Here is a 71,700-nt window from a genome sequence, read left to right as displayed (position 1 = left end):
TTGCCTCCCTGTGTTTTACCCCTGCAGCAGCCTCTGCATGTTATTGCCTGTCCCCTCTATGGCCTGATTTATGGCCCCTTCCCAGAGCCACTTCCCTTCCCAGAGCCAGAGCCACTTCCCTTCCCAGAGCCAGAACCACTTCCCTTCCCAGAGCCAGAACCACTTCCCTTCCCAGAGCCAGAACCACTTCCCTTCCCAGAGCCAGAACCACTTCCCTTCCCAGAGCCAGAACCACTTCCCTTCCCAGAGCCAGAACCACTTCCCTTCCCAGAGCCAGAACCACTTCCCCTAACCCCTTCCCAGAGCCAGAACCACTCTCATAACCCCTTCCCAGAGCCAGAACCACTCTCCTAACCCCTTGCCAGAACCACTTCCCCAACCCCTTCCCAGAGCCAGAACCACTTCCCCAACCCCTTCCCAGAGCCAGAACCACTTCCCCAACCCCTTCCCAGAGCCAGAACCACTTCCCCAACCCTTCAGAGCCAGAACACTTCCCTAACCCTTCCAGAGCCAGAACCACTCCCCTAACCCCTTCCCAGAGCCAGAACCACTCCCCTAACCCCTTCCCAGAGCCAGAACCACTCTCCTAACCCCTTCCCAGAGCCAGAACCACTTCCCTTCCCAGAGCCAAAACCACTTCCCTAACCCCTTCCCAGAGCCAGAACCACTCTCCTAACCCCTTCCCAGAGCCAGAACCACTTCCCTAACCCCTTCCCAGAGCCAGAACCACTTCCCTAACCCCTTCCCAGAGCCAGAACCACTTCCCTAACCCCTTCCCAGAGCCAGAACCACTCCCCCTTCCCAGAGCCAGAACCACTCCCCCTTCCCAGAGCCAGAACCACTCCCCTTCCCAGAGCCAGAACCACTCCCCCTTCCCAGAGCCAGAACCACTCCCCCTTCCAGAGCCAGAACCATCCCCTCCCAGAGCCAGAACCACTTCCCCTAAGCCAGAACCACTTCCCCTAACCCCTTCCCAGAGCCAGAACCACTTCTCCTAACCCCTTCCCAGAGCCAGAACCACTCTCCTAACCCCTTCCCAGAGCCAGAACCACTCCCCCAACCCCTTCCCAGAGCCAGAACCACTCCCCCAACCCCTTCCCAGAGCCAGAACCACTCCCCCAACCCCTTCCCAGAGCCAGAACCACTCCCCTAACCTCTTCCCAGAGCCAGAACCATTTCCCTAACCTCTTCCCAGAGCCAGAACCACTCCCCTAACCCCTTCCCAGAGCCAGAACCACTTCCTTGTGAACACATAAGAGGTAGGAGCTAGGGAAAAGCCTAGGACTGAAATGGAATAAGAACTAGATAAAATGCACTCTTGGTGAAGAGATGTAGCATTCTCCCCCTCCCCCCTTCACTGTCATAGTGGTATAGACACCCCTCTCCCCCCTTCACTGTCGTAGTGGTATAGACACCCCTCTCCCCCTACTGTCGTAGTGGTATAGACACCCCTCTCCCCCCTTCACTGTCGTAGTGGTATAGACACCCTCTCCCCCCTTCACTGTCATAGTGGTATAGACACCCCTCTCCCCCCTTCACTGTCATAGTGGTATAGACACCCCTCTCCCCCCTTCACTGTCATAGTGGTATAGACACCCTTCTCCCCCCTTTACTGTCATAGTGTAGACACCCCCCTCTCACCGTCTCATAGTGGTGTAGACACCCCCCTCTCACCGTCTCATAGTGGTGTAGACACCCCCCTCTCACCGTCTCATAGTGGTGTAGACACCCCCCTCTCACCGTCTCATAGTGGTGTAGACACCCCCCTCTCGCCGTCTCATAGTGGTGTAGACACCCCCCTCTCGCCGTCTCATAGTGGTGTAGACACCCCCCTCTCGCCGTCTCATAGTGGTGTAGACACCCCCCTCCCGCCGTCTCATAGTGGTGTAGACACCCCCCTCTCACCGTCTCATAGTGGTGTAGACACCCCCCTCTCACCGTCTCATAGTGGTGTAGACACCCCCCTCTCACCGTCTCATAGTGGTGTAGACACCCCCCTCTCACCGTCTCATAGTGGTGTAGACACCCCCCCTCTCGCCGTCTATAGTGGTGTAGACACCCCCCTCTCACCGTCTCTAGTGTGTAGACACCCCCCTCTCACCGTCTCATAGTGGTGTAGACACCCCTCTCACCGTCTCATAGTGGTGTAGACACCCCCCTCTCACCGTCTCATAGTGGTATAGACACCCCTCTCCCCCCTTTACTGTCATAGTGTAGACACCCCCTCCCCACGTCTATAGTGGTGTAGACACCCCCTCCCACCGTCTCATAGTGGTGTAGACACCCCCTCCCACGTCTCATAGTGGTGTAGACACCCCCTCCCACGTCTCATAGTGGTGTAGACACCCCCCTCCACCGTTCATAGTGGTGTAGACACCCCCTCCCACCGTCTCATAGTGGTGTAGACACCCCCCTCCCACCGTCTCATAGTGGTGTAGACACCCCCTCCCACCGTCTCATAGTGGTGTAGACACCCCCCTCCCACCGTTTCATAGTGGTGTAGACACCCCCTCCCACCGTCTCATAGTGGTGTAGACACCCCCCTCCACCGTCTCATAGTGGTGTAGACACCCCCCCCACCGTCTATAGTGGTGTAGACACCCCCCTTCACCGTCTCATAGTGGTGGAGACACCCCCCTCTCACCGATATGGTGTAGACACCCCCCTCTCACCGTCTCATAGTGGTGTAGACACCCCCCTCTCACCGTCTCATAGTGGTGTAGACACCCCCTCTCACCGTCTCACTAGTGGTGTAGACACCCCCCTCTCACCGTCTCATGTGGTGTAGACACCCCCCTCTCACCGTCTATAGTGGTGTAGACACCCCTCTCACCGTCTCATAGTGGTGTAGACACCCCCCTCTCACCGTCTCATAGTGGTGTAGACACCCCCCTCTCACCGTCTCATAGTGGTGTAGACACCCCCCCTCCCCAGTTCATAGTGGTGTAGACCCCCCCCTCCCACCGTCTCCTAGTGGTGTAGACACCCCCCTCCCACCGTCTCATAGTGTGTAGACACCCCCCTCCCACCGTCTCATAGTGGGTAGACAACCCCTCCCACCGTCTCATAGTGGTGTAGACACCCTCCCACGTCTCTAGTGGTGTAGACACCCCCCCACCGTCTCATAGTGTGAGGAACACCCCTCCCACCGTCTCATAGTGGTGTAGACACCCCCCTCCCACCGTCTCATATGTGTGTAGACACACCCCCTCCCACCGTCTCATAGTGGTGTAGACACCCCCTCCCACCGTCTCATAGTGGTGTAGACACCCCCTCCCACCGTTCATAGTGGTGTAGACACCCCCCCTACCGTCTCATAGTGGTGTAGACACCCCCCTCTCACCGTCTCATAGTGGTGTAGACACCCCCCTCTCACTCTCATAGTGGTGTAGACACCCCCCTCTCACCGTCTCATAGTGGTGTAGACCACCCCTCTCACCGTTCATAGTGGTGTAGACACCCCCCTCTCACCGTCTCATAGTGTGTAGACACCCCCCTCCCACCGTCTCATAGTGGTGTAGACACCCCCCTCCCACCGTCTCATAGTGGTGTAGACACCCCCCTCCCACCGTCTCATAGTGGTGTAGACACCCCCCTCCCACCGTCTCATAGTGGTGTAGACACACCCCCTCCCACCGTCTCATAGTGGTGTAGACACCCCCCTCCCACCGTCTCATAGTGGTGTAGACACCCCTCCCACCGTCTCATAGTGGTGTAGACACCCCCCTCCCACCGCTCATAGTGGTGTAGACACCCCCTCCCCCACCGTCTCATAGTGGTGTAGACACCCCCCTCCCACCGTCTCATAGTGGTGTAGACACCCCCCTCCCACCGTCTCATAGTGGTGTAGACACCCCCCTCCCACCGTCTCATAGTGGTGTAGACACCCCCCTCCCACCGTCTCATAGTGGTGTAGACACCCCCCTCCCACCGTCTCATAGTGGTGTAGACACCCCCCTCCCACCGTCTCATAGTGGTGTAGACACCCCCCTCTCACCGTCCATAGTTGTGTAGACACCCCCTCTCACCGTCTCATAGTGGGGTAGACACCCCCCTCTCACCGTCTCATTGGTGTAGACACCCCCCCTCACCGTCTCATAGTGGTGTAGACACCCCCTCTCACCGTCTTCATAGTGGTGTAGACACCCCCCTCTCACGTTCATAGTGGTATAGACACCCCTCTCCCCCCTTTACTGTCATAGTGGTATAGACACCCCTCTCCCCCCTTTACTGTCATAGTGTAGACACCCCCCTCCCACCGTCTCATAGTGGTGTAGACACCCCCCACTCACCGTCTCATAGTGGTGTAGACACCCCCCTCCCACCGTCTCATAGTGGTGTAGACACCCCCCTCTCACCGTCTCATAGTGGTATAGACACCCCTCTCCCCCCTTTACTGTCATAGTGTAGACACCCCCCTCCCACCGTCTCATAGTGGTGTAGACACCCCCCACTCACCGTCTCATAGTGGTGTAGACACCCCCTCTCACCGTCTATAGTGGTGTAGACACCCCCCTCCACGTCTCATAGTGGTGTAGACACCCCCTCTCGCCGTCTCATAGTGGTGTAGACACCCCCCTCCCGCCGTCTCATAGTGGTGTAGACACCCCCCTCTCGCCGTCTCATAGTGGTGTAGACACCCCCCTCTCGCCGTCTCATAGTGGTGTAGACACCCCCCTCCCGCCGTCTCATAGTGGTGTAGACACCCCCCTCCCGCCGTTCATAGTGGTGTAGACCACCCCCTCCCGCCGTCTCATAGTGGTGTAGACACCCCCCTCCCGCCGTCTCATAGTGGTGTAGACACCCCCCTCCGCCGTCTCATAGTGGTGTAGACCACCCCTCCCGCCGTCTCATAGTGGTGTAGCACCCCCTCCCGCCGTCTCATAGTGGTGAGACACCCCCCTCCCGCCGTCTCATAGTGGTGTAGACACCCCCCCCGCGTCTCATAGGGTGTAGACACCCCCTCCCGCGTCTCATAGTGGTGTAGACACCCCCCTCCCGCCGTTCATAGTGGTGTAGACACCCCCCTCCCGCCGTCTCATAGTTGTGTAGACACCCCCCTCCGCGTCTCATAGTGGTGTAGACACCCCCCTCCCGCCGTCTCATAGTGGTGTAGACACCCCCCTCTACCGTCTCATAGTGGTGTAGACACCCCCCTCCGCCGTCTATAGTGGTGTAGACACCCCCCTCCGCCGTCTCATAGTGGTGTTAGACACCCCCTCCCGCCGTCTCATAGTGGTGTAGACACCCCCCCTTTCGCCGTCTCATAGTGGTGTAGACACCCCCCTCTCAGCCGTCTCATAGTGGTGTAGACACCCCCCTCCCGCCGTCTCATAGTGGTGTAGACACCCCCTCCCGCCGTCTCATAGTGGTGTAGACACCCCCTTCCCGCCGTCTCATAGTGGTGTAGACACCCCCCTCCGCCGTCTCATAGTGGTGTAGACACCCCCCTCCCCGTCTCATAGTGGTGTAGACACCCCCTCCCCCGTCTCATAGTGGTGTAGACACCCCCTCCCCGTCTCATAGTGGTGTAGACACCCCCTCCCACCGTCTCATAGTGGTTAGACACCCCCCTCCACCGTCTCATAGTGGTGTAGACACCCCCCTCCACCGTCTCATAGTGGTGTAGACACCCCACTCTCAGCCGTCTCATAGTGGTGTAGACACCCCCCTCCCCCGTCTCATAGTGGTGTAGACACCCCCTCCCGCCGTCTAAAGTGGTGTAGACACCCCCCTCTCACCGTCTCATAGTGGTGTAGACACCCCCCTCTCCCCGTCTCATAGTGGTGTAGACCCCCCTCCCACCGTCTCATAGTGGTGTAGACACCCCCCTCTCACCCCCGTCTCATAGTGGTGTAGACACCCCCCTCCACCGTCTCATAGTGGTGTAGACACCCCCCTCCCACCGTCTCATAGTGGTGTAGACACCCCCTCCCACCGTCTCATAGTGGTGTAGACACCCCCCTCCACCGTCTCATAGTGGTGTAGACACCCCCCTCCACCGTCTCATAGTGGTGTAGACAACCCCCTCCCACCGTCTCATAGTGGTGTAGACACCCCCTCCCACCGTCTCATAGTGGTGTAGACACCCCCCTCCCACCGTCTCATAGTGGTGTAGACAACCCCCTCTCCCACCGTCTCATAGTGGTGTAGACACCCCCCTCCCACCGTTTCAAGTTGTGTAGACACCCCCCTCCCACCGTCTCCTAGTGGTGTAGACACCCCCCTCCCACCCGTCCTTCATAGTGGTGTAGACACCCCCCTCCCACCGTCTCATAGTGGTGTAGACACCCCCTCCACCGTCTCATAGTGGTGTAGACACCCCCCTCCACCGTCTCATAGTGGTGTAGACACCCCCTCCCACCGTCTCATAGTGGTGTAGACACCCCCCTCCCACCGTCTCATAGTGGTGAGACACCCCCTCCCACCGTCTCATAGTGGTGTAGACACCCCCCTCCCACCGTCTCATAGTGGTGTAGACACCCCCCTCCCCCGTTCTCATAGTGGTGTAGACACCCCCCTCCCACGTCTCATAGTGGTGTAGACACCCCCTCCCACCGTCTCATAGTGGTGTAGACACCCCCCTCCACCGTCTCATAGTGGTGTAGACACCCCCTCTCACCGTCTCATAGTGGTGTAGACACCCCCCTCCCACCGTCTCATAGTGGTGTAGGACACCCCCCTCCACCGTCTCATAGTGGTGTAGACACCCCCCTCCCACCGTCTCATAGTGGTGTAGACACCCCCTCTCACCGTCTCATAGTGGGTGTAGGACACCCCCCTCTCACCGTCTCATAGTGGTGTAGACACCCCCCTCTCACCGTCTCATAGTGGTGTAGACACCCCCTCCCACCGTCTCATAGTGGTGTAGACCCCCCCCTCTCACCGTCTCATAGTGGTGTAGACACCCCCCTCTCACCGTCTCATAGTGGTGTAGACACCCCCCTCCCACCGTCTCATAGTGGTGTAGACACCCCCCTCCACCGTCTCATAGTGGTGTAGACACCCCCCTCCCACCGTCTCATAGTGGTGTAGACACCCCCCTCCACCGTCTCTAGTGGTGTAGACACCCCCCCTCCCACCGTCTCATAGTGGTGTAGACACCCCCTCCCACCGTCTCATAGTGGTGTAGACACCCCCTCCCACCGTCTCATAGTGGTGTAGACACCCCCCTCCCACCGTCTCATAGTGGTGTAGACACCCCCCTCCCACCGTCTCATAGTGGTGTAGAACCCCCTCCCCACCGTCTCATAGTGGTGTAGACACCCCCCTCCCACCGTCTCATAGTGGTGTAGACACCCCCCTCCCACCGTATCATAGTGGTGTAGACACCCCCCTCCCACCGTCTCATAGTGGTGTAGACCCCCCTCCCACCGTCTCATAGTGGTGTAGACACCCCCTCCCCACCGTCTCATAGTGGTGTAGACACCCCCCTCCACCGTCTCATAGTGGTGTAGACACCCCCTCTCACCGTCTCATAGTGGTGTAGACCACCCCCCTCCACCGTCATAGTGGGGTAGACACCCCCCTCCCCACCGTCTCATAGTGGTGTAGACACCCCCTCCCCACCGTCTCATAGTGTGTAGGACACCCCCCTCCCACCGTCTCATAGTGGTGTAGACACCCCCCTCTCACCGTCTCATAGTGGTGTAGGACACCCCCCTCTCACCGTCTCATAGTGGTGTAGACACCCCCTCTCACCGTCTCATAGTGGTGTAGACACCCCCCCTCCCACCGTCTCATAGTGGTGTAGACACCCCCCTCCCACCGTCTCATAGTGGGTGTAGACACCCCCCTCCCACCGTCTCATAGTGGTGTAGACACCCCCCCTCCACCGTCCATAGTGGTGTAGACACCCCCCTCCCACCGTCTCATAGTGGTGTAGACACCCCCCTCCACCGTCTATAGTGGTGTAGACACCCCCCTCCCACGTCTCATAGTGGTGTAGACACCCCCTCCCACCGTCTCATAGTGGTGTAGACACCCCCCTCTCCACCGTCTCATAGTGGTGTAGACACCCCCTCCCACCGTCTCATAGTGGTGTAGACACCCCCTCTCCACGTCTCATAGTGGTGTAGACACCCCCCCTCCCACGTCTCATAGTGGTGTAGACACCCCCCTACACCGTCTCATAGTGGTGTAGACACCCCCTCCCACCGTCTCATAGTGGTGTAGACCCCCCTCCCACCGTCTCATAGTGGTGTAGACACCCCCTCCCACCGTCTCATAGTGGTGTAGACCACCCCTCTCACCGTCTCATAGTGGTGTAGACACCACCCTCCCACCGTTCATAGTGGTGTAGACACCCCCCCCCACGTCTCATAGTGGTGTAGACACCCCCTCCCACCGTCTCATAGTGGTGTAGACACCCCCCTCCCCACCGTCTATAGTGGTGTAGACACCCCCTCCCACCGTCTCTGTGGTGTAGCCACTGCAGACTCTGGGGCCTTTCAGGACAGGTGTATATATACTGAGATCATGTGACAGATCATGTGACACTTAGATTGCACACAGGTGGACTTTATTTAACTAATTATGTGACTTCTGAAGGAGATTGGTTGCACCAAATCTTATTTAGGGGCTTCACAGCAAAAGGGATAAATACATATACACACACCACTTTTCAGCTGTACATTTTTTTTTTTTTTTCATGTAACTTCACCAATTTAGACTATTTTGTGTATGTCCATTACATGAAATCCAAATAAAAATCAATTTAAAATACAGATTGTAATGCAACAAAACTGGAAAAATGCCAAGGGGGATGAATACTTTTGCAAGGCATTGTACATAAGTATTCAGACTCTTTGCTATGAGACTCGAAATTGAGCTCAGGTGCATGCTGTTTCAATTGATCATCCTTGAGATGTTTCTACAACTTGATTGGAGTCCACCTGTGGTAAATTCAATTTATTGGACATTATTTGGAAAGGCATACACCTGTCTATATAAGGTCCCACAGTTGACAGTGCATGTCAGTGCAAAAACCAAGGTCATGTGATCGAAGGAATTCTCCATAGAGCTCCGAGACAGGATTGTGTCGAGGCACAGATCTGGGGAAAGGTACCAACATATTTCTGCAGCATTGAAGGTCCCCAAGAACATTGTTAAATGGAAGAAGTTTGGAACTACCAAGGCTCTGTCTAGATCTGGTTAACCAGACAAACTAAATAGCCTAATATTCATTACTAATGTTCAAACTTAGACGTCAAACAGTATCAAGGTTCTGATCTAATGCTTCTAAAAATGTAAAGCATAACCATGTTCATGGAAAATAATAATCATAAGGAATACGGTTGTGAAGTGTCTGTCCGATATTTAGGAGATATAAGAAGTCTCAAGAAATGTTTCAGTTTTTTTGTAAACATATTTGACCCTTTATTTTTTTGGGCACAAAACTACCTCCATTCATTAGTATGGGTTACCTTCAGACGAGTCCAAAACTACCTCCATTCATTAGTATGGGTTACCTTCAGACGAGTCCAAAACTACCTCCATTCATTAGTATGGGTTACCTTCAGACGAGTCCAAAACTACCTCCATTCATTAGTATGGGTTACCTTCAGACGAGTCCAAAACTACCTCCATTCATTAGTATGGGTTACCTTCAGACGAGTCCAAAACTACCTCCATTCATTAGTATGGGTTACCTTCAGACGAGTCCAAAACTACCTCCATTCATTAGTATGGGTTACCTTCAGACGAGTCCAAAACTACCTCCATTCATTAGTATGGGTTACCTTCAGACGAGTCCAAAACTACCTCCATTCATTAGTATGGGTTACCTTCAGACGAGTCCAAAACTACCTCCATTCATTAGTATGGGTTACCTTCAGACGAGTCCAAAACTACCTCCATTCATTAGTATGGGTTACCTTCAGACGAGTCCAAAACTACCTCCATTCATTAGTATGGGTTACCTTCAGACGAGTCCAAAACTACCTCCATTCATTAGTATGGGTTACCTTCAGACGAGTCCAAAACTACCTCCATCCGACAAGGGCGGATGCGGTGGATTGACACGCAGCCCATGAAAAAAAATGTATATCTCTAATTTAAGCTGATGAATTTTTATGGGAATTGTTTTATTATATTACTTAGATATAGACTGTTCTACAGGTAGTTAACAGTCCATGTTATACTTGTAGTTAACAGTGTTCTAGAAGTAGAGGTTAGAGGGTTGGACCATATACCTCTCAATGTGTGTCGTGGCATATGGAATGGGAAAGGCAAATATCAGTTTCTCACAAAATCACTGAAGTTCTCTTCTCTTCTTTGCTCTTTTCCAGTAAGTTGCTTTAATCGCCAGCGTGGCGGTGTGGGTGGTGACCTTTGTGGTCATTTTCCCAATCCTCTATTTCAACTACGGCAAGGAAGTCCATGAAAACACCAACAACAACCACACAAGCAAAATGGCCTCCAATGACTCTCACTGTTTCCAGTTCGGCAGCCACCTGAAAAATCACTCTTGCATGAAAAAGCTGAAATACATCATGTGATCGTCATCGTGGCCTGTGTGCAGACGGCACTGCAGTGTCACGTCATGAGCCTTCTGACCAGGAAGTACGGGTTAGACTGCATGTTTCACCAGGAATTCTGGGCTCAGCTGAGGAGCCTGTGTTTTGCTGTGGTGCTGCTGGTGTGTTTCATGCCCTATCACATGTTCAGGATTTAATACCTGGAACACCTGCAGCAGCTGGAGCACACTAACGAGGTGTTCCTCAGTCTCACGGCCCTCAGCTATCTCGACATGTTTACTTTCCTAGGGAGGGGACACTGCTATATGTGTGACCTCTTCTCACATTACCTAAACTATGAACTCAGAGCCAAAACCTCGCTGTAATATTGCTTCCCTTTTAAACAGTACTTTAGCACCATCTGCTTGTTTATATAGCTACACAACATAGTCTACTGTACTGTTGGTCTATTGCAGTTTGACTATACTGGACTAAAATGTATTTTGTCTCATATTGGAATTTAAAATACAGTAAGTCGTGCCAATGATATTTCTCTCAATATGTCGAATTCAATCTTTGAAAAAACTTTGTGTAAGGCTACAGAGTATGTAAATATTGTAATAAATAAATAAATGGCTAAAATGTTACTGTTCTACTATTATTCTGTGAAACATTACCTCCTCCTCACCCTTTACCCCCGTCTCGACAGCATAGGCAAGGCTGACCACACACACACCTATATTATTTCCCCTCTCAGTTTTATGGAGGCTAGTTACTGTTTAACGTCCCCACCCTACTTTCAGTTTGTTTAGTAAATCGATCTAATGACAACCGAAGCCGGCACCATCCAATGTGTCGCTCAATGAATTATAGGCCCATAGCTCTCCTTTCCAACCCTCCGTGTGTTGTTGCAACTACTCGCCCACGACTCTCTCATTTCGTGTGGTGACAAGGGGGACAAGTGTCCAAACTGGTGGCTAGTTTACAGGTGGACTAGCGTCCTGTTGGATTAATGCACATCGCTGACGGACCAAGAGAAAGGTAAGAGGTCTCCTTTGAAATAATAAATAATTAACATATGATGTTTGTTGCCTAAATCTTATATGGTTCCGTGACTCGTTCATTTTGGTCTTTCGTTTGACCTATCGGCCGCAATGAATTAGTCGTGCTATCAGGGATCCTTGGGACGTCCCTACCCTAAACCCTAACTTTAACCCTTACCCTTACCATAACCCTTACCTAACCTTAACCTTAACTCTTACCGTAACCATTTTAAAGTTGCGCTATGCAGAAATTGCTCAACCATTTTCTGGTTGCTACAATTCTGAAAGTTTGTCTAATTTCAGTTTATGTGACAAAACAAGCAAATATAGTGTAGATAATCTTTGTACCATTTAAACCGCTGTGAAATATCTTTTCCATAAGCAAAAATATTGTATTTTCAACTGTTTGAAACAGGGGTATAAAACCTAAAGTAAAATATGAAAAAATGTATCTTAAGAATGGGAAGCATATAAATAACACACACAGAACAGATCTGCCGCTTCTTAGACTTAGGCTCCCAAAAAGTGAAATATTGCAGCTTTAAAATGTCAACTCAATGTGAAGGGGATTCATATGCGCTCCTCCGGTGACTGCAGAGGCGTGCTCAGACCAACAAACGTCTGTCATATACAGTGCATTCGGAAAGTATTCAGACCCCTTGACTTTTTCCACATTTTGTTACGTTACAGCCTTATTTATAAAATTGTTTTTCCCCCCTCATCAATCAACACACAATATCCCATAATGACAAAGCAAAAATAGGTTTTTTGAATTTTTGCAAATGTATAAGAAAAATACCTGAAATACCTTGTTTACATACTGCAAGTATTCAGACCCTTTTCTATGAGGCCCGAAATTGAGCTCAGGTGCGTCCTATTTCCATTGATCATCCTTAAGATGTTTCTACAACTTGATTGGAGTCCACCTGTGGTAAATTCAATTGATTGGACATGATTTGGAAAGGCACGCACCTGTCTATATAAGGTCCCACAGTTGACAGTGCATGTCAGAGCAAAAACCAAGCCATGAGGTCGAAGGCATAGTCCGTAGAGCTCCGAGACAGGATTGTGTCGGGGCACAGATCTGGGGAAGGGTACCAAAAATGTTTTTCAGCATTGAAGGTCCCCAAGAACACAGTGGCCTCCATCATTCTTCAATGGAAGAAGTTTGGATCCACCAAGACTCTTCCTAGAGCTGGCCGCCCGGCCAAACTGAGCAATCAGGGGACAAGGGCCTTGGTCAGGGAGGTGACCAAGAACCCGATGGTCACTCTGACAGATCTCCAGTGTTCCTCTGTGGAGGTGGGAGAACCTTCCAGAAAGACAACAATCTCTGCAGCACTCCACCAATCAGGCCTTTATGGTAGGGTGACCAGACGGAAGCCACTCCTCAGTAAAAGGCACATGACAGCTCGCTTGGAGTTTACCAAAAGGCACCTAAAGGACTCTCAGTCCATGAGAAACAAGATTCGCTGGTTTGATGAAATCAAGATTGAACTCTTTGGCCTGAATGCGAAGCATCACGTCCGGAGGAAACATGGCACCATCCCTATGGTGAAGCATGGTGGTGGCAGCATCATGCTGTGGGGATGTTTTTCATCAGCAGGGATTGGGAGACTAGTCAGGATCGAGGGAAAGATATATATATATTTTATTTAACCTTTATTTAACTAGGCAAGTCAGTTAAGAACAAATTCTTATTTACAATGATGGCCTACCAAAAGGCAAAAGGCCACACACATCACGACAAGAGAAGCAACACAACACTACATAAAGAGAGACCTAAGATAACAACAACATGGTAGCAACACAACATGGTAGCAGCACAAAACATGGTACACCATATTGGACACAGACAACAGCACAAAGATGAACGGAGCAAAGTACAGAGCGATCCAAGATGAAAACCTGCTCCAGAGCGCTCAGGACCTCAGACTGGGACGAAGGTTCAGCTTCCAACAGAACAACGACCCTAAACACACAGCCAAGACAACGCAGGAGTGGGCTCGGGACAAGTCTCTGAATGTCCTTGAGTGACCCAGCCTGAACCCGATCGAACATCTCTGGAGAGACCTGAAAATAGCCGTGCAGCAATGCTCCCCATCCAACCTGACATAGCTTGAGAAGATCTGCAGAGAAGAATGGGAGAAACTTCCCAAATACAGGTGTGCCAAGCTTGTAGCATCATACCCAAGAAGACTCAAGGCTGTAATCACTGCGAAAGGTGCTTAAACAAAGTACTGAGTAAAGGGTCTGAAGACTTATGTAAATATAACATTTCAGTTAATTTTTTATAAATATGCCAAAAATTCTAAAAAACGTTTTTTTGCTTTGTCATTATGGGGTATCGTGTGTAGATTGATGAGGGAACAAATCAACAATTTAATCAATTTTAGAATAAGGCTGTAACATACCAAAATGTGGAAACAATCAAGGGGTCTGAATACTTTCCAAATGCACTGTATATACAGTACCAGTCCAACGTTTGGATACATACTCATTCCAGGGTTTTTCTTAATTTTTTATATTTTCTACATTGTAGAATATTAATGAAGACATTAAAACTATGAAATAACACATATGAAATCATGTATTAAACAAAAAAGTGTTTAACAGATCAAAATATTTTATATATTTGAGATTCTTCAAAGTAGCCACCCTTTGCATTGATGACAGCTTTGCACACTCTTGGCATTCTCTCAACATGCTTCATGAGGTAGTCACCTGAAATGCATTTCAATTAACAGGTGTTCCTTGTAAAAAAATAATTTGTGGAATTTCTTTCCTTAATGCATTTGAGCCCATCAGTTGTGTTGTGACAAGGTAGGGGTGGTATACAGAAGATAGCCCTATTTGGTAAAAGACCAAGTCCACATTATGGCAAGAACAGCTCAAATAAGCAAAGAGAAATGACAGTCCATCATTACTTTAAGACATGAAGGTCAGTCAATCTGGAAAATGTCAAGAAAGTTTCTTCAAGTGTAGTCGCAAAAACCATCAAGCGCTATGATGAAACTGGCTCTCATGAGGACCCCCACAGGAAAGGAAGACCCAGAGTTACCTCTGCTGCAGAGGATAAGTTCATTAGAGTTAACTGCACCTCAGATTGAAGCCCAAATAAATGCTTCACAGAGTTCAAGTAACAGACACATCTCAACATCAACTGTTCAGAGTAGAATCAGGCCTTCATGGTTGAATTGCTGCAAAGAAAACACTTATAAAGGACACCAATAAGAAGAAGAGACTTGCTTGGGCCAAAAAACACAAACAATGGACATTGGACTGGAAATCTGTCCTTTGGTCTGATGAGTCCTAATTTTAGATTTTTGGTTCCTACTGCCGTTTCTTTGTGAGACGCAGAGTAGGTGAACGGATGATCTCTGCATGTGTGGTTCAAACTGTAAAGCATGGAGGAGGAGGTGTGATGGTGCTTTGCTGGTGACACTGTCAGTGATGTGTGGGAACCTTAACCCTATAAAGGTGTGTATCAATTTAACCTTTTATTTTTATTTTTTATTAATTCTCACCGATATGAAAGATAAGATCCTTTTGCTTCCAAAACAGTACCGCAAGCCATGCGTGTTAATGTTCAGGCCGAGCGCTGCAGCTCTTAACCCCCCCCCCCCACCCAACCATACAGAAGACGCCTTCTTCCAATTACATTTATGTGTAATGTAATGGAAAAGACAGTCATGATCAGAGGCTAGAACAGGCCCAGCTGCTGTTGCAGTGGTGCCTATGGGAGAGCCACCCCTTCACTGAGTAGGCCTAGCGAACAGCAAAAGCACAAGCCTATATCAATCTACTATCCCCATTAGAACAAAAGTTGACCTCCTCTATTCTGTGCAGTAAATAAATATTCCAAACATAGTCTGGGCCACTTGTGGGACGCGATAGATCCCAAATGAATACAACCACTAACATCAAACATTTATTTTTACAAAATGAGGCTGGTGCAACCGATCAGAATGTTTAAACTTAAAATGTTGCTAAACTATTAGGTATTTCTTCACATTATAAGAGCAGCAGTGTGCACATGGCAGTAGGCTATAAATTGTTTCATTTTTTATAGTAGGCTATTGGCTATAAGCGTGAATGTTCCATTAGCGGGTAAACACCATTATCAAAAGTGACCACAAATGCGATTATGCATTTAATGTGGTAGGTGGGCTATACCATAGCTTACTTTAAGCTACTTGCATGAATTCAATAATTGTGTGAGAACTTCCTCATACAGTTCCATAAAACATTTGTTTGCTCATGGCTGTAGTCAACCTCATTGTAAATTACTTCCTGATAATAGACCAATGGCTTTAAAGTAGCATTATACCCAACCAAGGGACATCGGGCTGCAGATGGGCTGAAATCCAGACTCAGGATTGTGGCGTTGTTGCATCGCTGTTGTTTAAAGGTGTCACCATGCAGGTAGGAAGGTCTTATCATTCCTGTCCATTAGGGAGACAGACAGACAGACAGACAGACAGACAGACAGACAGACAGACAGATAGACAGATAGACAGATAGACAGATAGACAGATAGATAGATAGATAGATAGATAGATAGATAGATAGATAGATAGATAGATAGATAGATATAATTAGCAGTAAGCTTCATGGCCCTGCGGTAGGGTTTTAGTTGCTAACACACCAACCATACATGTGACCAGATAATTTCAGATAATTTCTGTTAATGTCAATGTTTTGTTTTTGGGCCGGTTTTGTTGAGGAGTCACTCTCTGGGCAGAGACTGTTGATTATAAATGCTCTGTGTTTGTATGATCCTTCATGTGATTGGGCTAGGTGCACCATGAATTTGCATAACTTTCTTTCAATGGGCGTCTTCCTAGTTCTGCCCTGTATGCAGATGCTTTTCTGTGGGTGTTTTGTCCCATGATGTATATTTTCACTGTAATAATGGTCCCCATATTTCACTGTAATAATGGTCCCCATATTTCACTGTAATAATGGTCCCCATATTTCACTATAATAATGGTCTCCATATTTCACTGTAATAATGGTCCCCATATTTCACTGTAATAGTGGTCTCCGTATTTCACTGTAATAATGGTCCCCATATTTCACTGTTATAGTGGTCTCCATATTTCACTGTAATAATGGTCTCCATATTTCACTGTAATAATGGTCCCCATATTTCACTGTAATAATGGTCCCCATATTTCACTATAATAATGGTCTCCATATTTCACTGTAATAATGGTCCCCATATTTCACTGTAATAGTGGTCTCCGTATTTCACTGTAATAATGGTCCCCATATTTCACTGTTATAGTGGTCTCCATATTTCACTGTAATAATGGTCTCCATATTTCACTGTAATAATGGTCCCCATATTTCACTGTAATAATGGTCCCCATATTTCACTGTAATAATGGTCTCCATATTTCACTGTAATAGTGGTCCCCATATTTCACTGTAATAATGGTCCCCATATTTCACTGTAATAATGGTCCCCACATTTCACTGTAATAATGGTCCCCACATTTCACTGTAATAATGGTCCCCACATTTCACTGTAATAATGGTCTCCATATTTCACTGTAATAGTGGTCCCCATATTTCACTGTTATAGTGGTCTCCATATTTCACTGTAATAATGGTCTCCACATTTCACTGTAATAATGGTCCCCACATTTCACTATAATAATGGTCCCCACATTTCACTGTAATAGTGGTCCCCATATTTCACTGTAATAATGGTCCCCACATTTCACTGTAATAGTGGTCCCCACATTTCACTGTAATAATGGTCTCCATATTTCACTGTAGTAATGGTCCCCATATTTGACTGTAATAGGGGGCCCCATATATCACTGTAATAGTGGTCCCCATATTTCACTGTAATAGTGGTCCCCATATTTCACTGTAATAGTGGTCCCCACATTTCACTGTAATAATGGTCTCCATATTTCACTGTAATAGTGGTCCCCATATTTCACTGTAATAGTGGTCCCCATATTTCACTGTAATAGTGGTCCCCATATTTCACTGTAATAGTGGTCCCCATATTTCACTGTAATAGTGGTCCCCATATTTCACTGTAATAGTGGTCCCCATATTTCACTGTAATAGTGGTCCCCACATTTCACTGTAATAATGGTCCCCATATTTCACTGTAATAGTGGTCCCCATATTTCACTGTAATAGTGGTCCCCACATTTCACTGTAATAATGGTCCCCATATTTCACTGTAATAGTGGTCCCCATATTTGACTGTAATAATGGTCCCCATATTTCACTGTAATAATGGTCCCCATATTTCACTGTAATAGTGGTCCCCATATTTCACTGTAATAGTGGTCTCCATATTTCACTGTAATAGTGGTCCCCACATTTCACTGTAATAATGGTCCCCATATTTCACTGTAATAGTGGTCCCCATATTTGACTGTAATAGGGGGCCCCATATTTCACTGTAATAGTGGTCCCCACATTTCACTGTAATAGTGGTCCCCATATTTCACTGTTATAGTGGTCTCCATATTTCACTGTAATAATGGTCTCCACATTTCACTGTAATAGTGGTCCCCATATTTCACTGTAGTAATGGTCCCCATATTTCACTGTAATAATGGTCTCCATATTTCACTGTAATAGTGGTCCCCATATTTCACTGTAATAGTGGTCTCCATATATCACTGTAATAGTGGTCTCCATATTTCACTGTAATAATGGTCCCCATATATCACTGTAATAGTGGTCCCCATATTTCACTGTAATAATGGTCCCCATATATCACTGTAATAGTGGGCCCCATATTTCACTGTAATAGTGGTCCCCATATTTCACTGTAATAGTGGTCTCCATATTTCACTGTAATAATGGTCCCCATATATCACTGTAATAGTGGTCCCCACATTTCACTGTAATAATGGTCTCCATATTTGACTGTAATAGGGGGCCCCATATATCACTGTAATAGTGGTCTCCATATTTCACTGTAATAGTGGTCTCCATATTTCACTGTAATAGTGGTCCCCATATTTCACTGTAATAGTGGTCCCCATATTTCACTGTAATAGGGGGCCCCATATATCACTGTAATAGTGGTCCCCATATTTCACTGTAATAGTGGTCCCCATATTTCACTGTAATAGTGGTCCCCATATTTCACTGTAATAGGGGGCCCCATATATCACTGTAATAGTGGTCCCCATATTTCACTGTAAAAGTGGACACCATATTTTACTGCCAGGAACCAGGTTTCCATCCAACTTTTGTTTATGTGATTAGAGTACATGTTGGATCAAAAATGTTCACTACAGGCCTAATGGAAACAGCAAATTTGTCCGTAAACTTTACAAATGTCGAAAAAACAAAATACACTTGACAAGGTAGGATATATTATGTCGGTCAAATTTATTATGCGTTAAATGGTGGTGGAAACGCTTTTATGCGCCAATATTGATTTAACAACCATCATATGGAAGTAAACTTGGAGTCACTACGTCTCGGGAAAGCATGCAGTTTAATAGGCTACAGATGAAATAAATGATGATGAACTTCTCAGGGTGGTGAAAAAGTGCTTATGCTCCTTTCCAATAAATATCCTGGGTCTAATTTTGGTGACATGATGACCGATGCTTGCCTGCCATTTGACAAATACAAATAATCTTTCTCTTTTGTCCATAAGAATCTCATCAGTAGACCACACCCACACTGAGTCTGCGAGCTGTTGGCTAGAGCACAGGTGCCAATACCAGAATGGGCACATTCGCTATATAATGCAAACTATTTTTTGTGACAACACCATCAGTATTGTTGAAAATACAATGGATTTCTTTCTTTTTTTTATCCCAAAAGGTATTTTTATGTGCACCTATCTCTGGTTGGAAAATGCACATATTGTTTTTATGTGGATTTTAAAATATTCACATGAAAATCTTTCGCCAATTGGATGGAAACCTAGCTATACACAAGGACTGGTTGGATAGTGGAGTTTTAAGATTTTAAGTGATATTTATTTCCTTATGATTTGTCTTTTGGAAAATCATAATTTGGTTCATGGTCACTGTCCTCTCACACACACACACACACACACACACACACACACACACACACACACACACACACACACACACACACACACACACACACACTCTCTGTTTCCGTCACTCTCTCTCTCTCTCTCTCTCTCTCTCTCAATTCAATTCAATTAAAATTAAATTTCAATTCAAGGGCTTAATTGGCATGGGAAACATATGTTAGTTAACATTGCCTAAGCAAGTGAAGTAGATAATAAACAAAAGTGAAATAAACAATAAAATTAACAGTAAACATTACACTCACAGAAGAATAAAGACATTTCAAATGTCATATTATGTTTATATAAGGTGTTGTAATGATGTGCAAATAGTAAAAGTTCAAAAGGGAAAATAAACATAATAATGGGTTGTATTTACGATGGTATCTGTTCTTCACTGGTTGCCCTTTTCTTGTGGCAACAGGTCACAAATCGTGCTGCTGTGATGTCACACTGTGGTATTTCACCCAATAGATATGAGAGTTTATCAAAATTGGGTTTGTTTTCAAATTCTTTGTGGATCTGTGTAATCTGAGGGAAATATGTGGGCAGTGTACTCTCTCTCTCTCTCTCTCTCTCTCTCTCTCTCTCTCTCTCTCTCTCTCTCTCTCTCTCTCTCTCTCTCTCTCTCTCTCTCTCTCTCTCTCTCTCTCTCACTCACTCACTCACTCACTCACTCACTCACTCACTCACTCACTCACGCTCTCCCTCACTCACGCTCTCTCTCACTCACGCTCTCTCTCACTCGCTCTTAACTAATTGCACAGCAATCAGGTATATATCCCTACACTTTACTCACTACCCTCATGCCTTTTGCCCCACTCATAAACTGAATGACGCAAGCGATTAAATTATTTTATGTCCATTATAGTACCTCAATCAGATTGCATGTATTCTCTAACAGCTACAGTGGCTTGTAAAAGAATTCACCCCCTTGGCATTTTTCATATTTTGTTGCATAACAACCTGGAATTAAAATAGATTTTTGGGGGTTTGTATCATTTGATTTAAACAACATGCCTACTGTACCACTTTGAAGATGCAAAATATTTTTCTTTGTGGAACAAACAAGACATAATAATAAAAAACAGAAAACTTGAGCGTGCATAACTATTCACCCCCCCAAGTCAATACTTTGTAGAGCCACCTTTTGCAGCAATTACAGCTGCAAATCTCTTGGGGTATGTCTCTATAAGCTTGGCACATCTAGCCACTGTGATTTTTGCCCATTCTTCAATGCAAAACTGCTCCAGCTCCTTCAAGTTGGATGGGTTCCGCTGGTGTACAGAAATATTTAAGTCATACCACAGATTCTCAATTGGATTGAGGTCTGGGCTTTGACTAGGCATTTCCAAGACATTTAAATGTTTCCCCTTAAACCACTCAAGTGTTGCTTTAGCAGTATACTTAGGGTCATTGTCCTGTTGGAAGGTGAACCTCCATCCAAGTCTCAAATCTCTGGAAGACTGAAACAGGTTTCTCTCAAGAATTTCCCTGTATTTAGCGCCATCCATCATTTCATCAATTCTGATCAGTTTTCCAGTCCCTGCCGATGAAAAACATGATGGGATGGTATTCTCGGCGTGATGAGACGTATTGGGTTTGCGCCAGACATAGCGCTTTCCTCGATGGCCAAAAAGGTAAATTGTCTCATCTGACCAGAGTACCTTCTTCCACATGTTTGGGGAATCTCCCACATGCCTTTTGGCAAACAGCTTATTTTTTTCTTAAGCAATGAATTTTTTTTCTGGCCACTCTTCCGTAAAGCCCAGCTCTGTGGTTCTATGGACAGATACTCCAATCTCGGCTGTGGAGCTTTACAGCTCCTTCAGGGTTATCTTTGTTATCTTTGTTGCCTCTCTGATTAATGCCCTCCTTGCCTGGTCTGTGAGTTTGGGTGAGCGGCCCTCTCTTGGCAGGTTTGTTGTGGTGCCATATACTTTCCATTTTTTAATAATGTATTTAATGGTGCTCCGTGGGATGTTCAAAGTTTCGGATATATTTTTATAACCCAACCCTGATCTGTACTTCTCCATAACTTTGTCCCTGACCTGTTTGGCGAGCTCCTTGGTCTTCATGGTGCCGCTTGCTTGGTGCTGCCACTTGCTTAGTGGTGTTGCAGACTCTGGGGCCTTTCAGAACAGATGTATATATATTGAGATCATGTGACACTTAGATTGCACACAGGTGGACTTTATTTAACTAATTATGTGACTTCTGAAGGTAATTGGTTGCACCAAATCTTATTTAGGGGCTTCACAGCAATGGGGGTGAATACATATGCATGCACCACTTTTCAGTTTTTGTTTTGTAAAATGTTTTGAAACAAGTACTTTTTTTCATTTAACTTCACCAATTTAGACTATTTTGTGTATGTCCATTACATGAAATCCAAATAAAAATCAATTTAAATTACAGATTGTAATGCAACAAAATTGGAAAAACACCAAGGGGGTGAATACTTTTGCAAGGCACTGTATTTAGTGCAGTGAAACTATGTGACTGGTAGTAGGAGTAGGGAGATAACTATGTGTTGTCTGTACAGAAGGATGTGATCAGTGGCTTCCATAGAGGGAAGTTAATGGGAGTCAATGGGTATTCCCTAGTTTCACTTAGAGAGTCTGATTAATCAATGGAAGATAATCAATGGAAGTTATCAGTGGTGTTTTTCTCTGTGCTCTGCCTCCCTGGAGATTAGATGTGATCATAGTAGAGGCTGTCGTATTGCTTGACTATTGATTTGATTAGGCAGACTATGTAGGCCACAGCATACTGGCGACACACAATAACACACGCATGCCCACACACCCCCTTAATGACATCGTCTCAACCCTGTCAAACGTGCCAATATGCCTCAGGAAAAGAGAGAGAATGGAGAGGGAAGGGAATATCTATCTCTCCTCTATCTCTCCATCCCTGTGATAAGTGAGGGAAAGAAGGACAGATTAAATAAGAAGCGATAAGGTGAGAAGTCTTTGCCAAGGCCCCACCCACTTTCTTAAAAAAGTACCAATCAAATGGCAGGGAACTTAGTTTACCTTCTACACTCCAGACGGTGGAAGAACTGAATGTGACAGAGGAATATGAAAAAGAGAGAGGAAGAGAAGGGTAGGGAGACCGAGGCAGACAAGAAGTGGTAAAGGAATAGAACTAGTGTTAGGAAAATACATTGGAACAAATTAAAGGGAGACAGAGAAAAGGGAGGCAGAGGAAAAGAGTTAGAGAGAGAAAGAGTGAGAGAGAAGGACAGTGACAGAGGGATAGAAAGTGAGGGTTGAAGTATCCATCTGTGTGAGTGAGTAACTCCTTGTTGGACATGGATGTAGCCAACTACAGTGAGGGACTGGACCCAACGTACAGCACTCTGGGCTTCGAACACGCTGACATCCTCTATGGTGGGGGAGGTGAGTGGACTTGACACACACACACACACTCACACGGTCTACTAAAATGACAGGTTAACAGGTGCTAGCATCATATCTGTGTGGTCATTTTGTGTCTTCTGAAATGTAAGGTCAGATATGCTTCATCCTGATCCCTCTACCAGCAGCCAATAAATGATTAGTAGAAATACAATATCTGAATCCTGACTTCAGTAAAAAGCCTAAAGTCAACTTGACCTTTTTCCTTGTAAGCTTGAATATAGACATTCAAATGTGATTTTGTACATTTAGTCCAGTAGATAAGCTCCCAAAAAAGACCATATTGTTCAATTTGGTATATAAGCGTAAACATTTGCACACCTGTATAATTTGTCTAGCTGAACAAAACCTGATATAGTGCCATTTCAGCAAAGGCTTGGGTCGGCCTTAAAGGTCAATGGGGTTCATGCGTTTGGGTCATGGCTTCCCTTGTGTTGGGTCTACATGGCCCCAAAATAGCTCAATATGTTTGTATTGGTTTTAGAGGAGCAAATTTGATCAACAACAAAAACCATATAGTCTTTGTTTTTACCTTGATGAGCACAACAATGACGAAAAACCATCAACAGAAATCGCAGTACATTTTTTATATTTTCACTTTAAAAGTATCTTTTTACACAAGTTAAATACAGTGATTTGGGGAGTCTCCCACATGCCTTTTGGCAAACACCATGTTGCTTATGTTTTTCTTTAAGCGATGGCTTTTTCTGGCCACTCTTCCGTAAAACCCAGCTCTGTGGAGTGTACGGCTTAATGTGGTCCTATGGACAGATACTCCAATCTCCACTGGTGCCCCTTGCTTAGTGGTGTTGCAGATTCTAGGGCCTTTCAGAACAGGTGTACATTTGAAGTCAGAAGTTTACATAGTCTTAGGTTGGAGTCATTAATTGAGCCTATGGGGGCGCCATTTCAACTTTGTAAAATATTGTTCTCAAATTAAACTGCCTCGTACTCAATTCTTGCTCGTACAATATGCATATTATTATTACTATTGGATAGAAAACACTCTCTAGTTTCTAAAACCGTTTGAATTATTTCTCTGAGTGAAACAGAACTCATTCTGCAGCACTTTTCCTGTCAGGGAGTGAGATTTCAGAAATCGAGGTCCCTGTTCTGGGGTCAGTTTATAAGTCCCAATGTAAGCTATGGGGCTACATGCACTGCATACGTCTTCCTCTAGATGTCAGTAAGCGGGGAGAATTTGAATGGAGTGGATTGCGCAATCTGGGCCCTATATATAGACCGTGGAACGGAAGTACCGTCCTTTTCAACGGTGCGCTTGACGCATGAAGACATCACAATGGCGTCCTGCAAACGCTTTCGTTTTAGTAGTTCTATATCTCCGGTCATGTTTTTATTCGTTATAAGTGTTAAAGACATCATAAGGTAGTTAATTTAAACCGACTTAGCAGTTTATAGCAGTTTATTGCGATTTTCTGGGATTTCTTTGCCATGCGCTTTCACGAGTTGGACACCACTCCAGTTGGCGGCTAACATTAGCGGCTATTTCGACCGGACAAGAGGACATCTTTCAACCCAAAGACGATTGTTCTGGAGAAAGGACACCTTGCCCAAGATTCTGATGGAAGCTCAGCTAAAAGTAAGCAGTCTTTATGCTGTTAATTCGTATTTATGTTGACAAATGTCAGATAATAATTCCGCCATGAATTATGGTGCGGTCTCGCTTTAGCGCACGCTGTATGCTTGAAGTAACGTTAATTTTAAAAATGTAAGCCAGCGATTGCATTAAGAACTAATTTGTCTTTCAATTGCTGTCCAACCTGTATTTTTTAGTCAAGTTTTGGAATAGTTACTGATTAGAATAGGTGCCTCTTCAAAGATTTCTCCTGCCATTTTCTGGGCAGCTTTGCTACTTTTCTCATTGTATAACCACGATTTGTGCCGCTAAATATGCACATTTTTGAACAAACTCTATATGCATTGTGTAATATGATGTTATAGGACTGTCATCTGAAGAATTCTGAGAAGGTTAGTGAAAAAATTAATATATTTTGGTGGTTTATACGTAATCGCTATGTTTGGCTTGAATCAATGCAGTTGTGATGTTTGCTATTGTGGTATGCTAATATAACGCTATATTGTGTTTTCGCTGTAAAACACTTAGAAAATCTGAAATATTGTCTGGATTCACAAGATCTGTGTCTTTCAATTGCTGTACGCTGTGTATTTTTAAGAAATGTTTTATGATGAGTAATTAGGTAATACACGTTGCTCTCTGTAGTTATTCTAGTCGAGTTGTGATGGTGGCTGCAATGGTAAACTATGATTTATACCTGAAATATGCACATTTTTCTAACAAAACATATGCTATACAATAAATATGTTATCAGACTGTCATCTGATGAATTTGTTTCTTGGTTAGTGGCTATTTATATCTTTATTTGGTCGAATTTGTGATAGCTACTGATGGAGTAAAAAACTGGTGGAGTAAAAAAAATGGTGTTTTTTGCTAACGTGGTTAGCTAATAGATTTACATATTGTGTCTTCCCTGTAAAACATTTTAAAAATCAGAAATGATGGCTGGATTCACAAGATGTGTATCTTTCATCTGGTGTATTGGACTTGTGATTTAATGATATTTAGATGCTAGTATTTACTTGTGACGCTATGCTAGGCTATGCTAGTAGCTTTTCTACTGATGGGGGTGCTCCCGGATCTGGGTTTGGGAGGTGTTAGAGGTTAAAACTCGATTTCAATCACTCCACAAATTTCTTGTTAAAAAACTATAGTTTTGGCAAGTCGGTTAGGACATCTACTGTGTGCAAAACACAACTCATTTTTCCAACAATTGTTTACAGACAGATTATTTCACTTATATTTCACTGTATCACAATTCCAGTGGGTCAGAAGTTCATACTGTGGACTGTGCTTTTAAACAGCTTGGAATATTCCAGAAAATTATGTTATGGCTTCAGAAGCTTCTGATAGGCTAATTGACATCATTTGAGTCAATTGGAGGTGTACTTAGTGCCTCTTTGTTTGACATCATGGGAAAATCAAAAGAAATCAGCCAAAAAATATTGTAGACCTTCACAAGTATGGTTCATCCTTGGAAGCAATTTCCAAATGCCTGAAGGTACCACGTTCATCTGTACTAACAATAGTACACAAGTATAAACACCATGGGACCACGTAGCCATCATACTGCTCAGGAAGGAGATGTGTTCTGTCTCCTAGAGATGAACGTACTTTGGTGCGAAAAGTGCCAATCAATCAATCCCAGAAAAACAGCAAAGGACCTTGTGAAGATGCTGGAGGAAACAGGTACAAAAGTATCTATATCCACAGTAAAACGAGTCCTATATTGACATAACCTGAAAGGCCACTCAGCAAGGAAGAAGCCACTGCTCCAAAACCGCCCCAAAAAAGCCAGACTACGGTTTGCAACTGCACATAGGGACAAAGACTGTACTATTTGGAGAAATGTCCTACTATTTGGAGAAATGTCCTACTATTTGGAGAAATGTCCCCCTGATCTGATGAAACAAAAATGGAACTGTTTGGCCATAATGACCATCGTTAGGTTTGGAGGAAAAAGGGGGAGGCTTGCAAGCCGAAGAACACCATCCCGACTGTGAAGCACGGGGGTGGCAGCATCATGTTGTGGGGGTGCTTTGCTGCAGGAGGGACTGGTGCACTTCACAAAATAGATCAGCATCATGATGAGGAAAATTATGTGCATATGTTGAAGCAACATTTTAAAACATCAGTCAGGAAGTTAAAGCTTGGTCGCAAATGGGTCTTCCAAATGGACAATGACCCCAATCATACTTCCAAAGTTGTGGCAAAATGGCTTATGGACAACAAATTCAAGGTATTGGAGTGGCCATCACAATGCCCTGACCTCAATCCTATCGAAAATTAGTGGGAAGAACTGAAAAAGTGTGTGCGAGCAAGGAGGCCTACAAACCTGCCTCAGTTACACCAGCTTTGTCAGGAGGAATGGGCCAAAATTGTGGGAAGCTTGTGGAAGGCTACCCAAAACATTTGAACCAGGCTAAACAATTTAATGGCAATGCTACCAAATACTAATTGAGTGTATGTAAACTTCTGACCCACTGGGAATGTGATGAAATAAATAAAAGCTGAATTAGATAATTCTCTCTACTATTATTCTGACATTTCACATTCTTAAAATAAAGTGGTGATCCTAACTGACCTAAGACAGGGAATTATTACTAGGATTAAATGTCAGGAATTGTGAAAAACTGAGTTTAAATGTATTTGGCTAAGGTATATGTAAACTTCCAAATTAAACTGTTTCTCTAGCCATGAAATGCTTTGAAAGACTGGTCATGGCTCACATCAACACCATCATCTCAGACACCCTGTATCCACTCAAATTCCCATACGACCACAACAGATCCATGCAATTACTATTACACTCCACACTGCCCTTTACCACCTGGACAAGAGGAACACCTATATGAGAATACTGTTAATTGACTACAGCTCATTGTTCCTCCAAGCTCATCACTAAGTTCAGCACCCTGGGACTAAACACTTACCTCCACAACTAGATACTGGAATTACTGATGGGCCACCCCTAGGGTGGTGAGGGTATGCAACAACACATCTGCCACGCTGACCCTCAACACAGATGCCCCTCAGGGGTGCATGTTTAGTCCCTTCCTGTACTCCCTGTTCTTCCACGACAGCATGACAGCGCACAACTCCAACACCATCATTAAGTTTGCTGACGGCACAACAGTGGTAGGCCTCGTACTGGACAAAGATTTTTGCTTTAACGAGTTGGACGCAAAGGATTTAAATCAGACACCGGACAAAGCCCAAATCCCCGTCATTCGCATGAACAAGAGACTAAGATATTGGGAACGTAGGTCGGGGTGCCTTGTAAGGATCCGACGGCGAGTGGGTAATCCGCCTCTACCATCAGTCCTATTAGTCAACATGCTATCATTGGATAATAAACTTAATGAGCTCTGATCAAGACTATCCAACCAACGGGACATAAAAATTAGAATATCTTATGTTTCACCGAGTCGTGGCTGAAGGACGACATGGATAACATACAGCTGGCTGGGTTATCCGTACAGCGGCAAGATAGAACAGCTGTAAGACAAGGGGTGGCGGTCTGTGTTTATTTGTCAATAACAGCTGGTGCAAGAAATGTAATATTAAGGAAGCCTCGAGGTTTTGCTCGCCTGATGTAGATTATCTCATGATAAGCTGTAGACCACACTATTTACCAAGATAGTTTTCATCTATATGTTTCCGTAGCTGTCTATTTATCACAACAAACCAATGCTGACACTAAGACCACACTCAAAGAGTTTATAAGGCCATAAGCAAAGAAGAAAATGCTCATCCAGAGGCGGCACTCCTAGTGACCGAGGACTTTAATGCAAGGAAACTTAAATCCGTTTTACCTCATTTCTAGCAGCATGTTACATGTGCAACCAGAGGGAAAATAACTCTAGACCACCTTTAGTCCACACACAGAGGCGCATACAAAGCTCTCCCTCGCCCTCCATTTGGCAAATCTGACCATAACTCTATCCTCCTCATTCCTGGTTACAAGCAAAACTAAAGCAAGGAGTACAAGTGACTCGCTCAATACGGAAGTGGTCAGATGACGCAGATGCTAAGCTACAGGACTGCCGATGACACAACAGTGTTAGGCCTGATCACCTATAACAATGAGACAGCCTATAGGGAGGAGGTCAGAGAGCTGGCGGTGTGGTGCAAGGATAACAACCTCTCCTGCAACGTGATCAAGACAAAGGAGATGATCATGGACTACAGGAAAAGGAGGGCTGAGCATGCCCCCATTCTCATCGACCGGGCTGAAGTAGAGCAGGTTGAGAGCTTCATGTTCCTTGGTGTCCACATCATCAATAAACTATCATGGTCCAAACACACCAAGACAGTCGTGAATAGGACAAGATTTGTCATGAGTCCTCAGATCCTCAAAAAGTTCTACAGCTGCACCATTGAGAGGATCCTGACTGGTTGCATCACCACCTGGTATGGCAACTGCTCGGCCTCTTGACCTTAGGGCACTATAGAGGGTAGTGCGTACAGCCCAGTACATCCCGGGGGCCAAGCTTCCTGCCATCCAGGACTTCTATACCAGTGTCATGACGTTGGCACCAGGCGGTGCTTATAAATTGTCTAAGACTCCAGCCACCCTAGTCATAGACTGTTCTCTCTGCTACCGCACGGCAAGCGGTACCAGAGTGTCAAGTCTAAGTCCAAAAGGCTTCTTAACAGCTTCTACCCCAAGCCATAAGACTCCTGAACAGCTAATCAAATGGCTACCCAGACTATTTGCATTGACCCTCCTCACTCCCATTTATACGCCGCTGCTACTCTCGGTTTATTATCTGTGTATCGTGACTTTACCTCTAACTACACGTACATATTACCTCAATTACCTCATACCTATGCACATCGACTGTGTAAATAGCCAACTTATCATTTCTCGTTGTGTATTTATTCCTCATGTTTAACAAAAGTTTTCATTATTTTTCTCTCTGCAATGTTGGGATGTAAGCATTAACTAAGTAAGCATTTGCACCTGTTGTTTAAGAAGCATGTGATAAATACAATTTGATTTGATTTTCTAGGGCGGCAGTTTTCCAATATGGCCGCCAACCAGCTCCATGGCTGTATTTCCATAGATAATTGCTCTGTAATGCACACTGATGGCTTAAAATGTGATGTGGAGAAATGCGGTGTGGAGAACACAATCAAATTGCCAAAATATGCACACAATTATTTTTGCCATCAAGCTCCATGGGGCTAAATTAGAGCAGCTTCACCTATCTGAATAACATTGATGACTGTCATTTGTCATTCTGCTTATACACTCACAATCCCTAATGCACTTAAAAAAACAGTTGAATATTGTATTTATCCATTCGTTCATAATCCATGAATGATAAGAGGTCTGTTTCGATAGGTATCTGCAATGTGTCATAAAGACAGGTTTATTGTGGGTCTACAGTATGAAAAGAAGTTGGGACATCCACTGATGTCATCTCAACACGACTGATAAAAGGAATATTAAAGGGAAGTTGGTCAAACATTTACTTTATTCTCTTTGGCATTGTCAAGATGTATTCTTCCACCTTGGACATGGTTGGTGTATGCAGGAATATGTCTGGTGTGAGTAGAGACATGAATGCACAGATTACTTTAGATTAGATATATTCCTGTGTTTGTTATATTTGTTGTTATGTGATCTGATGGTTTTGGTCTTGAGACCACTTCAGACCACATGTGGCCTGGGTCTTTGTCTCATTATACTGGTTCTTGTTCTCAGTCTGGGTCTGCAGGGGTTGTGACTTGGCCTGGTTCTAGAGTTTTGAGGCACCTTCTCTTGACTTGCTATCTCATATATGCATAGCCACTTTAACCATATCTACATGTACATACTACCTCAATCAGCCTGACTAACCGATGTCTGTATGTAGCCTCGCTACTGTATATAGCCTCGCTACTGTATATAGCCTGTCTTTTTACTGTTGTTTTATTTCTTTACCTACCTATTGTTCACCTAATACCTTTTTTTGCACTATCGGTTAGAGCCTGTAAGTCAGCATTTCACTGTAAGGTCTACAACTTTTGTATTCAGAGCATGTGACAAATACACTTTGATTTGATGCCATGTAGATACAAAAATCCTAGATAACATGGTTTTGGAGTGTGGTTTATAATTATTGCTGTCTTTCACATTTATCTTAGATTTTGTATTAACTTTTATTTATTTAGGGTAGCCCAATTGAGACCAGAGTGTCATTCCCAATAGTGCCCTGAGTACAAACATTTTCACACAAACAGGAAGAAAAATGTACATTACAAATAAAACAAGAAGAATAAAAAAATAACCACTAGGCACAACAACACCACAATTTCAACAAATAAACCAGATGAAAGCACCCAAAGCTGTCCTAATCAAACTAGTTCCCACTGTCCCCCATACTGTAATAGGCAGATAGCAGTCAGCTACCACAAAGCTATAGAGTCCCTGTCCTTCTCTTCCTCTGTCAAGACGCCTTGATTTCCCATGCACAAAACGAATGACTGATTTCCCTATTTGAACTGAAGAGGTTTTTCTGATGCCAGAAGGATGTGTGTGTGTGCGCTCGTGCGTGCGTGCGTGTGTGTGTGCGCTCGTGCGTGCGTGCAACCTTTACTGTGACCATAAAGTGTGCATTAGCTCCCCTCCACTAACACCTAGACTTAAGCTCAGCAGGCTAACCTAGTCTTTGGGTAATGTGTGTGTTCTAGACAGTATGCCAGCGGAGCCGGGCCTGTCCCAGGCAGATGTAGTGAACGGTAACTGTGCTATCTGTGGAGACAAAGCTACAGGGAAACACTATGGAGCCTTCAGCTGTGACGGATGTAAAGGTTTCTTCAGACGCTCCATACGCAAGAACCACATCTACTCCTGCAGGTAGGTGTGTGTGTGTGTGTGTTCAGCCTACAGCTGCATCCACCAGAGCCCATGTCTATGATAACAATAGACATAATATGAGATGTTAACGTCACAGTAATCCTTACACTGCTGCAAGTAGAGAAGTCACTAGTTGGTAATGCTGGAATGAACAGAACTACAAGGAAGGCCCATAGAGTTCAGATATTGACAGGGATCCTGTATGTGTATCTGTCTGTGCGTCTCCAGGTTTAACCGTCAGTGTGTGGTCGACAAGGACAAGAGGAACCAGTGTCGGTTCTGCAGGCTCCACCAGTGTTTCAGAGCTGGCATGAAGAAAGAAGGTTGGCCACATCAAACCAGTACTACTGAATATCAATACAATACCATCAATGTACAGACTTTTGTTCGTGCCCAGCACTAACTCTGTACTCGCAAATTCAACTTATTACATGAGGAAAAGTGAAGCAGTCAGTGTGTGGAGGTAATCAGGGCTGGGAGGCTGAAACTATGGATGTTGGGTGGCTGGGAGGCTGAATCTATGGATGCTGGGTGGCTGAAACTATGGATACTGGGTGGCTTGGAGGCTGAAACTATGGATACTGGGAGGCTGGGAGGCTGAAACTATGGATGCTGGGTGGCTGGGGGGTTGAAACTATAGTTTCTGGGAGGCTGAAACTATGGATGCTGGGTGGCTGGGAGGCTGAAACTATGGATGCTGGGTGGCTGGGTGGCTGGGAGGCTGAATATTTGGATGCTGGGTTGCTGGGAGGCTGAAACTATGGAAACAGAGTGGCTGGGAGGCTGAAAGTTTGGATTCTGGGTGGCTGAAACTATGGAGGATGGGTGGCTGGGAGGCTGAAACTATGGATGCTTCGTGGCTGGGAGGCTGAAACTATAGATACTGGGTGGATGAGAGGCTGAAACTATGGATACTGGGTTGCTGAGAGGCTGAAACTATGGATACTGGGTGGGTGGGATGTTAAAACTAGGGATGCTGGGAGGCTGAGAGGCTGAAACTATGTATATTGCGTGGCTGGGATGTTGAAACTATGGATGCTGTGTGGCTGGGAGGCTGAAATGATGGATACTGGGAGGCTGAAACTATGGATATTGGGTGGATGAGAGGCTGAAACTATGGATATTGGGAGGATGAAACTATGCATACTGGGTGGCTGGGAGGCTTAAACTATGGATGCTGGGTGGCTGAATGTATCGATTCTGGATGGCTTGGAGCATTAACCTTGGATACAAGGTGGCTGGGAGGCTGAAACGATGGATTATAGGTGGCTGGGAATGGAACTTTGGATACAAGGTGGCAGGGAGGCTGAAAATATGGATTATGGTTGGCTGGGAAGCTGAACTATGGATACTGGGTTGCTGAGAGGCTGAAACTATGGATGCTTGGTGACTGGGAGGATGGAACTATGGCTACAGTGTGGATGGGTGGATGAAACTGTGAATGCCGGGTGACTGGAAGGCTTAAACTATGGATACTGGGTGGATGGGAGGCTGAAACTATGAATGCTGGATGGCTGGGAGGCTGAAACTATGGATACTGGGTGTCTGGGAGGTTGAAACTATGGATGCTGGGTAGCTGGGAGATTGAAATGATGGATTCTGGGTGGCTGGGAGGCTGAACTATGGATACTGGGTTGTGAGAGGTTGAAACTATGGATACTGGGTGGATGGTAGGGTGAAACTTAGAATTCTGGGTGACTGGGAGGCTGAAAGTATGGATACTGGGTGGCTGGGAGGCTGAAACTATGGATGCTGGGTGGCTGAAAAAATGGATTCTGGGTGACTGGGAGCTGAAACTTTGGATACAAGGTGGTTGGGAGGCTGAAACGATGGATACTGTGAGGCTGAAACTTTGGATACAGGGTGGCTGGGAGGCTGAAACTGTGAATTATTTGATGCTGGGAGACTGAAACTGTGGATGCTTGGTGTCTGAGAAGCTGACATTTTGGATACTGGGTGGATTTGAGGCTGAAACTATGAATGCTGCGTGACTGGGAGGCTGAAACTATGGACACTGGGAGAGTGGGAGGCTGAAACTGTGAATGCTGGGTGGCTGGGAGGCTGAAACTATGGATACTTTGTGTCTGGGAGGTTGAAACTATGTCTGCTGGGTAGCTGGGATGTTGAAATGAAGGAACCTGGGTGGCTGGGAGGCTACTGGGTGGTGGATGTTGAAACTATGGATGCTTTGGTGGCTGGTAAACTGAAATGATGAATATTGGGTGGCTGGGATTTTGAAACTTTGGAAGCTGGGAGGCTGGGAGGCTGAAACTTTGGAAACTGGGTGGCTGGGAGGCTGAGACTATGTATACTGGGTGGCTGGGATGTTGAAACTATGGATGCTGGGTGACTGGGAGGCTGAAACTGTGGATACTGGGTGGCTGGGAGATTGAAATATGGATTCTGGGTGGCTGAAGCTATGGATGGTGTGTGGCTGGGATGCTGAAACGATGGGATACTGGGTGGATGTGAGGCTGAAACTATGGATGCTGGGTGGCTGGGAGGCTGAAGCTAGCCCTGGGAGTCTGGGAGTCTATAACTAACTCTGCTATAAACCAGAAGTAATTATTCAGAGAACGCTGTGTTTATGAGGTGTATCAGAGAAGGATTGTGTGTGTGTGTGTGTGTGTGTGTGTGTGTGTGTGTGTGTGTGTGTGTGTGTGTGTGTGTGTGTGTGTGTGTGTGTGTGTGTGTGTGTGTGTGTGTGTGTGTTTATGGGCCCTATAACCTTGGCATAGAGTTTAATGACATCCAAATCATGTGCCTTTCAGACATGTTGTTCAAGGCTGCTATTGGTTAACGTTTGACTTCACCTCTCTACACAGCTCTTTTTCTATGATGGTATCAGCAAATTCAGGGGCACTTGAATCTATCCAGATCCATGCGGTTGTTAGTCTTCCACCCTAGCTGTGGGAAATGTTAACACAGTAATATCATAGTGATATATCTCATCTGATGTGTGTGTGTGTGTGTGTGTGTATTTCAGCGGTTCAGAATGAAAGAGATCGTATCAGCTCCAGAAGAAGCATTCAGGACAATCAGGATCTCCTACCTATCACTGTTCTGGCCCAGGCGGAGTCCCTGTCTCAACATGTAACACATACACACACACACATCCACACACACACACACACACACACGCACACGCACACGCACACGCACACACACACACACACACACACACACACACACACACACACACACACACACACAGAGGACAAATACAATTGCTCTAAGTAATCATGTAGAAGGTGGTTAAAATCATCATGAGAGTCTCCATTCATCTGTATGACAGCTCACTTCTCTCTGTAGATCAGTGCATCCAGTCCCAGGGGTGCAGTAGATGTGTCAGAACAGAAGTCAGCTGGTATGGGGGATGTCTGTGACTCCATGAGACAACAGCTGCTTGTGTTAGTGGAATGGGCCAAGTACATTCCTGCCTTCGGAGAGCTGCCCCTGGACGACCAGGTACACAACCTGACTAGGCTAGGACAACTACATGACTACCAAGAAGAGACTGGAACTGGTACACAACCTGACTAGGCTAGGACAACTACATGACTACCAAGAAGAGACTGGAACTGGTACACAACCTGACTAGGCTAGGACAACTACATGACTACCAAGAAGAGACTGGAACTGGTACACAACCTGACTAGGCTAGGACAGCTACATGACTACCAAGAAGAGACTGGAACTGGTACACAACCTGACTAGGCTAGGACAGCTACATGACTACCAAGAAGAGACTGGAACTGGTACACAACCTGACTAGGCTAGGACAGCTACATGACTACCAAGAAGAGACTGGAACTGGACTGAAACAAAACAGTGGTTGTCAAAGTTTTGCCACGACTCAACTAAAGCCTTTTGAATGTGCCTGTGACCTTCCAGAAACACAAAGTAATGTTTCTGGCTTCAGTCCGTAGCTAATGGTTGAGAGTCAAATGAGGCTGAGATGTTTGTAGCCGGTGTTTGGTCACTCATGTCATTGTTTCTCATGCTGTGTGTGTGTGTTTTGTTTCGTGTGTGTGTGTGTGCTTTGTTTCGTGTGTGTGTGTGTTTGTCCAGGTGAGTCTGCTCAGAGCTCATGCAGGGGAACACCTTCTACTTGGGGTCGCCAAGAGGTCAATGCCTTATAAGGACTTCCTGCTCCTTGGTAAGAACTCACCAATCACCTCTCCTTTATGCCTCAGTAACACCCAGTCAAAACCTGCCATACAGGTCGTTGCCCTGCAAGACTGTTAAATACCCTGATAATCATTGACCAAGGCTTTATCTATGGAGGCCTCTGACTTAAACACTTCTTATCAAAGATGAAAATACATGGAAGACACATTACTTGCATTGCCCCTACAGATGATTTGTAGATGGTAAAACTATATAAATAATGAGTTAGTAAGTGATGGTACATACACACAACGCAGGTACTAACACACACACATTGTACAAATGAATAACAGACAATGTACTGCACTGACACAAATGTTTTAGCATGCTTATAGAGAAGGGCACTCAACATGTACTGCAATGACACAAATGTCCGATGATTGGTTGAAAGAAATTGATAATAAGAAGATTGTGGGAGCTGTACTGTTAGATTTCAGTGCAGCCTTTGATATCATTGACCATAACTGGTCCTGAACATCTCTAAAACTCAGAGCATTGAATTTGTTACAAATCATTCCATAAGCCCTAGACCTCAGCTGAATCTGGTAACGAATGGTGTGGCTGTTGAACAAGTTGAGGAGACTAAATTACTTGGTGTTAGCTTAGACTGTAAACTGTCATGGTCAAAACATATAGATTCAATGGTTGTAAAGATGGGGAGAGGTCTGTCCGTAATAAAGAGATGCTCTGCCTTTTTGACACCACACTCCACAAAGCAAGTCCTGCAGGCCCTAGTTTTATCTTATCTTGATTATTGTCCAGTCTTGTGGTCAAGTGCTGCAAAGAAAGACCTAGTTAAGCTGCAGCTGGCCCTGAACAGAGCGGCACGACTTGTTTTTCATTGTAATCACAGGGCTAATATTAATACTCTGTATGCCAGTCTCTCTTGGCTGAGAGTTGAGGAAAGACTGACTACATCACTTCTTGTTTTTTAATAAGACACATACATATATTATATACATTAATGTGTTGGAAATTCCAAATGGTTTGTATAGTCAACTTACACACAGCACTGACACACACACTTATCCCACCAGACATGCAACCAGGGGTCTTTTCACAGTCCCCAGGTCAAGGAAATGTACAGTATTATACAGAGCTATGATTGCATGGAGCTCCCTTCCATTTCACATAGCGCAAGTGAACAGCAAACCTGTTTTAAAAAACAGATAAAGCTACACCTTACGGCACAACGCCTCTACCCCATGTGACCTACTAGCTGTGTGTATGTACTGACATGTACAGTATGTGTAACTGATAGATGCACACACACACACACTACATTTTAATGTTTTTAAATGTACTGTATGTAAATTGTATAGGCTTTTGTCTGTAATGTTTTATTCGTTATGTGTCGGACCCTAGAAAGACTAGCTGTCAACCCCCATTTTTTATTTTTATTGAATCACTAACAGACACACACAAACAGTACTTCCCTTATAACACGTGGAAAGCACACTCTCAACCCCCCTCCCAAAACACACACGGATCCCTCTCCCTCTCCAGGTAATGGGTGTGTGATCCATGGTAGCAGTGCAGAGCCAGAGATCGGTCGTGTCCCTAACCGTATTCTAAGTGAGCTGGTCCTGCCCTTCCAGAACATCCAGATAGACGACCATGAGTATGCTGCTCTCAAGGCACTCGTCTTCTTTGACCCTGGTAAAGCACTTGAACGTTTCCCGAACCAGGCAACCTTCCATACTGTATTTTCACACTTTTACACACACCACACACACATAACCACCACACACACCCACACACACCACACACACATGACCACCACACACACCCATACACACCACACACACCCATACACACCACACACACCCATACACATCACAGACACCACACACACTACACAATAGCTTTATTTATTCAACTGAACAAAGTTAATTTGAATAGTTTTGTTAATCATTGACATGTGACTGTTCTCTGTTCCTTTTGTTCCACCCGGACACCATAAGTCTTCACACATTCATTTCATATCATTCATCAATACATTTTCTCCCTCTCCATCCATCCCTTCATCCGTCCATCTCTCCTTCTCTCCAGATGTCAAGTCTCTGTGTGACCCGTCTAAGATCAAAGCGATGCGTCTGCAGGTCCAGATGAGTCTAGAGGACTATATTAACGACCGTCAGTATGACTCCAGAGGGAGGTTTGGAGAGCTGCTGCTACTGCTGCCTACTCTACAGTCCATCACCTGGCAGATGATAGAACAACTGCAGTTCGTTAAACTCTGTGGCCTGGCCAAGATAGACAACCTACTGCAGGAGATGCTGCTGGGAGGTGGTTGTATGATAACATCACATTAATAATATTGTTAAGTAATATAGATGTTATGACGCTACTTGGAGGTGAGTAGTAGAGGGTACATTTAATGGTAAATATATTCTCCTGTGTCTTGATTGGCTGGTTTGTCTGCCTGTCTCCAGGTCTGGCATCAGAGCCCGCCCACCTGCACCAATCAGGCCACACCCAGTTAGCCCAGGACCCTTTGACTGGACACACTCTGGTCATCAGCGCCATGCCTGCTACACACACTTCTCAGATAGGTAAGATTCACACACACACACATACATGAAGTTGTTCCTCAGATAGGCAAGATTCATGGGCATTCACTGGCAAGCAACCACGACTGCTCCATATTACCCTCTCTGTCCCTCTGGTGTGGCTCATCTCTCTCTCTGTCTCTCTCTCTCTCTCTCTCTCTCTCTCTCTCTCTCTCTCTCTCTCTCTCTCTCTCTCTCTCTGTCTCTCTCTGTCCCTCTCTGTCCCTCTCTGTCCCTCTCTGCCCCTCTCTGTCCCTCTCTGTCCCTCTCTGTCCCTCTGGTGTGGCTCATCTCTCTCTCTGTGTCTCTCTCTCTCTTTCTCTGTCTCTCTGTCCCTCTCTGCCCCTCTCTGCCCCTCTCTGTCCCTCTCTCTCTCTCTCTCTCTCTCTCTCTTTCTGGTGTGGCTCGTCTATCTCTCTCTCTGTCCCTCTGGTGTGGCTCACCTCTCTCTCTCTCCCTCTCTCTCCCCCTCCATCTCCCCCTCTCCCTCTCTCTCTCCCCCCTCTCCCTCTCACTCTCCCAACCATCTCCCCCCTTTCCCATCCCCCTTCTCTCTTCACAGCGTCTCCAGACACTCCTATCCCGTCTCCTCCTCAGGGTCCATAGATTATCAAGTCAACTTCAAGCCCCTCCTTCCTGCTGGATCCGCCTCCCACAAAGACATACTACTCCCCCTCCCCCTGAGTGTACAGCACCCGACCCGCGAATAACAACTACAAAAAACTACAGAAAGTCTGTTCGATGGGAAAAATACTCATTTGAGATATACATTCCATGCGTAACTCGTAAATCATGCATTCAAATGGTAGTGGCAAAACTTGAGTTTGCCCTATGTGTGTAAAGGTGTAAAATATTTGATGTTTTCAACCCTATTTAGTGCCATAGGTTTTCACTCCAGTTTGGTAGTCTAGAAATGGAGTAATCTGTGTAAATTGTAACATCTATAAATCATTAGATTATTCCTAGTCTCTGAGCCTCTGTTATCATGGTGTAAATGACAGTATGTATTTAAGCTCTCCATAGGCTCATTATTGAAGATAGAGTGAGAGATTTGCTAATCACCGTGTGTGTATATTATATACAGTATGTGTTTCTCAAAGCGATAGGACTGTGTCTGCAACACATGATGTTCACGTGTTGCCATGTTGCTTGTGGTGTGATGCTTTACTGGAGCATAATGTATTTGTCCAAAATATAACTAACTATATATTTAGTTCTTAATCAATTCTGCAGTGGCTTTTAGTCTTTTGAGATTACTGTTATGATATGATATTATATGAAAACTGTCAAATTTGGTGTTTAAATTCAGTTGTATTTGTCAAATGAATCTTATTGAACTTCTTTAGACTGTCAAATGGTGTATACACGTTAGACAATGTAAGCTGTGTATTGTGAACACTATTTTCATTGAATTGTAGCCTCTGCTTTTGTCTGCTTTTGCATGAACATGGCCATAGTTATGAAAAAATACAGAGGTAATAGAAGTAACCCAGCAACCACGTTGTCCCATAACAGAGAAATGAAGGATACTGGCTCCCCCATGTGGTTTGTTTAGAAATATCAATTCTGTAATCACTAGATGGTCAAGGTGTCAATATGGTCAGAGAGGATGAGAAAGTATGTGAGGTATTTGTTATTAATGAATGATATAGATATGTTCCATATTTCATTTCCTCCATGACCTTTCCCCCGACTGTTCCTATACATGTTCTATTGGTCTGGGTTATGTGGTGTGTGTCCATGGCTGGATTGGTCTGGGTTATGCTCTGTTTGTTGATGTGAGTTCAGTGAAAGCTCATTTTGCACCCTCATCTAAATGAAAATGAGAAAACACAAAAATTGTCTAGAAATAAATTTGCCTCCATATGAACCCTACCCATACTGAATGTTTTAGTGTGTTATGTTTACACTCAGTCCTGGGTAGCTTACTTTCCAAATGTAATCCATTACAGTTTCAGTAAGTAACTTTTAGATTTCCCAAACTCAGTAGCATAATCTGATTACTTTGAGTTACTTTTAGATTACTTTCCCCTTAAGAGGCATTAGAAGAAGACCACAATGAATATTACCAATTGAACAAAATGATTGCGGGATAAATCAATGCTAGAGTTTACATAGCTAGCCATAAATGGATGTTGCATTTTACTTTATGGGTTATGTAGGCTTCTTCTTACCCATTGCTTCTCTACTTCAATACATATAGTACAACGATTGGGCTATTCCTTTAAATTAATTATAAACAATGTCTGTCAGATTTCTAGTCATTCCAATTCATTTTAATTTTCAAGAATAGGACTTAGAAAATATGGAAATATAGATTAGCCTAATTATTTTAGCAGAGCGTAATCCAAAAACGAACGGTTTATTATTCTACACTGTTGTTCATTTTGTTGTAATGGAGGACTGGTTGGGCTCATTGCCTCGAGTAAAAAAATAAATGCTGGTGTCTCGGACTTTGAGCACTACCGAAAAGTGCTATTTGCATGTTAAAAATTAAGGTCACATGCTGCATTTTCTCTAGGCCTATTGTTTACCTTTTAGTTGTTATTCCATACTGAAGGCTGGGATCCTCACTATGCAGCTGTTGCAAGAGCGCACTTTTCACTGTCTGTCCACTGGTCGCAAAAACAATGATTGATAGACAGCTGAAACTTCTTAAATTCAACCATTATTGGGTTAAAATACACATATACATTTGTGAACAGCCATCCACAACAACCGCAATCTGTAATGCGCAAATAGCTAAATGAGAGATCAGCAGTGTGATTCATGTCAATGCGCTATGTGGATATCAATAGTAAGTGATATCCGTATTGTCAGCAGGCTACTCCACTGCTGTTGTCGTCCTAACCTCCCAGGCGTTTATTCAAATTGGATGTATACTATTTGGATGCCGACAGCAGTCGCACCGTTGGAAGACAGAGCTTGGACTGCAAGCCTACAAAAAAAAGCCCATTCCTGCTTTTTTCGCAATCCCTCAAACGCATTGGCTTGTCATCATAGTGGTCTCTGACTCAGGCGGGAACAAACTTCAACTTTTTTCAATGCTAATTTGAATGTCATTGAAAAAAAGGTGTCATATATATTTGTTTTCCACAAACAGCCTTTCTGAATTTAAAAATAATCCTAGAAGCAATCATCTAGTTTTTCAAAAGTGTCTGTAATCTGAATACAATATTTTTGCTGGTAAAGTAACGGATTACTAATATATAAAAACAGAAATCAGTTACATGTAATCCGCTACTTCCCTGTTTACTCTGATGCCTGTCCTACTCCATTCTGTGTGTGTGGGAGGGAGAAGATGGTGTCTGAAATCAACATGGCAAAATCTCTCTATCAACTCTATAATGAAGTAGAAAACCATGTCAGGTTGAAACAACATTGCATGGTGTGTGTGTGTGTGTGTGTGTTTGTGTGTTTCTCTGTGTGTTTGTGTGTGTGTGTTTCTGTGTGTGTGTGATTCTGGTTCCTGTAGCAGACAAACCTGTGTGTTAAAATGCTGGTCACATATCTCATCTCAGACAACCCCCCTTGCCCCCCCCCCCCCCCCCCCCCCCCCCCCCCCCCCCCCCCCCCCCCCCTCCAAACGCACACACACACACACACACACACACACACACACACACACACACACACACACACACACACACACACACACACACACACACACACACACACACACACACACACACACACACACACACACCCTGTTAGTCTCATGACTGACAGCTCTGTATTACTACCCAGCAGGCACATGAAGGGATGGAAGGATGTAGGGAGGGAGGAATGGCGTGGAATAATCATATTTGCCTTTTCATTTGCTCTACACATCAATTCTTTGTGTGGTTTTGGTTATGATGAAGGCAATGGCAGAGATCTACAGTTTATAACCTGCCCAATCTCAAATTAACCCCTGGCTAATATCCCCTGGGCATATATTTTGTACACATCCAATCCTTTCCTATGCTGTACATATCCAATCCTTCCTGCTCTACACACAGTGCCTCAGAGCCCAGGGCTTTGTGTTGATAAAGGATCAGGCATCAGACAGCTTGATGTACAGAACTCCACCCACAGATGGCAGTACTACTCTATAGTATCTTCATAAACCCTTCTCTGCCTCTCCATAATGGCAGTTATGAATGAACTAAAACCCTGTCAACATTATCTGACTATGTTAGAAAGAATGGATGTTCTTTGTAAAGTTATTTTAACTTCCTTACCCTTTAAGTCTGACCTTAAATCTCATATAGCGTAGTTGTTGAATATTTCTGATATTTCTGATACTGCTACGCAGCCTCACTTTGTAGTCAGGTTCAGGGAATGGAAAAGAGAGAGAAAGCAAAACTCTCTCTCACTCTTCCTCTTTCTCTAGGTCATATTCAGGTTTAGGATTCATTTGATCATTATTGTCGCAACAAAATAATCTTGACCTTCGGCTTGGGAGGCGAAGGTCATGTGCCACATCAAATTGGCTATCTAGCTAACTACAGATCAAGTCAACATGGCTAGTTAACCAGCTAACTACAGATCACGTCAATATGGCTAGTTAACAAGCTAACTACAGATCAAGTCAATATGGCTAGTTAACAAGCTAACTACAGATCAAGTCAACATGGCTAGTTAACCAGCTAACTACAGATCACGTCAATATGGCTAGTTAACAAGCTAACTACAGATCAAGTCAATATGGCTAGTTAACAAGCTAACTACAGATCAAGTCAATATGGCTAGTTAACAAGCTATCTACAGATCAAGTCAATATGGCTAGTTAACAAGCTAACTACAGATCAAGTCAATATGGCTAGTTAACAAGCTAACTACAGATCAAGTCAATATGGCTAGTTAACAAGCTAACTACAGATCAAGTCAATATGGCTAGTTAACAAGCTAACTACAGAGCAAGTCAATATGGCTAGTTAACAAGCTAACTTTCAGGGGATAAACTAGATGTCTATATCCAAATATTGTTTGATTTTCTTGCCATCTATAGCGGCGATGACAGTAGTCCGACTGACAACTTTACCAGGACGAGGACTTGCCGATATCAAGCTCTTTCCAAAAGACTCATCTCTGATGAAGCAAGCTAAATGACACGTTGTTTACTTAGCTAACTAGCTGCGTGCCAAATGGATAGGCTACCCTTACATATCTGAAATGACATGATCAATTGATGTTTTACTGATCATGAAAAGCATGCCGTTTCTTGCTGTCTAACTCTGATGAAAGAGCTAAATGTGGAATAATGGGAACTGTGTAGTTCTGTCTATGTTCTTTAAGAGGTGATGATATTACAACATAATAACATAACATTTATTTAACAATTCCTTGAAAACGGCATGCAGTTGTCAATGGTTTTAGTGATGCTGGGGGTCTCCTTGCCCCCCAGCAGCCAAATGAAGAACTCTGAAACGTATTGTGATGTTTTATTGATAACAACCTATTTTCCAGAATGATTCCTGATTCCGTGTACATATCCTTTCTGATTAAACCACTATGGTTCAGGAAAAAACATCAAATTTCTGTGGTCTTACATATATGAAGAAGGAATAAGACAAGCAACCTGGAGACACACATTAGGACTCAACAACACACACACACACACACACACACACACACACACACACACACACACACACACACACACACACACACACACACACACACACACACACACACACACACACACACACACACACACACACACACACACAAACATCCAGACAGCTCCTCCATACGAGAACGCCGGTCGGGTGGTAGTGGAAAATGTATTCAATTCAAATCAAATTGATGTAGCGAGGAGTAATCTTTCTCTATTAAACCTGTCACGTTGTTCCTTAATATATTTTACTGCCTAGCTATGAGGGCACACAAATCAAATAGCATAGACATACACACGCACAATGTTGCACACACACACACGCACAATGTTGCACACACACACACACACACACACACACACACACACACACACACACACACACACACTTGTGTGGACTTTTTGGGGAACAACAATTGACTCCCAATCAAAATCAAATTTTTCCTAACCCTTACCCTAATTGTTACCCTAATTATAACCCTAACCCTCAACCTAACACCTAACCCTTAATTGTAATTGTAACCCTATCCTTCAACCTAACCCATAACGCCTAACCCTAACATTAATTGTAACCCTAACTCTAATTGTAACCCTAACCCTCAACCTAGCCCCTAAGCCTTAAATTGCTGTTTTCCTTACGAAGACCAGCAACATATCAGCATTGTCAGCATTCTCCTTGGTTTACTATTATTGTGAGGACTTCTGGTACTCAGAAGTATATTAAAACAGGCACACAAACACACACAAACACACACACACACACACACACACACACACACACACACACACACACACACACACACACACACACACACACACACACACACACACACACACACACACACACACACACACACAACGGTAAAAGAGAGTGAAAGGGAGAGAGAGAGAGCGAAATAGAGAGAGAGAAATAAATAGAGATTGAGAGAGAGAGTAAAAATGAGAGAGAGAGAGAGAAAGAGCGAGTGAAGTAGAGAGAGAGAGTGTGAAAGAAAATGACGGATGTATTGATCCACTACTATATAAAGGATGTATTGATCCACTTCTATATAACGGATGTATTGATCCACTACTATATAAAGGATGTATTGATCCACTACTAGACAACGGATGTAGTGATCCACTACTATATAACGGATGTATTGATCCACTACTATATAACCGATGTATTGATCCACTACTATATAACGGATGTATTGATCCACTACTATATAACGGATGTATTGATCCACTACTATATAAAGGATGTATTGATCCACTACTATATAACGGATGTATTGATCCACTACTATATAATGGATGTATTGATCCACTACTATATAAAGGATGTATTGATCCACTACTAGACAACGGATGAATTGATCCACTACTATATAACGGATGTATTGATCCTCTACTATACAACGAATGTATTGATCCACTACTAGACAACAGATGTATTGATCCACTACTATATAACGGATGTATTGATCCACTACTATATAACGGATGTATTGATCCACTACTATATAAAGGATATATTGATCCACTACTATATAACGGATGTATTGATCCACTACTATATAACGGATGTATTGATCCACTACTATATAACGGATGTATTGATCCACTACTATATAACGGATGTAGTGATCCACTACTATATAACGGATGTATTGATCCACTACTATATATCGGATGTATTGATCCACTACTATATAACGGATGTATTGATCCACTACTATATAACGGATGTATTGATCCACTACTATACAACGGATGTATTGATCCGCTACTATATAACGGATGTATTGATCCACTACTATATAACGGATGTATTGATCCACTACTATACAACGGATGTATTGATCCACTACTATATAACGGATGTATTGATCCACTACTATACAACGGATGTATTGATCCACTACTATATAAAGGATGTATTGATCCACTACTATATAAAGGATGTATTGATCCACTACTATACAACGGATGTATTGATACACTACTATATAACGGATGTATTGATCCACTACTATATAAAGGATGTATTGATCCACTACTATATACGGATGTATTGATCCACTACTATATAACAGATGTATTGATCCCCTACTATATAACGGATGTATTGATCCACTACTAGACAACAGATGTATTGATCCACTACTATATAACGGATGTGTTGATCCACTACTATATAACGGATGTATTGATCCACTACTATATAAAGGATGTATTGATCCGCTACTATATAACGGATATATTGATCCACTACTATACAACGGATGTATTGATCCACTACTAGACAACGGATGTATTGATCCACTACTATATAACGGATATATTGATCCACTACTAGACAACGGATGTATTGATCCACTACTATACAACGGATGTATTGATCCACTACTATATAAAGGATGTATTGATCCACTACTATACAACGGATGTATTGATACACTACTATATAACGGATGTATTGATCCACTACTATATAAAGGATGTATTGATCCACTACTATATACGGATGTATTGATCCACTACTATATAACAGATGTATTGATCCCCTACTATATAACAGATGTATTGATCCACTACTAGACAACAGATGTATTGATCCACTACTATATAACGGATGTGTTGATCCACTACTATATAACGGATGTATTGATCCACTACTATGTAACGGATGTATTGATCCACTACTATATAACGGATGTATTGATCCACTACTATATAACGGATGTATTGATCCACTACTATATAACGGATGTATTGATCCACTACTATATAACGGATGTATTGATCCACTACTTGACAACGGATGTATTGATCCACTACTATATAACGGATGTATTGATCCACTACTATATAAAGGATGTATTGATCCACTTCTATATAACGGATGTATTGATCCACTACTATATAACGGATGTAGTGATCCAATACATCCGTTGTCTAGTAGTGGATCAATACATTCGTTGTATAGTAGAGGATCAATACATCCGTTATATAGTAGTGGATCAATTCATCCGTTGTCTAGTAGTGGATCAATACATCCTTTATATAGTAGTGGATCAATACATCCGTTATATAGTAGTGGATCAATACATCCGTTATATAGTAGTGGATCAATACATCCGTTGTCTAGTAGTGGATCAATACATCCGTTATATAGTAGTGGATCAATACATCCGTTATATAGTAGTGGATCAATACATCCGTTACTGAAACGAAATGTGTTTATTAGGCTACTGTGCAGTCTACAATACATACTGTAGTAAGCATGGGAAAGTGCCTAATTCCTTACATAAGGGAGAGTAGGCTGTGTTTGTACTACAGAATGCGGGGCACGTGGGAGACCGGTGTTATTTCATAGTTGTGATGTCTTCACTATTGTTCTACAATGTAGAAAATAGTAAAAATAAAGAATAATCCTGGAATGAGTAGGTGTGTCCAAACTTTTGATTGGTACTTGCTTAATTAATTTGATTAATATTATGGTTTTTCTATTCCAAGAAAAATGAAAAACTCTCTGGGTTTCCTTTAGTATGGAATGGAAAATATGGCACTGTATAACGTCACGGCCGGTAGTACAGTACTGAGCTATTTAGCTAAAGAATCCCCACAGGGCACGAGGAAGGAGTAGGCTGTCCTTGTAAATAGGAATTTGTTCTTAAATGACTTGCCTATTTAAATAAAGATTATACTAAGAGCATAACATTTCTGCACCCTCATTTTCTAATTCTTGTCTAACCAAAACCCAAACAGAGATTAAGTGAAAATAAAAATCTCATTGATTTATCAAGACCAGCTCCCATGCTTGCCTCAGAGCAGCGCGAAATGGTGCTAAAATAAATTTAGGCTTTTGCTTCTAACTTCAATATGCTTTTAAAATAAATAAGACCTACACCATTTTTAACAGCACATTACTCAACACTAGTGAGACTCATTTTGCCTATGGTAGGCCTATAGTATATCGAAGAAGAAAAAAATTCAATAAAGATTTTTGGGGGGTTTGAATCATTTGATTTACACAACATGCCTACCACTTTGAAGATACATAATATTTTTATTGTGAAACAAACAAGAAATAAGACAAAAAAACGGAAAAACTTGAGCGTGCATGACTATTCACCCCCCCAAAGCCAATACTTTGTAGAACCACCTTTTGCAGTAATTACAGCTGCAAATCTCTTGGTGTTTGTCTCTATAAGCTTGGCACATCTAGCCACTTGCATTTTTGCCCATTCTTCAAGGCAAAACTGCTACAGCTCCTTCAAGTTGGATGGGTTCTGCTGGTGTATAGCAATCTTTACGTCATACCACAGATTCTGAATTGGATTAAGGTTTGGGCTTTGACTAGGTATTTAAATGTTTCCCCTTAAACCACTCAAGTATTGCTTTAGCAGTATGCTTAGGGTCATTGTCCTGCTGGAAGGTGAACCTCCGTCCCGGTCTCAAATCTCTGGAAGACTGATACTGGTTTCCCTCAAGAATTTCCCTGTATTTAGCGCCATCCATCATTCCTTCAATTCTGACCAGTTTTCCAGTCCCTGCCGATGAAAAACATCCCCACAGCATGATGCTGCCACCACCATGCTTCACTGTGGGGATGATATTCTCGGAGTGATGAGAGGTGTTGGGTTCTTGTCAGACATGGCGTTTTCCTTGATGGCCAAAAAGCTCAGAAGCCCAGAGTACCTTCCTCCATATGTTTGGGGAGTCTCCCACATGCCTTTTGGTGAACACCAAATGTGTTTGCTTATTTTTTCTTTAAGCAATGGCTTTTTTTTGGCCACTCTTCCGTAAAGCCCAGCTCTGTAGAGTGCACTCCTTAATTTGGTCCTATGGACAGATACTCCAATCTCGGCTGTGGAGCTTTGCAGCTCCTTCAGGGTTATCTTTGGTTTCTTTGTTGCCTCTCTGATTAATGCCGTCCTTGCCTGGACTGTGAGTTTTGGTGGGTGGCCCTCTCTTGGCAGGTTTGTTGTGGTGCCATATTCTTTCAATTTATTAATAATGGATTTAATGGTGCTCCGTGGGATGTTCAAAGTTTCCGGATATTTTTTATAGCCCTAACCTGATCTGTACTTCTCCAAAACTAAGTCCCTGACCTGTTTGGCGAGCTCCTTGGTCTTCATGGTGCCGCTTGCTTGGTGGTGCCCCTTGCTTAGTGATGTTGCAGACTCTGGTGACTTTCAGAACAGGTGAATATATACTGAGATCATGTGACAGATCATGTGACACTTAGATTGCACACAGGTGGACTTATTTAACAAATTACGTGACTCCTGAAGGTAATTGGTTGCACCAGATTTTATTTAGTGGCTTCATAGCAAAGGTGAATACATATGCACGCACCACTTTTCTGTTTTTTATTTATTATAATTTTTTGAAAGCAGTTATTTTTTTAATTTCACTTCACCAATTTTGACTATTTTGTGTATGCCCATTACCTGAAATCCAAATATAAATCTATTTAAATTACAGGTTTGTAATCCAACAAAATAGGAAGAACGCCAGGGGGGATGAATACTTTTGCAAGGCACTGTAGATAGAGAGAGAGATTGAGTGAAAAATAGATGGAAAGATAGATAGAGAGGGAGGTATAGGAAGATAGAGAGATGGGGAGATAGATAGAGAGATAGATGGAGAGATGGGGAGATAGATAGAGAGATAGATAGAGACGTAGGGAGATAGATAGAAATATAAAGACAGAGAGAGAGAGAGAGAGAGATGTTGATGAGTGCTCTCCGTTTTCTCTGTCAGCTGACCTTCATTATCTTGCCTGACTGTAGTGCGTGTGCGTGTGTGTGTGTTTGTGTGCGTGTGTGTGTGTGTGTGTGTGTGTGTGTGTGTTTGTGTGCGTGTTAGCTCATCTAGTCACTTGCTCACCAGTGTGTTTGGTGTAAACTCTCCCTCATTGACCTTTAGTGGTGTGGATCGATAGCAGGAGATTTGTCATGTGTTCTACCATCATCTCAAACTGCAGAGTCTAACATCCCTTCACAGGGTCATTTAGGAGGGGGGAGCGGTCGCAGTCTGCCGGAGTGGTCGCAGTCTGCCTGTGTGTGTGTGTGTGTGTGTGTGTGTGTGTGTGTGTGTGTGTGTGTGTGTGTGTGTGTGTGTGTGTGTGTGTGTGTGTGTGTGTGTGTGTGTGTGTGTGTGTGTGTGTGTGTGTGTGAGAGAGAGATAGATAGAGAGAGGGAGAGAGAGAAAGAGGCTGATTGTGTGTGTTTACATGGTAGAAACAGAGAGAGAGAGGAGAAGAGGAGTGAGGGAGGGAGTAGTTGAGAGGTTGAATTGGTCCTTTTAGGTGAAATCAATAATGATCCATTCATTGAGTGTCTCTCTGCTGGCCTAGCTACCACGTCCAATAACAATTGGGGAGAGAGGCAGGGAAACAGTGCACACACGCACGCACTCACACACACACACACACACACACACACACACACACACACACACACACACACACACACACACACACACACACACACACACACACACACACACACACACACACACACACACACACACACACACACACACACACCGAGTCCCCCCACCCAGGGGTGTTGCAGCAGTCTACAGGGCGTCTGTGACAGGGAGCTGTCTGTCTGTGGCTTACTGAACACTGAAGGAGCTTTTCCTCTAAGCTCTCTTCCCAATCTTCCTTCTCTCTACATCCCCTCATCTTTCTATCTCTCCATTCTGACATGCCTATTTTAGACAGACAACTAATGCTTTGCGAGTTCTGGGTTTCTTGCTGTTTCAGGCTAATCGCCTGACATGCCGTGTTAATATGATAATGGCCGTTAACACCTGTCCAATTAGCTGGATTGTGACAAACCTCATACTGAGCGAGGACGAAATGCTGCGTTGCTAGCTCACACATAGATGGAAACGCTATACACTCTCAGTGGCTGTGGTTTACTGAACAAATATATAAACGCAACATGCAACAATTTCAAAGATTTTACTGAGTTACAGTTCATATAAGGAAATCAGTCAATTGAAATAAATTCATTAGGCCCTTATCTATGGGATTTCACATGACTGGGAATACAGGTACAGTCATGTTATCTCGTGCATTCAAATTGCCATTAATAATATTTTATTGTGTTTGTTGTCCATAGCTTACGCCTGCCCATACTATAACCCTACGACCACTATAGGGCATTCTGTTCACAACATTAACGATAACAAACCCGCTTGCCCATACGACGCCATACACGCTGTCTGCCATCTGCCTGGCACAGTTAAAACTGGGATTCATTTGTGAAGAGCACACTTCTCCATTGTGCCAGTTTCCATCGAAGGTAAGAATTTTCCCACTGAAGTCGCTTACGACGCCAAACTGCAGTCAGGTCAAGACCCTGGTGAGGACGACCAGCATGCAGATGACCATCTCTGAGACAGTTTCTGATAGTTGTGCAGAAGTTCTGTGGTTGTGCAAACCCACAGTTGTCTGGGTGGCTGGTCACAGACGATCCCGCAAGTCATTTTTTTTATTGTTTATTTAACCTTTATTTAACTTGGCAAGTCAGTTAAGAACAAATTCGTATTTACAATGACGGCCTACCCCGGCCAAACACGGACAACGCTGGGCCAATTGTTCGCTGCCCTATGGGACTCCCAATCACGGCCGGATGTGATACAGCCTGGAATCAAACCAGGGACTGTAGTGACGCCTCTTGCACTGAGATGCAGTGACTTAGACCACTGCGCCACTCAGGAGCGAAGAAGAAGCCGGATATGGAGGTCCTAGGCTGGTGTGGTTACATGAGGCCAGTTGGACGTACTGCCAAATTCTCTAAAAGTATTTTGGGGACGGCCTATGGTAGAGAAATTAACATTAAATTCTCTGGCAACAGCTCTGGTGGACATTCCTGCAGTTAGCATGCCAATTGCACGCTCCCTCAAAACTTGAGACATTTGTGACATTGTGTTGTGTGACAAGACTGCACATTTATGTGGCATTTAATTGTCCCCAGCACAAGCACATGTGAAATGATCATGCTGTTTAATCAGCTTCTTGATATGCCGCACCTGTCAGGTGGTTGGATTAACTTGGCAAATGAGATATGCTCACTAACAGGGATGGAAACACATTTGTGCAGAACATTTGAGAGAAATTAGCTTTTTGTGCATATGGACAATTTCTGTGATCTTTTAGTTCAGCTCATGAAACCTGGGACCAACACTAGATGTTGGGTTTATATTTTTGTTTAGTTTATTTTGCTACATGTTGAATGTTAATTTTCTAATCAAATCCTAGTGTAGGGAAATGTAATTACATTTTCGTGAATGAAAGGTTTATTAATGTTAGTGTCTGTTTAAATGTAATGGTGTTTATGGAAGCCACAGTTTTTTTTTAACTATGGTTGATTTGGGTTAGGGCTGTCATCTTATCTTGTGTTTTTTTAGTTTTTATCTTAGTTTCTGAATGTCTGTCACTGGATGTCTTTGATTACATTTTAAAGACGTATTCTCAGCTAATTCCCAACATGTCCTAAAGATAATCGGTTCCTTTGCATACATGAAGGACCCTTTTCGGCATTTGCTGTATGATCCATGAGAATCTCCATATTGCAAATGTATGGTCCCTTACTAGACGTCCGCAAATGTTTTTTAAATTTGCCGACAGCGGCGGGCCGTGCACTGGGGCCAGATCTTCCGGGAAGTCATCGAACAAAGTGTCTCGGACATTCGGTTTCCGTTTTATAAAATGTTCATATTTTTGTCATTTTTTCCGCTGTCCCGGTAAATTCCACCAGATGGCGAATGGATTCTTAATGCAAATGTACAAAACATCACCAATCATGACATGGCCATTTCTCCTAAACGGAAAAGACTTCAAAGACGAAACTTGGTGAGCAAAGGTTTGGGCTAATAGGCTGTTAGCCCAGAAACAAGATGGCGTCGATGCCTCAACGCTTTTTGAGTTAACTTCTCTAGGGTAGGGGGCAGCATTCTGAATTTTGGATGAAAAGTATGCCCAAATTAAACTGCCTGCTACTCGGGCCCAGAAGATATGATATGCATAAAGCTAGTAGATTTGGATAGAAAACACTCTAAAGTTTCCAAAACTGTTAAAATAGTGTCTGTGAGTATACCAGAACTGATTTGGCAGGCGAAAACCTGAGAAAAATCCATTCAGGAAGTAGTTTTTGTTTTTGTTTTGTAGTTTTCTATTCAATGCCATTACAGTATCCATTGACTTAGAACTCAAATTGCAGTTCCTATGCCTTCCACTAGATGTCAACAGTCTTTAGAAATTGTTTCAGGATTGTATTCTGAAAAATGAGGGAATAAGAGCAGTCTGAATGAGTGGACCTGCCGTATCACAGAGATTTTTTATGCGAGCGACCAGAGAGAGTGCCTTTCTTGTTTACCTTTTATATTGACGACGTTATTGTCCGGTTGAAATATTATTGATTACTTAGGCTAATAACAACCTGAGGATTGAATATAAACATTGTTCGACATGTTTCTATGAACTTTACGGATACAATTTAGACTTTTTGTCTGCTTGTTTTGACTGCGTTTGAGCCTGTGGATTACTGAAGAAAACGCACAAACAAAACGGAGGTTTTTGGATATAAAGAGACTTTATCGAACAAAAGGAACATTTATTGAGTAAATTAATGTCTTCTGAGTGCACCCATATGAAGATCATCAAAGGTAAGGGATTAATTTTATCTCTATTTCTGACTTGTGTAACTCTTCTACTTGGCTGGTTACTGTTTGTAATGATTTGTCTGCTGGGCTATGTTCTCAAATAATTGTAAGGTATGCTTTCGCCATAAAGCATTTTTTAAATCTGACACCGTGGTTGGATTCACAAGAAGTTCATCTTTAAACCTATGTAAAATATGTTTTGTTTTCTGAATTTTTATAATGAGTATTTCTGTATTAGAATTTGGCGCCCTGCAGTTTCACTGGCTGTTGAAGAGGTGGGACGCTAACGTCTCACGTACCCTAGAGAGTTAAGGCCATATTTCTGGGATTAAAGGTCAAAAACGAAAATAGAGTGATAATTTGACCACTTCACGTCAAAGTACATGAACCTACGGTGTCAGGAAAAAACGAACCAGCCGTTTATCTATTGTAATTTACGAGAAATCGTCCAATTTACAATTGGTGATGGTGAAAGATGTTTGTTTTTTTTCAAAAAAAGTTACAGATCCAGTTGCGGCGTGTTCAGACGAATCTGTTGATCTCTCTGGGATATTCGGGATGGTAGCCTCAATAACATCCAGTGAAAGTGCAGAGCGCCAAATTCAAACAACAGATATCTCATAATTAAATTCCTCAAACATACAAGTATTTTACACCATTTTAAAGATACACGTGTTGTTAATCCCAGCACAGTGTTCGATTTCAAAAAGGCATTACGACGAAAGCACACAATCTGATTATGTTATGTCAGTACCTAGTCACAGAAAAACACAGCCATTTTTTCAGCCAAAGACAGGAGTCACAAAATAGCAGAAATAGAGATAAAATGAATCACTAACCTTTGATGATCTTCATCAGATGACACTCATAGGACTTCATGTTACACAATACATTTATGTTTTGTTCGATAAAGTTCATATTTATATCCAAAAATCTTAGTTTACATTGGCGCGTTATGTTCAGTAATGTTTGCCTCCAAAACATCCGGTGATTTTGCAGAGAGCCACATCAATTTACAGAAATACTCATAATAAACATTGATTAAAAATACAAGTTATATACATGGAACTTTAGATAAACTTCTCCTTAACCTGTTTGGGCTGCAGGGGCAGTATTGAGTAGGTGCCCATTTCAAACGGCCTCGTACTCAATTCTTGCTCGTACAATATGCATATTATTATTACTATTGGATAGAAAACACTCTCTAGTTTCTAAAACCGTTTGAATTATATCTGTGAGTAAAACAGAACTCATTTTGGAGCAAACTTCCTGACAGGAAGTGGAAAATCTGAAATCGATGCTCTGTTCTAGGGCCTGCCTATAAATGTCCTTGACATATATCAGTATACATGCACTTCATACGTCTTCCACTAGATGTCGACAGGTAGTGAGAGAAGAAATTAAGTGTATAACTTGATCTGGGGTCGAATAAAAGCTCTTTGCATGACGTGTCACCAGTTTCCTGTTTTCTGGAGAGCGCGTGAAGGGACCTGGATTTGCCTTCTGATAAGCTGTCGTTATAGACGACTAATATCTCCGGATTTGATTTTATTTGATACATGTGACAATATCATCGTAAAGTATGTTTTTCAATATAGTTTTATTAGATTATTGAATTTTTTTCGGGACGTTAGGCGTGTTGCGTTGTCTGCGTTTGTTCACGAAGGAGAGCTTCGCGCCACTTTGCTAGCTTTCCGTGCTAATTGACTGGAGAAGAGGACATTCTAAATCCAAACAACAGCCAGCTCAAGTGCAGGGCGCGAAATTCAAAATATATATTTTTTAAATATTTAACTTTCACACATTAACAAGTCCAATACAGCAAATGAAAGGTACACATCTTGTGAATCCAGCCAACATGTCCGATTTTTAAAATGTTTTACAGCGAAAACAGCACGTATATTTATGTTAGCTCACCACCAAATACAAAAAAAGGACAGACATTTTTCACAGCACAGGTAGCATGCACAAAGCCAACCTAACTAACCAAGAACCAACCAAACTAACCAACAAACAACTTCATCAGATGACAGTCTTATAACATGTTATTCAATAAATCTATGTTTTGTTCGAAAAATGTGCATATTTCAGGTATAAATCATAGTTTACATTGCAGCTACAATCAGAAATTGCACCGAAAGCAGCCATAATAATTACAGACACCAACGCCAAATAACTAAATACTCATCATAAAACATTTCTGAAAAATACATAGTGTACAGCAAATGAAAGACAGGCATCTTGTGATTCCAGCCAATATTTCCGATTTATTAAGTGTTTTACAGCGAAAACACAATATAGCGTTATATTAGCTTACCACAATAGCCAGAAAGACAAGCCATTTCCCAGTAGCAAAAGTTAGCGATCGTAACAAACCAGTAAAATATATATATTTTTTGACTAACCTTGATATTCTTCATCAGATGACAGTCCTATAACATCAGGTTATACATACACTTATGTTTTGTTCGAAAATGTGCATATTTAGAGCTGAAATCAGTGGTTACACATTGTGCTAACTTAGCTACTTTTTCCACAACGTCTAAACAGCAACGATATTTTTCTGACACGTTTTCTGACACACATATTCTGACCAAATAGCTATTCATAAACATAACTAAAAAATACATGTTGTATAGGAAATGATAAATCCATTAGTTCTTAATGAAATCGCAGTGTTAGAATTCTAAAAAATAACTGCATTACGACATCCAGCTTCGGTATAGCTGAGTACCCCAAAGTTGGGCGCCGGCGACTAGTTCACATGCACGACAGATATATGAAATAGCATCATAAAATGTTTCTTACTTTTGGTGATCTTCCATCAGAATGTTGGACAAGGTGTCCTTTGTCAAGAACAATCGTTGTTTGGATTTAGAACGTTCATTTTCCCTCTTGAATTAGCAAGCGCACTTGCCAAGTGGCACAAAGCTCTCCATGTCAACAAACGGAAGAGAACGGAACACGGCAAAACTCCCGAAAAATTTTCAATAATCTGATGAAACTATATTGAAAAAACATACTTTACGATGATATGGTCACATGTATCAAATAAAATCAAAGCCGGAGATATTAGTCGCCTATAACGGCAGCTAAACAGAAGGCAAATCCAGGTACCACCTCGCGCTCTCCAGAAAACCGGAAATGGGGGACACGTCATACAAAGAGCTTGTATTCCACTTCAGACCAAGATAAACACTAAATTTCTTCTCTCACCGCCTCTTGACATCCAGGGGAAGGTCTATGAAGTGCATGTATACTCATACGTATCATGCCCATTTATAGGCAGGAAGTAGAACAGAGCATCGATTTCAGACTTTCCACTTCCTGGTCAGGAAGTTTGTGCCAAATGAGTTCTGTTTGACTCACAGATATAATTCAAACGGTTTTAGAAACTAGAGAGTGTTTTCTATCCAATAGTAATAATAATATGCATATTGTACGAGCAAGAATTGAGTACGAGGCCGTTTGAAATGGGCACCTTTAATCAGAGCTACTCAATACTGCCCCTGCAGCCATAAAAAGTTAAGGTTCGTAGAAACATGTCAAACGATGTATATAATCAATCTTTAGGATGTTTTTAACATAAATCTTCAATAATGTTCCAACCGGAGAATTCCTTTGTCTGTAGAAATGCAATGGAACGCAGCTAACTCTCACTGGGGCGCGCCTGAGTGAGCTCGTGGCACTCTGCCAGAGCCCTGGCTCAATCAGCTTTTATTCCCTCATCCTTCACAGTAGAAGCATCAAACAAGGTTCTAAAGACTGTTGACATCTAGTGGAAGGAAGTGCAATACATTGACATCTAGTGGCCTTAGGAAGTGCAATATGACCCCATAGACACTGTATATTGGATAGGCTAACCTACAAACCTCAGATTTCCCACTTCCTGGTTGGATTTCTTCTCAGGTTTTTGCCTGCCATATGATTTCTTATATACTCACAGACATCATTCAAACAGTTTTAGAAACTTCTGAGTTTTTTCTATCAAAATCTACTAATAATATGCATATCTTAGCTTCTGGGACTGAGTAGCAGGCAGTTTACTCTGGCACCTTATTCATCCAAGCTACTCAATACTGCCCCGAGCCATAAGATGTTAACCTGTTTGGGCTGCAAGGGGCAGTATTGAGTAGCCAGATAAAAGGTGTCCATTTCAAACGGCCTCGTACTCAATTCTTGCTCGTACAATATGCATATTATTATTACTATTGGATAGAAAACACTACCTAGTTTCTAAAACCGTTTGAATTATTTCTCTGAGTGAAACAGAACTCATTCTGCAGCACATTTCCTGACCAGGAAGTGGAATGTCTGAAATCGATGCTCTGTTCTTCTTCCTGCCTATAAATGGGCACAAGACCTATTAGTATACATGCACGTCATACACCTTTCTCTGGGTGTCAAGAGGCTGTGAGAGAAGAAATTAGGTGATTATCTTGGTCTGAGATGGAACACATCATCTTGGAATGACGTGTCCACCATTTTCTGTACTCTGAAGAGCGCGAGCTGGACAGTGGGGTTGCCTTTTGTTTAGCTGCCGTTATAGGCGACTACAATCTCCGGCTTTGATTTTATTTGATACATGTCACCATATCATCGTAAAGTATGTTTTTTCAATATAGTTTCATCAGATTATTGTAATTTTTTCGGGAGTTTTGCCGTGTTCCGTTCTCTTCCGTTTGTTGACATGGAGAGTGTCGTGCCACCCGGCTAGCGCGCTTGCTAAATGAAGAGGGAAAGTTGCCGTTCTGAATCCAAACAACGACTGTTCTGGACAAAGGACACCTTGTCCAACATTCTGACGAAAGATCAGCAAAAGTAAGACCCATTTTATGATGTTATTTCATATATCTGTCGTAGTCGCCGGCGCCCAAGTGTTTCTGGCTATTGTGCTAAGCTAATATAACGCTACATTTTTTTTTCGCTGTAAAACACTTAATAAATCGGAAATATTGGCTGGAATCACAAGATGCCTGTCTTTCATTTTCTGTACACTATGTATTTTTCAGAAATGTTTTATGATGAGTAATTAGGTATTTGACGTTGGTGCCTGTAATTATTATGGCTGCTTTCGGTGCAATTTCTGACTGTAGCTGCAATGTAAACTATGATTTATACCTGAAATATGCACATTTTTCTAACAAAACATATGCTATACAATAAATATGTTATCAGACTGTCATCTGATGAAGTTGTTTCTTGGTTAGTGGCTATTTATATCTTTATTTGGTCGAATTTGTGATAGCTACTGATGGAGTAAAAAACTGATGGAGTAAAAAAAGTGGTGTCTTTTGCTAACGTGGTTAGCTAATAGATTTACATATTGTGTCTTCCCTGTAAAACATTTTAAAAATCGGACATGTTGGCTGGATTCACAAGATGTGTACCTTTCATATGCTGTATTGGACTTGTTAATGTGTGAAAGTTAAATATTAAAAAAATATATATTTTGAATTTCGCGCCCTGCACTTTGAGCTGGCTGTTGTCATAAGTGTACCGGTGTCGGGCTGCAGCCATAAGAAGTTAACAGTGAAAAGAAGGTGTTTACATCAAACAGTTTGCAATGACTTCTCTCCCCATAGGAATGCATTGCCTACTCCCCTAAATTCAACCTGAAGCCTATGTGGGTTATGAATGCCTTATGAACCTGTCTTCGATGACAATCCCTCAGGACACTATGAAGTCTACCTGTGTTGATTCCAAGCTTCCTGGAGCAACCGGAAGTGGTTGAATTCACCCTAAAGGTGTTTTGATATACCCATCCTACAGTTTGTGAAAATCACTGCATTCAACCCTATGTAAATCAGTCAGTTCTTAACTTCTAGTTCCTCCCAAACCCGGATCCGGGAGCACCCCCATCTGTAAAAAAGCTGACTAGCATAGCCTAGCATAGCGTCACAAGTAAATACTAGCATCTAAATATCATTAAATCACAAGTCCAAGACACCAGATGAAAGATACACATCTTGTGAATCCAGCCATCATTTCTGATTTTTAAAATGTTTTACAGGGAAGACACAATATGTAAATCTATTAGCTAACCACGCTAGCAAAAGACACCACTTTCTTACTCCACCATTTTTTTACTCCATCAGTAGCTATCACAAATTCGACCAAATAAAGATATAAATAGCCACTAACCAAGAAACAACTTCATCAGATGACAGTCTGATAACATATTTATTGTATAGCATATGTTTTGTTAGAAAAATGTGCATATTTCAGGTATAAATCATAGTTTACCATTGCAGCCACCATCACAACTCTCACCAAAGCGACTAGAATAACTACAGAGAGCAACGTGTATTACCTAATTACTCATCATAAAACATTTCTTAAAAATACACAGCGTACAGCAATTGAAAGACACAGATCTTGTGAATCCAGACAATATTTCAGATTTTCTAAGTGTTTTACAGCGAAAACACAGTATAGCGTTATATTAGCTTACCACAATAGCAAACATCACAACAGCATTGATTCAAGGCAAAAATAGCGATAACGTATAAACCACCAAAATATATTAATTTTTTCACTAACCTTCTCAGAATTCTTCAGATGACAGTCCTATAACATCATATTACACAATGCATATAGAGTTTGTTCGAAAATGTGCATATTTAGCGGCACAAATCGTGGTTATACAATGAGAATAGTGGCCAAAAATTCAAGCAATCTGTCCGGCGCCATCTTGGAGAGGCACCTATTCTAATCGAAAACTATTCATAAACTTGACTAAAAAATACAAGTTGGACAGCAAATGAAAGATAAATTAGTTCTTCATGCAATCGCTGAGTTAGATTTTTAAAATTAACGTTACGGCGCAATACAGCGTGCGCTAAAGCGAGACCGCCCCATAATTCATGGCGGAATTATTATTTTACATTTGTCAACATAAGTACAAATTAACAGCATAAAGACTGCTTACTATTAGCTGAGCTTCCATCAGAATCTTGGGCAAGGTGTCCTTTCTCCAGAACAATCGTCTTTGGGTTGAAAGATGTCCTCTTGTCCGGTCGAAATAGCCGCTAATGTTAGCCACCAACTGGAGAGGTGTCCAACTCGTGAAAGCGCATGACAAAGAAATCCCAGAAAATCGCAATAAACTGCTATAAACTGCTGTAAGTCGGTTTAAATTAACTACCTTATGATGTCTTTAACACTTATAACGAATAAAAACATGACCGGAGATATAGAACTACTAAAACGAAAGCGTTTGCAGGACGCCATTGTGATGTCTTCTTGCGCCAGGCGCACCGTTGAAAAGGACGGTACTTCCGTTCCACGGTCTTATATAAGGTCCCAGATTGCGCAATCCACTCCATTCAAATTCTCCCCGCTTACTGACATCTAGAGGAAGACGTATGCAGTGCATGTAGCCTGATGGCTTACATGGGGACTTATAAACTGACCTCAGAACAGGGACCTCGATTTCTGAAATCTCACTCCCTGACAGGAAATGTGCTACAGAATGAGTTCTGTTTCACTCAGAGAAATAATTCAAACGGTTTTAGAAACTAGAGAGTGTTTTCTATCCAATAGTAATAATAATATGCATATTGTACGAGCAAGAATTGAGTACGAGGCCGTTTGAAATGGGCACCTTTTATCTGGCTACTCAATACTGCCCCTGCAGCCCAAACAGGTTAATGCAATCGCCGTGTTAGAATTCTACAAATAACTTCATTACCACATAAGGCTTACGTTATGTCGACCGAGTGCCCAAAACCTGGGCGCAATACTAATAGTACACAGTTCGACAGATATATGAAATAACATCATACAATGGGTCCTACTTTTGGTGATCTTCCATCAGAATGTTGTACAAGATGTCCTTTGTCAAGAACAATCGTTGTTTGGATTTAGAACGTCCATTTTCCCTCTTGAATTAGCAAGCGCACTAGCCAAGTGGCGCGAAGCTCTCCTTTCTGAACAAAGTCACACAACGCAACACGCCTAACGTCCCGAATTAATTTCAAAAATCTAATAAAACTATATTGAAAAAACATACTTTACGATGATATTGTCACATGTATCAAATAAAATCAAAGCCGGAGATAATAGTCGCTTATAACGAAAGCTATTCAGAAGGCAAATCCAGGTCCAACCTCGCGCCTTCCTGAAAACAGGAAATGGGTGACACGTCATTCCAAGAGGACGTATTCCATCTCAGACCAAGATAAACACTCCATTTCTTCTCTCACTGCATCTTGACATCCAGGGGAAGGTGTATGACGTGCATGTATACTAATAGGTATCATGCCCATTTATAGGCAGGACCCAGAAGAGAGCATCGATTTCAGATTTTCCACTTCCTGGTCAGGAAGTTTGTGCCAAATGAGTTCTGTTTTACTCACAGATATAATTCAAACGGTTTTAGAAACTAGAGAGTGTTTTCTATCCAATAGTAATAATAATATGCATATTGTACGAGCAAGAATTGAGTACGAGGCCGTTTAAATTGGGCACGTTTTTCCCCCAAAGTGAAAACAGCGCCCTCTGTCCTCATCAGGTTAATGCAACCGCTGTGTTAGATTTTTAAAATTAACGTTACTACGAAATACAGCGTGCGTTAAAGCGAGACCGCACCGAAATTAATGGCGGAATATGAGTTTTACATTTTTCAACAGAACAACGAATTAACATCATAAATAGTTCTTACTTTTTGATGAGCTCCCATCAGAATCTTGGGCAAGTTGTCCTTTGTCCAAAAGAATCGTTGCTCGGTTGTAGATTGTCACCTTCAACTTTGGAATTAGCAGTAAACATTAGCCATGTGGCCCAGACGTGCCCAACTCACTAGAACGCAGCACAAAGAAATATCCGAAAATCGCAATATACTGATATAAACTGATATAACTCGGTTTAAAATAACAACATTATGATGTCTTTAACCTGTTTGGGCTGCAAGGGGCAGTATTGAGTAGCCAGATAAAAGGTGCCCATTTCAAACGGCCTCGTACTCAATTCTTGCTCGTACAATATGCATATTATTATTACTATTGGATAGAAAACACTCTCTAGTTTCTAAAACCGTTTGAATTATTTCTCTGAGTGAAACAGAAGTCATTCTGCAGCACACTTCCTGACCAGGAAGTGGAAAGTCTGAAACCGAGGCTCTCTTCTACTTCCTGCCTATAAATGGTCATGAGATCTATTAGTATACATGCACGTCATACACCTTCCCCTGGGTGTCAAGAGGCTGTGAGAGAAGAAATGAGGTGATTATCTTGGTCTGAGATGGAACACATAATCTTGGAATGACGTGTCCACCATTTTCGGTACTCTGAAGAGTGCGAGGTGGACAGTGGGATTGCCTTTTGTTTAGCTGCCGTTATAGGCGACTATTATCTCCGGCTTTGATTTTATTTGATACATGTCACCATATCATCGTAAAGTATGTTTTTTCAATAAAGTTTCATCAGATTATTGAAAATTTTTCGGGAGTTTTGCCGTGTTCCGTTCTCTTCCGTTTGTTGACATGGAGAGCGTCGTGCCACTCAGCTAGTGTGCATGCTAAATGAAGAGGGAAAGTTGCCGTTCTAAATCCAAACAACAACTGTTCTGGACAAAGGACACCTTGTCCAACATTCTGATGGAAGATCAGCAAAAGTAAGAAACATTTTATGATGCTATTTCATATATCTGTCGTAGATGTGAACTGGTCGTCGGCGCCCAAGTGTTTCTGGCTATTGTGCTAAGCTAATATAACGCTACATTTTGTTTTCGCTGTAAAACACTTAATAAATCGGAAATATTGGCTGGAATCACAAGATGCCTGTCTTTCATTTGCTGTACACTATGTATTTTTCAGAAATGTTTTATGATGAGTAATTAGGTATTTGACGTTGGTGTCTGTAAGTTTTATGGCTGCTTTCGGTGCAATTTCTGATTGTAGCTGCAATGTAAACTATGATTTATACCTGAAATATGCACATTTTTCTAACAAAACATATGCTATACAATAAATATGTTATCAGACTGTCATCTGATGAAGTTGTTTCTTGGTTAGTGGCTATTTATATCTTTATTTGGTCGAATTTGTGATAGCTACTGATGGAGTAAAAAACTGGTGGAGTAAAAAAAGTGGTGTCTTTTGCTAACGTGGTTAGCTAATAGATTTACATATTGTGTCTTCCCTGTAAAACATTTTAAAAATCGGACATGTTGGCTGGATTCACAAGATGTGTACCTTTCATATGCTGTATTGGACTATTAAAAAAAAATATATTTTGAATTTCGCGCCCTGCACTTGAGCTGGCTGTTGTCATAAGTGTACCGGCGTCGGGCTGCAGCCATAAGAAGTTAACACCTATATTGAATAAAATCAGAGCCGGATATATCTAAGGGCTATAACGGGAGCTTTCTAGAACGCCATCCTGAGGTCTGTCTTGCGTCATGGCGAATGAAGGAAAGAGTGGACCCCACGTTCCCAGTCCATTTATATGGCCTCAGATCTGCCTAGCAACTCCATTCCAATTCTCACTATTTGCTGACGTCCAGGATGCAGTGCATCTCAACCAATAGAAGACATGCAAATTAATAAACTGACCTCAGAACAGCCTGGCTGATTTCAGATTTCTCACTTGCTGACAGAAAGATTGCTCCAATTCGAGTTCTGTTTTACTCACAGATATAATTCAAACGGTTTTAGAAACTAGAGAGTGTTTTCTATCCAATAGTAATAATAATATGCATATTGTACGAGCAAGAATTGAGTACGAGGCAGTTTAATTTGGGAACGAAATGTTTACAAAGTGCAAACAGCACCCCCTATTGAGAAAAGGTTAACCCCACTAGATTAAGGGGCAGCACCGGACTAAGGGGCAGCACCGGACTGAGGGGCAGCACCGGAATGAGGGGCAACACCGGACTGAGGGGCAGCACCGGACTGAGGGACGGATCCTGGCTGGCTGGCTCTGGCGGATCCTGGCTGGCTGGCTCTGGCGGATCCTGGCTGGCTGGCTCTGGCGGATCCTGGCTGGCTGGCTCTGGCGGATCCTGGCTGGCTGGCTCTGGCGGATCCTGGCTGGCGGCTCTGGCGGATCCTGGCTGGCTGGCTCTGGCGGATCCTGGCTGGCTGGCTCTGGCTGGTCCTGGCTGGCTGGCTCTGGCTGGTCCTGGCTGGACGGCTCTGGCTGGTCCTGGCTGGACGGCTCTGACGGCTCGGGACAGACGGGCAGCTCTGACGGCTCGGGACAGATGGGCAGCTCTGACGGCTCGGGACAGACGGGCAGCTCTGACGGCTCGGGACAGACGGGCAGCTCTGACGGCTCGGGACAGACGGACAGCTCTGACGGCTCGGGACAGACGGACAGCTCTGACGGCTCGGGACAGACGGACAGCTCTGACGGTTCGGGACAGACGGACAGCTCTGACGGTGCTGTGCAGGCAGGCAGCTCAAACACTGGCTGCGCTGGAGAGGAGGAAGGCTCTGACAGCGCTGGACAGGTGGGAGCAACTGGAGAGAGAAGACGGAGAGACAGCCTGGTGCGGGGGGCTGCCACCGGAGGACTGTTACGTGGAGGTGGCACCGGAAAAACCGGACCGTGAAGGAGGGCACGCGCTCTTGAGCACCGAGCCTGCCCAACCTTACCAGGTTGAATGGTCCCCGTAGCCCTGCCAGTGCGGCGAGGTGGAGAAACCCGCACTGGGCTATGCTGGCAAACCGGGGACACCATTTGTAAGGCTGGTGCCATGTACGCCGGCCCGAGGAGACGCACTGGAGGCCAGATGCGTTGGGCCGGCTTCATGACACCCGGCTCGATGCCCAACCTAGCCCGACCAGTGCGGCAAGGTGGAATAGCCCGCACTGGACTAAGCACGCGTACTGGGGACACCGTGCGCTTTACCGCATAACACGGTGTCTGACCAGTACGACGCCCTCTCACTCCACGGTAAGCACGGGGAGTTGGCTCAGGTATCCTACCCGGCTTTGCCACACTCCGCGTGTGCATCCCCCCAAGAAATTTTTGGGTCTGACTCTCGGGCTCCCAACCGCGTCGCCGCGCTGCCTCCTCATACCAGCGCCTCTCTGCCTTCGCTGCCTCCAACTCCGCCTTGGGACGGCGATATTCCCCTGGCTGAGCCCAGGGTCCTTTGCCGTCCAGGATCTCCTCCCAAGTCCACGAGTCCTGTGTCCTCGGTCTCTGCTGCTGTCTGTTCCCACTCTGCTTGATCCTTTTTTGGTGGGTGTTTCTGTAACGGTCGTCATAGTCGTTCTCCTCCTCAGACGAGGAGGAGCATGGATCGGACCAACACGCAGAGTGGGTAGTGCTCATGATAACTTATTAAATCGAAACCGAACACTAACTTGACACAAAATAACAAAATGAATACAACCGACAACAGTCCCGTGTGGCACGAATACAAACACAGAAACAAACACCCACAAAACACACGTGAAACCCCGGCTGCCTTAGTATGATTCTCAATCAGGGACAACGATTGACAGCTGCCTCTGATTGAGAATCATACCAGGCCGAACACAAAATCCCAACATAGAAAATCACACATAGACAAACCCACCCATCTCACGCCCTGACCAACTAAATAAATACAAGACAAAAGAAAACAGGTCAGGAACGTGACAGGATGGGAGGTATTTCAATCATTGGTCTGGCAGAATGCCAGTTCCTGGTCACGCACTTTCCTCATGATATCGCCTTGCGTTCCATAACTTCTACAGACATGAAGGAATGCTCCGGTTGGAACGTTATTGGATATATATGATAACAACATCCTGAAGATTGATTCTCTACTTAGTTTGACCAGTTTATTCGACCTGTTATATAGCTTTTTGAAGTTTTCGTCTGAGTTTGCCTGCATCTGCGCGAGCGTTTGGACATGTGCACTAAACATGCTAGCAAAAGTAGCTACTTAGACATAAGTAATGGACATTATCGAACAAAACAAGGATTTATTGTGGAACTAGGATTCCTGGGAGTGCATTCTGATTAAGATGATCAAAGATAAGGGAATATTTATGATGTAATTTCGTATTTCTGTTGACTCCAACATGGCGGAGAAATTTTGTTTTTATCTGAGCGCTGTCTCAGATTATTGCATGGTGTGCTTTTTATATAAAGTTTTTTTGAAATCTGACACAGCGTTTGCATTAAGAACAAGTGTATCTTTAATTATATGTAAAACATGTATCTTTCATCAAAGTTTATGATGAGTATTTCTGTTATTTGACGTGGCTCTCTGCAATTTCTCCGGATATTTTGGAGGCATTTCTGAACATGGCGCCAATGTAAACCGAGATTTGTGGATATAAATATGCACATTATCGAACAAAACATAAATGTATTGTGTAACATGATGTCCTATGAGTGTCATCTGATGAAGATCATCAAAGGTTAGTGATTAATTTTATCTCTATTTCTGCTTTTTGTGACTACTATCTTTTGCTGGGAAAATTTTTTCTGTGTCTATGTACTGAGCTAACATAATTGTTTGGTGTGCTTTTTCCGTAGATCCTTTTTGAAATCAGACATGTTGGCTGGATTCACAATATGTGGAGCTTTAATTTGGTGTCCTTCATGTGTGATTTCATGAAAGATAGATTTTTATAGTAAAATATGTGAATTTGGCGCACTACATTTTTTCTGGCTTTTGGCCAAGTGGGACGTTACCGTCCCACATATCCCAGAGAAGTTAAAGGGATATCAACCAGATTCCTTTTCCAATGGCTTCCACAGGGTGTGAACAGTCTTTAGACATAGCTTCAAGCTTTCATTCTGAAAAATGAGCGAGATTTATTAACCTCTAGCAACTATAGGGGGAGCTGTTTCGCATTAGCATAATTTGCTCTCCAGATTAAACTTATTATTGGATAGAAAACACTCTCTAGTTTCTATAGCCGTTTGAATTATGTCTCTGAGTGAAACAGAACTCATTCTACAGCACTTTTCCTCCCAGTGTGTGAGATTTCAGACATCTTGGCCTCTGGTTCCAGATCAGTTTTAAACTCCCTGTAAATCCTATGAGGATACAAACACTGCCCACGCCTTCCTCTAGATGTCAGTAAGTGGTGACAATTTGAATGGAGTCGATTGCGCAATCAGTGCCTGTATAAAACGGCAAAGACCGGATGTACCGTCCCTTTGCTCCCTGCGCATTACGCACGATGGACGTTGGACCTCCTGTCTTTCCAGGCTTTGGTTTAGCCACTTATATATCGCCGGTCATGTTTTTACTCGTTAGAGGTGTTAAAAACATCATAAGGTAGTTAATTTAAACCGTTTTATAGCAATTTATATCCGTTTAGTGCGATTTTGAGGCATTTTCTTTGTGGTGCACTTTGAAGCGATGGGCACGTTTCCAGTACCGGTCGAACGTTAGTGGACATTTCGACGGACAGAGGACATCTTTCGACCAAAAGAAGATTAGACCCAAGAAAGGATACATTGCCCAAGATTCTGATGGAAGATCACCTCATAGTAAGAAATATTTAATATGATAAATCGTTGTTCTGTCGAAAAATTTTAAACGCATATTCCGCCATTTTGTTTGGTATAGCTTCGCTTGGCGAACCCTGTATTGCACAGTAAGGATAATTTTAGAAATGTAATTCAGCGATTGCATTAAGAACTAATTTGTCTTTCGATTCCTGTCAACCCTGTATTTTTTAGTCAAGTATATGATTAGCTATTGATTAAACTAGATCACTCTGAAAGATGGCGACCGACATTTTCAGGCTTGTTTTGCTACTATTTTCATTGTATAACCACGGTTTTTTATGGCTAAATATGCACATTTTCGAACAAACTCTATATGTATGTTGTAATATGATGTTACAGGAGTGTCATCGGAAGAATTCTGAGAAGGTTAGTGAAAAAATTAATATATTTTGGCGATGATAACGATATCGCTCTCTTTGGCTTGAATTCATGCTGGGGTAACGTTTGCATATGTGGTATGCTAATATAACGATTTATTGTGTTTTCGCTGTAAAACACTTAGAACATCTGAAATATTGTCTGAATTCACAAGATCTGTGTCTTTCCATTGCTGTGAGCTGTATATTTTTATGAAATGTTTTATGATGAGTAAATTGGTAAAACACGTTGCTCTCTGTAGTAATTCTAGTTGAGTTGTGATGGTGGGTGCAATTGTAAACTATGATTTCTACCTGAAATATGCACATTTTTCTAACAAAACCTATCCTATACAATAAATATGTTATCAGACTGTCATCTGATGAGGTTTTTTCTTGGTTAGTGGCTATCAATATCTTTATTTGGCCGAATTGGTGATAGCTAGTGGTGGAGAGAAAAAATGGTGGACAAAGAAAAATGGTGTATTTTGCTAACGTGGTTAGCTAATAGATTTACATATTGTGTCTTCCCTGTAAAACATTTTAAAAAACAGAAATGATGGGTTTATTTACAAGATCTGTATCTTTCATCTGGTGTCTTGGACTTGTGATTTAATGATATTTAGATGCTACTATTTAATTGTGACGCTATGCTAGCGATGCTAATCAGTGTGGGGGGGGGGGGGGGTGGGGGGTGATCCCGGATCCGGGGTTGAGGCTCGTTAGAGGTTAAAACGTGTCAGTGGATAGCTGAATGTCCTTCGATTAGTTAATGCGCGCGAAAGTTGTAGCTCGACATTTCCTTTATCTCTTTTATTGAATAGTTTACCGTCCGGTTGAAATATTATCGATTATTAATGTTAAAAACAACCTGAGGATTGATTATAAAAAACGTTTGACATGTTTCTACGAACTTTACGGATACTATTTGGAATTTTTGTCTGCCCTTCATGACCGCTCGAGCCTGTTGATTTCTGAACATAACGCACCAAACAAATGGAGGTTTTTGGATATTTGGACTCTTTATCGAACAAAAGGAACATTTATTGTGTAACTGGGAGTGTCGTGAGTGCAAACATCTGAAGATCATCAAAGGTAAGCAATTCATTTTATTGCTTTTCTGACTTTCGTGACCAATCTACATTGCTGCTAGCTGTTCGTAATGTTTTGTCTAGTGATCGATAAACTCACAAACGCTTGGATTGCTTTCGCTGTAAAGCATATTTTCAAAATCTGACACGATAGGTGGATTAACAAAAAGCTAAGCTGTGTCTTGGTATATTGCACTTGTGATTTCATGAAAAACATTTTTTTTTGTAAAATGTTTTGAATTTGGCGCTCTGCAATTCAGCGGTTAAAGGGATCTGTGCGCCAAGAGGTTTAAACAGAAGGCGCTGTGAATTTTGGGCCTGCACTGAAATATGTGATAGTTGGCTTCTAAACGAGTTGGACAAAGTGGGTGTGGTGTCAGTTTGTATCAGTTTGGTGTCAGAATGATATCTAATTGACTGATGGACGGTGACTTGCTGGCTGACTTTTGTCCATTTGCATTATGTTTAAACAGTGATAGACCATCACCAAATTGACATTCTGAAATCAACACCAACGAGCGATGGAGAGGAACCAGAATCACTGCCCGGCCCTCCTGAGTTCATCGGGCCAGTCAATTTCACATCCTTGCAGTATTTTTGAGCATGTCAAATTTGTGATGGTAAATGCCCATTGAAACATATTGCAAATGGACAGCCTGGTGATTGGAATGGGTTATAAGGAGCACATTTAAAAAAAGTTTTTTAATGCCTTTAGGGGGGTGCAAGGGGTCCATAGTTGGGTAGGGAGCACCCCCCACCCATGCCCATCCAATAGGGGGCGCCCCTGGTAATTTTGGACACAATTTTCCCTCGTCATACATGACAAATATACCTTCTAGGTTGATTCATGGCTTAACATAGTGCTATATATCATTTGGGCAGTATAAATGCCATTTGGACATGGTCACTGACTTTTGGGTTTGGAAACCGACTTCCTATGATTGTACATGGAAAATGGACATAACATCCTGATTTGGCACTTTCAATGCTTTCATATTGCATTTGGACATTTCTTATGGCATTTGGCCATGGTTCACTGACTTTTGACTTCAACTTTTGACTTCCTATGATATCATATTGCAAATGGACAAAACATATGCCTTATGGACAAGTAAAAAAAAAATGACAATAAATTATGACAAATGTATGTTCATACAGTTCTTATATATGTATAATTGACCAGACATTGACAAAATCTCGAAAAATAGTCCAGAAAGCACTTTTTTAGAGAGTGATACATTTTTGAAAATGTTTTCAAAATTTAGAAATTTGACACTTGGGTCTTGACTTGATGTCCATTTGCAATATGAACATTTACGGTGAAGCCCGCTAGCCCTTCATTTGGATTTATGCTGTATGACACTTGGCATTTGCCATATGGCATTTGCATTATGGTTTGAATTAATTGGCATCCAATTGAGTGGTATTTGCCATCGTGTATATGTTTCGTACACTGCCATTATGTTCCCATTCATTTTTGTCCATTTCAGGGGTTTTCCCTTACATACCAAATTAGTACAGTGTTGGCTTAAAGAAAAATTTTGAAACCACATTGAACTAATCTTGTGGATACATTGGGAACATCTCAGTAATAAGCACAATTTACAGTAGGCACAGATTCTCTTTTTGGGTAAAGCATTTATTAACCTGTTTGGGCTGCAGCCCGACACCGGTACACTTATGACAACATCCAGCTCAAGTGCAGGGCGCGAAATTCAAAATATATATTTTTTAAATATTTAACTTTCACACATTAACAAGTCCAATACAGCATATGAAAGGTACACATCTTGTGAATCAAGCCAACATGTCCGATATTTAAAATGTTTTACAGGGAAGACACAATATGTAAATCTATTAGCTAACCACGTTAGCAAAAGACACCACTTTTCTTACTCCATCAGTTTTTTACTCCATCAGTAGCTATCACAAATTCGACCAAATAAAGATATAAATAGCCACTAACCAAGAAACAACTTCATCAGATGACAGTCTGATAACATATTTATTGTATAGCATATGTTTTGTTAGAAAAATGTGCATATTTCAGGTATAAATCATAGTTTACATTGCAGCTACAGTCAGAAATTGCACCGAAAGCAGACAGAAAAATTACAGACACCAACGCCAAATAACTAAATACTCATCATAAAACATTTCTGAAAAATACATAGTGTACAGCAATTGAAAGACAGGCATCTTGTGATTCCAGACAATATTTCCGATTTATCAAGTGTTTTACAGTGAAAACACAATATAGCGTTATATTAGCGTAGCCACAATAGCCAGAAACACTTGGGCGCCGACGACCAGTTCACATGCACGACAGATACTAGAAATAGCATCATAAAATGTTTCTTACTTTTGGTGATCTTCCGTCAGAAT

The 71,700-nt window shown here is 43.1% G+C and overlaps 2 protein-coding genes across 2 annotated transcripts in view; both read left to right on the top strand.

Annotated features, from left to right (window-relative positions):
- Nucleotides 1-292, top strand: part of LOC120050575 (RAB11-binding protein RELCH homolog) — a 68,309-nt gene extending 68,017 nt beyond the window's left edge. Inside the window, exon 23 of the mRNA XM_038997166.1 lies at nt 86-292. Coding sequence (XP_038853094.1) covers nt 86-292 — 207 coding nt within the window. The remainder of the gene's footprint in view (nt 1-85) is intronic.
- A 10,953-nt stretch (nt 293-11,245) lies between these two features.
- On the top strand, nt 11,246-40,004 carry LOC120050934 (hepatocyte nuclear factor 4-gamma-like). Its single transcript, XM_038997474.1, has 10 exons — nt 11,246-11,498; nt 31,242-31,407; nt 31,636-31,730; nt 34,394-34,500; nt 34,720-34,875; nt 35,479-35,566; nt 37,084-37,236; nt 37,630-37,866; nt 38,013-38,132; nt 38,692-40,004. The coding sequence occupies exons 2-10, from the start codon at nt 31,247-31,249 to the stop codon at nt 38,733-38,735; spliced, it is 1,161 nt and encodes a 386-aa protein (XP_038853402.1). The 5' UTR covers nt 11,246-11,498; nt 31,242-31,246; the 3' UTR covers nt 38,736-40,004.
- The last annotated feature ends 31,696 nt before the right edge of the window (nt 40,005-71,700 follow it).

Source organism: Salvelinus namaycush, chromosome 7 (genome assembly GCF_016432855.1).
Source record: "Salvelinus namaycush isolate Seneca chromosome 7, SaNama_1.0, whole genome shotgun sequence".
Lineage (NCBI taxonomy): Eukaryota > Metazoa > Chordata > Actinopteri > Salmoniformes > Salmonidae > Salvelinus > Salvelinus namaycush.
The sequence above is the reverse complement of the archived record's forward strand: the minus strand, read 5'-3'. Positions and strand labels throughout refer to the sequence as shown.

Coding starts and splice junctions, on each gene's coding strand:
- LOC120050934 (XM_038997474.1), top strand. CDS start 31,247: ATGCCAGCGGAGCCGGGCCTGTCCCAGGCAGATGTAGTGAACGGTAAC. Junction 31,408..31,635: donor AACCACATCTACTCCTGCAG/GTAGGTGTGTGT, acceptor GTGCGTCTCCAG/GTTTAACCGTCAGTGTGTGG. Junction 34,876..35,478: donor AGCTGCCCCTGGACGACCAG/GTACACAACCTG, acceptor GTGTTTGTCCAG/GTGAGTCTGCTCAGAGCTCA.